Here is a 69,246-nt window from a genome sequence, read left to right on the forward strand (position 1 = left end):
AACTATTTAGACTTCCTAATGGAAAGGGCTTTCTCTGACAACACCAGAGGGAGATAAACTCCCATCCTCACTGAAGGCTAAACTCCCTTTGAAGCCAATGAAAGTCTTGTTTGAGTAAAGAACTAGAGACTGGGCCCACCATCTCAACAGGCCTGGAATACCTGGCCCATTCTCTGAGGTAAGCCGCTCCAGCCACCTTAGAGCTCAGAGTCACCAGCAGCTGCCATTTTCTTGATTCCCTGTGTCCTCTCTAACCATCAGAGGCCACTGACTAAACCACACAGCTCCATAAGAGGAAACCAATGGACATTTATGTTTTAATCTTCACTAGCTTTGGCTTCCTGACATGATCCAGGCTTCCCCACATAGCCTCTAAAATGGGTGCACAGCATGGCCCAACCATAATACATAGTTGAGGTTGTCTGTAAGAAGGATGGCTTCCCTCAATGGAATCAGATTGGTGGCAGAGTACCACCTTTCTGAAGTACTTTACAGCCCCACCATACATTCTTCACTGTGCTTCAGCATTCCCAGGATGGGCACCATTTCACTTCAGTTTGCACAAAGTCTGGTTCCTTGTTTAATTGTCTTTGGAGCTGCTGTGGTTTAAACTTATTCTGCAAAACGGCTTTCTCAGCTGCCCAATCTCTGTTGGGTTCCAAGTTCAGTATTCCACATGCAAACCCTCTTTTTTACCAATTTCTTTAGTGTGTGCCCAGCTACCAAAGAAAACTGCTCATGTTGTTAATTCAGTCCAGCAGCCTGTGAGTCAAACAGCGGCTAAGAGGCAATTCTCCCCAGGAAAAACCCTTGAGGAGCCAAGTGTGTTTTGATCAGAATTGGTTGTAATTCTTCAAGTTGCATTACACTTGCTTGCCTCCTGCAGTCTCCCACAAACACATTTACCTGCCTGGCTGTGCAGTATGTGCTGTACAGAGGTTAGTGTGTTTTCTGTATGCAGCAGATTCCTTCCCCAGATCTGATCCCGTTGGCACAACTGACAGGTCACATAGATGTCCTTGCTCTGGGGTTGGGCAGCCATCTGAAAAGGCGAGTCAAACAGTCTTACATTTTTTAAATTTAGGATTTTAAGGAATGTTAACCAGTGAGATTGTATTAGAGATGTAACCTAAGTAAAAAGGGTAACTGGCTGAATTAGCTCTAATATAAAGTACAGCCACCCTTCAATGCCCTTTTTGTAGCACAGAAAAAGAAAGAGGAGGAGAAATTAGATGATCAAGGAGATGGGGAGGGGTGAAGGAAGGTTGCTGGAAAGCAGGGCAAATCAAAGTCTTCCTGAGATGAGGAGCACTTAATATGTAATTAACAATAGAGACCTATGGGGAAAAAAACAGGAGCGGTGACGTTTCAGAGACGAGGGAATTTTGGCTGGTCGCTGCTCCCATGGAAGTAAAGGGCAAAACTTCCATTGACTTCAGTGGGAGCAAGAATGCGCCCTTTAACACGCCAGTGTAGTTATTGTGGTGATCCTCGTTATTTGTTAAGCACCCAGAGCATGCTCAACTCTGTACAAAATACAGAGGAAAATTCCGCGTCTGCTCTAAGGAGTTTGCAACCAAGAGAGGCTGACAGGACAGTTCAAACTGGATGAGTCAGTGTGGGCCAAATCCTGAGCTCCCAATACAGCTAGGATTGGGCCCTCACAGCATAGCAAATTTGCATACAAAGGAAGCCTCTCTACTGTGCTGACTGAATCAGCCACTAGTCCCACTACCAAATGCATTAACTATATTTACTTCAAGCAACACAGAGCAGCAAGAGCGACCTCTTATGTCTACTCTGCTGATCTCACCATGGCTACAGCAATGCCCCGAGGAATAAAAGCCAGCACACATTCCCTGCGTGTGCATGTCACCTCCACTTGGCATTCCAACGCGGCTGGAGTGCCTTACACTATTTCTAAGTGGAACAACGATGGATGGAAATACTCCTGTCCTTTCCTAGAAACATCAATGTTTAATGTTAGCAGCCTCACCAGAGTAATCATTTCCTCTTCCGATTTTTCAAATATTATGACCTTGGCAGGTGTGTGTGGGCAGGTGGGTGGATATTATGGAGGCAAATGAACAGCAATGCAAACCTTACTGCATTGGGGTCACGTGGAGGGGCTTCTCCAGGGCCCAGGGTCACAGATGGTGCAGTTCCCTCCCTTTGGAGCTTTCCCACCCCTTTTTGCTCCACACCACATGGCAGAGCAGAGCAGAGCGTGTCCCATAAGGGACAAACAGACATGCACAAATGGAGTCGCTGACGCACAGGAGAGATCTCGAATGGCTGTTATACTGCTGGCCACAACAGACTGATGGGGCAGTGCAGCAGGACAGAGCTGCCGCAGTGACATCACTTGGGAGTCACTGGAGCAGCGTGTGGGACCCAGCAAGCTCATCAGGGGATTCGTTTTGAAAACACAAATGCTTCCCAATGGAGCAGGGAGTTCCCTCCAGCTATGCTGATCTCAGTGTCTAATACAAGATGACTTCTTGTATTTCCCTCTGCTACTAGCGGTCTGACATCCCCTGCATGTGCAGCACGTGATCAGCTGCCCGCAGTTCCCTTACCTCTTATGAGAGAGATTTTCCTAATGGCACAGGAAAGAATAAGATACTCATCTGCTCGTAATGCCCCGATATCTAGAGCACATGTTGTCATTTACGTCACGATGCTCCAGAGGACAGAGATTAAAACCCACAGGCCAAAGTCATCAGCCAGACGACAGCACAAACTCTCAGTTAGCACAGGGCTCGCTGCCCAGTAAGAGCCAGAGGAAAACAGAAGGCAAAAGAAGGGCTCATTATCTGTCACTCCTTGTGTGCCAATTTCTGCCATGGTTTACAAGCACGTACCTACCAGTGTCTTCAATGGCTGGGCTGTGTGTGTTCTGGGGCGTGCAGCTTGGCTCTGTGTCAAATAACTAATTCAAATAGCCTGGCTTTTGGGGGAGCTACTTACTGGATCTAAAAGAAGGGACAGCAGCAGCCAGGGCCTGTTTCAGATCCCAATTCTAGGTACCTCTGTTCCTGTCCTTGGGACAGTGGCTTTAAGCTGCCTTTGTACTATCTGTATTGTGGAGCTGCTAGGGGCCCATGGTGTACATTAGAGCAGCCCTAAGACTGCACTGAGTTATCCTCGGCTTCCTATGGCTCCCTTTTAGCTCAGTGCACTCCAGCCATACCCCCTTTCCTGCCCACAGCCTTGCCATGACCCCCTTGTCAGGGACGGACGGTAGGGCTAGCACAGAGTCCTTAGACCTGTTCTGCCTGGTCTGGGGAGCACCTCTCCCAGGGGTCTGCTACAGCAGCATAGAAAAGCCTCAGAAGAGCTGAGAATTAGGCAGAAACAGCAGTAGCTGCCCCAGCCTTAAGGCTGCAGTAGCAGTGGTGAGGTATCTGCCCCATGCTGTGGGGTGGGGACCGGAGGATTCACGTAACGCCCTGCGCCGAGCAGGAAGCAGGCTTTGGTCCAGAGACGCTCTTAGCAATGCAGGCCCGTGTGTGAGTTGTGGCGCGCTCAGCAGTCACTAAAGGATAAAGTCCCTTGGGAGGCCACTCTGTGTTGTTCTGCTCATTTCCCGCTTGCCAGCTGATCTCTTACCAAAGGTGAGGCACCGTCTTTGAAGGAATGAAAAACAAATCAAATAGCAGGTGCCCTGGCTCGCAGCTCTTCTAGGGTTGCCAACTTTCTAATCGCACAAAACCGAACACCCCTGCCCCACCCCCAGTCCCGCCTCTTCTCTGAGGCCCCGCCCCTCGCTCACTCCATCCCCCCTCCCTCTGTCGCTTGCTCTCCCCCACCCACTTTAACCGGGCTGGGGGTTGGGGTGTGTAGGGGGGTATGGGCTCCGGGTGGGGCCAGAAATGAGGGGTTCAGGGTGTGGAGAGGGCTCCAGGCTGGGGCAGGGGATTGGGGTGGGCTCCGGCTGGAAGAACAGGCTCTGGGGTGGGGCTGAGGGGTTTGGGGTACAGGAGAGGGCTCTGGGCTGGGGCAGGAGGTTGGGGTACAGGAGAGGGTGAGGGATCTGGAGTGGGGCTGGGGATGATGGGTTTAGAATGTAGGAGCAGGCTATGGGCTGGGGCAGGGGATTGTCGGGTGCAGGCTCCAGGAGAGAGTTTGAGTGCTGGTGAGGACTCCAGGCTGGGGCAGGGGATGGGGAGGGGGTCCAGGGTCCTGGCAGCACTTATTGCGGCTCCCAGGAAGTGACCACTAGGTCTCTGCGGCCCCTGGGCGCATGGGTGGTCAGGGAGGCTCCGTGCGCTGCCCTCGCGTCTGCAGGTGCTGCCCCTGCACTCCCATTGGTCATTGTTCCCAGTCAATGGGAGCTGCAGAGCCGGCACTAGGGGCGAGGGCAGCGTGCGGACCAGAGACCCTCCCCGGCCGCCCGTGTGTCTAGGGGCTGCAGGGACCTGGTGGCTGCTTCCAGGAGCCACACGGAGCCAGGGCTGGCAGGCAGCCTGCCTTAGCCTGGGGCCCCCACTGCGCTGCCAACCGGCGCCGCTAGGGTCCTTTTTTGACTGGACGTTCCAGTCAAAAAGCGGACGCCTAGCAACCCTAAGCTCTTCCGCTGTGTGCCGCTCCCTCCTTGAGCAAGTTTCTCTGCAAACCCTCCTCCCCACCACCAAAAGAGAAATACAGAGTCTCTGACAGTCAAGCTTGACTAAGAGATTCAAACCCAGGCCAGGTTAGGAGGGAGCCTTTCCCTCTCCGATTGGAAGCCCTTTGGAGGAGTGGTGGATCTGATTATCCCTCCCTATCAGTGTGGGTAACCCTTACCTCAGAGCCTTGCTTACTCCCCAGCACCACAAAGGAACCAGGGACCAATAACAAAGTAGTAGTCCTGTTCCCAGCCAAGACTCTCTGCCTCCAGCAGCTCCATGGGCAGGATTTTCCTTAGCCGAGGGCCTGCTGGTACTCGCGTTGTCACCATCGCGGTCTTCTTCTTCCTTCACCTCTGACAACTCCCAGCCCTCTCCCAGGATCAAGCACCAACCCAGCGTTGGGGCCTTCGTTTATATTCCCTAGCTGGGACTCATCAGACCCAGTCCCTTGCTGCTGTCCAGCTGGGGTGGGTGAATCCAAGCAACTGCCTGCTGGGCTCCTCCTCAGAACACGGCTGGCTACTCCCTAGCCCATCTGACCCTTAAAGGGACAGACTGCCCTGTTACAGACCATCCTTTTGCCTGTGTTTGTACAGCACCTAGCCCAATGGGCTCCTACACGCTACCACAGCACAAGTAAGTTCTAATAACAACAGCTACAATGGCTGTCTGGCAGCCTCCGTGAAGTGAGTTTGGTTCATTTCCCAGCAGACGTGTGTCTCTAACACAAAACCTCCAGTACCGTTATTGGGCCCCCCGCCCCCGTCTGCAGTCTCAGTAGACGTGCAGGGCTGGACTCATCCCAGGCTGTCCCTCCTTATCAGGGTCGAGACACAGTGTTGGGGCAACGTGTGGGGAAGCGCGCACTCCACCAACTGCTTTACAGCTGCGACGTTTTTGAGAACTAGAAGTAAAGGCCAATAGAAAGAGGGACCCAAAAAGGGCTTATTCATTAGGCTTGGCCATGATTTCACTGGGGCACTGGAGAGTAAGTCAGCTGACTCCTGGACTGTCTGAGAGCAGCATGAGTGTGCCACAGCCTGGTCTCATTGTGTATGGCAGGCTCTGAGTCAAGAGCCTGCACCTGACGCTGCTGATGGTGTAGATCCAGTTCTGTGTTAATCTGGAATTAAAAGGGGCAGTGACAGCTCTCTGGAGCTTGCATGGCTGCTGGACTTCTAGCCCCTTGGGGAGGATGAGATGTTATTGTCAATGGGACACTGTTGGCCACATTCACGGTCTGCTTAATAAGGAGGCAAATTAACTGTCCCCCAGCGATTATACATTTTGGATTGCTGGGCGACTTAAAATGGGAGCTGCAGCCCTCTGTGTTTCCTGTGATCTTTTTGCGTGTGCGTGTTTATAGCTGGGGGTGTCGCTTTGCTGCACAGAGTGGCCAGTCAGAACTTCAAGGCAACGGAAGGAATAGGACTCAGGTCCTGCTGCTCCAAAAGCACAAACCACTAGGACTTGAGTTAGGAGAATCTCCATTAGCTGCTAGCAGTATAGAGCCTATGACACACAAACAGTTCTGATTCCATCCCGCAGATGGCAGTCAGTCAACCTTTCTCTGTGTCTCTCTCACACACACAGCACATCACACTTCATCACAGGGAGTTTCCACAAGAGGGGAAGTAGGTGCCTCGCACTGATCTTTAGAGTCTCTTTCAATGGAAAACGAGGACATCCCCATTTACCAGCTGTTCAGCACCTCCTAGAAATATTCAGCCTGTAGATTAGCCTAGCTCCTTCTGACTACAGTTACCTCGAGCTCACGCAAACACAGGTTTCTCTCACTTTCATTCCTGTGCATTGCTAACTCCAGAGATATTGCACCATCCGGCTGTTTATGCTCGAGGTGAATCCCTTAAAGTGCCTGGCCCAACTGGTTTTACTTGCAACCCTTCTTTTGGGGCCCACAGTTGTGCCTTCGCAGTGCGTGTTTTTCTGTTCTCTGGGAAGTGGGTGCATTTGGTTTCACATCCCCAATGGCCAAGGTTAATGCCAGGCCTGCAGCAGAAATGAAAAGTCACATGCAGCAGCTTAATCTGTCTCAGTAGAAAAGGAGGACAAAGGTCCCGCCACAGCTTTTACTATGCAGCAAAACTTACCAGTGGCAACCTTCACACAAAGGAACTCGGCAAGGAGCAGGCTGGTGCGTCTGGAGAGGCGGCGAGAGCCCACGGGCCGAGGAGGAGGGGCCCTGCTGCTGGCAGCAGCCCTCAAGGTGCCCAGCGAGAGGCAGGTTGGGAATTCTGCCCACCCGGAGCTCTATTTCCCCACCCAGCACAGGAGCAATTGGAAAGGTAAGTGGCAGCCGTGCCAGTGAAAAAGTCACTGCCTGCTTTCAGCTTGACTGGACTGAGCTCCTTTTTTTTTTTTTTTTTTTTTTGGCTGCTGTTATCACTGATTTGCGTGTAGGAAGGAGGAAGTCAAACGGGTCCTGGATCTGCAGATCCAGCTGGACAGTGGGTTGTAATGTAGCTATGTTATCAGACAAGCCACCCAAATCTGGAGAGGAGAGAAAACACAGCCTCCGTCTGGGGAGTTATTGAATATTAAGAACCAGGGAGCAGGTAGTTTGGAGAGGAGGGGCTGGGTGTGGGGGAAAATTGCTCTAGCGTCCCTCGGTAAATAAATGGCAGACAGTGAAGTCTTTGAAAATCAGTGATCGGCTGAAGGGTGTGTTGCCTGCAGCCCAGAATCTGCTGCTGCCTGTAACTTATTTCACAACAAGTACCTTCCCCCTGAGCACAGAAACTAAATGCTGGTTCCTCTTTGCAACATTTCTAAGGCAGACTCAGGAAGCTCTGCAGCCGGAGAGCTCAGGAGGGGAGACCGGAGGCAGAGTCTCAACGGGACAGGGAACCACTTCTCCACACCCCAGCAGCACAGAGAGCCTCGACCATGCCTTAAAGGGAGACGGATGCCTCTGGGGGAGCCACAGGAGCAGATCTTGGGGATGGTGAAGGCTGCAGGAGACATCATGGCTAGGATGCAGAAGGAAGAGAGTCTGGAGGTACCAAAGGGCACTAAGCCACATGTGTTGCCAGAGGCCTCCCAGTCTCCAGCAGAGGCACTTATTGACAGCCAGGCGCCCAACCCCAAAGTCCAGGCGTTATCATCATTCTCAGCAGCAGCAGCAGTGGGGAACGTGAATCTCCGCCAGTCACAGAAGAGGGACCTGATCAGGAGCATGGGCAGGGGTAGTAGAGGTTCAGGTAACTGGGATGTGAGCTCTGACACAGCCAGGCTCTCCATAGGCCGGGGCAGCGCGCGGCGGAGAGGTCTGAAGGAGGTTCTGCTGCAGAGCAGTGGAGGCGAGGGAGCTATGTGGCTTGCAACTGCTCAGAAGATAGCCAGCAGCAGCAGCCCTGCTGTGGGGATGCAACAAGAGCTGGAGCAGAGGTTGGAACAGAGCCCTGAGGACTTGTCCTTAGCCCTAGACCCCCTCGAGCATGAGTGGATGCTGACTGTGGCCCAGGGGGACCCTGAGAGCATTGTGAGGTTGCTAGACATGGATCCCAGCCTGCTGAACAGGAGAGATTTTGTGACAGGGTTCACTGCCCTCCACTGGCTGGCCAAGCATGGCCGCCATGAGGCCCTGATCGAGGTGATCACCTGTGCAGAGAAGAAGGGCTACCGTGCAGATGTCAACATTCCCACAGCCAGCGGTGGGCTGACACCCCTGCATCTGGCTGCCCTGCAGGGACACGAGATGGTCATCAAGGTGTTGGTGGGAGCCTATGGTGCCAACACAAGCCTGCGGGACCACAGCGGCCACAAAGCCTGGCAGTACCTGAGAGCAGATGCCTCCAGGGAGCTGAAGGAGCTGTCAGGGGCTTTAGAGGAAGACCTGGCCCAGCTTGGTGTGTGGAACACCAACAACAACTGCATGTCGTCCAGAGAGGCTGGTGGCTCTGGTGCTGAACGGAGGACCCAGGTGTTCACCAGACTGCCATCCTTCAGGAGCATGTTCAGACAGGCACTTTCATTCTTTCAAGACCTTTAAATTGTCCTTTGTGGCTAAGAATCAGTTTGATGTTGCCTGTGAACTAGTTTTAAAGAGCAGCTTGGCTGGGGCTGGGGCTGGGGAGCAAGGAAGGAGAGCAGGGGGCTGCAGCGGGGTGGCAAAGGGTTGGTACAGGAGACTTGCTGGGCCGGGACTAACCAATGGCAGCTGGTGCACTGAGATTACTCAAGAGCCATTGGCTAGGGCTTCTGCAAACCTGCACAGGCTTGGATCCTGCCCGTAGATATTTGTGCACCATTCCCCTGGCAGGCCACTGTTTAGCAATTGTGCACGCGTAGCTGGGGGCAGGATTTGCCCTGCAGTAACTATTCTGCTCGTACAATGGAAGCCTCTTACCGTAACATTTCTCCTGCTGCCGAACCTCTCCAGCATGAATGGACACCCAGAAGTGCAGCCTGCCAATCCCAGCCCTCACGCAAGTGCCCCGCACAGGCCCCTTTACTCAGGTTTTGCACAGTTGGCCAGGGCATGGTGCTATAAGCAGAGCATCAGGATGAGCAGGTGCCTCTGCTTTGTTTACATTGCTTCCCCACCTGCTCCAGCGCTGTCACTGAGAACAGCAGGATGGAAAGAGGTGCTGGTTTACCTTTAGTTCTTCTGCTCTTGCTGCGTACAGTGTCTCTCTGCCCAAAGGCACAAGTCATAGGATGGAGTGGCAGAGGAAGTGCAGTCTTGTGGTTAAAGCACAGGACTGGATGGAGAACTTGGAGTCTATTTCTGGCTATGCAAAAGGCTTTTCACATGACTTTGGTCAGGGCACATCATCTCTCTGTGCCTCAGTTTCCTCTTTTCCAAATGAGGATAATGCCCCGTCCCTACTTCACAGTGAGGGTGTAAGATTAGCGTGATTGTTGTCTGCAGGGTGCTCGGAGGGCCTTGGACAGACAGCTAGCAGCGTGTGATTTCACATTCCACAGAGACTCACTAAGATGTCACAGAGGATTTGGATTTCAGGTGGGGAATAAGCAGCCGCTGAAACTCCAAAACCAAAAATCGTCTTTTCATGACATGTCTCTGCTAAGGAAGAACATGGAGGAAAAATACAGAAAACAGGTAATGCCACTAAACTACTTGTGCCTTCAAAATGCCCTGGGAAGTATCATGCACATTTCTTTTCCTAGAAGCTATTTGCTGGGTCAAATCAAAGCTTAACTCCCCAATTTGACTCCGGTGGTGGAGCACAGAGAAAATGGTGGAGTGCGGAGGTACAGCTTGTTTAAGCAGCTGTGGCACTCCCAAAGGACAGACAGAACGTGGAGAAAGGACGGGAGCTAGAAACACTCTTCTCTACACCGGGGTTTGAAGATTTTAAACTAGTAAACGGAGCCCTGGGTGGGAGGGAAAGGGGGCCAGATTAGGCGGAAGTTCCTTCCATGCAGAGGAAAGGAACTTAGATCAGATTCCTAAAGGAAGGAGGAGCGGGTGACACATTGTTCTGAGAAATGGAAAGAGTACATAGATAAGAACAAACAAACAAAGGTACAGAGGGCATGCGGTGAAGTGACACTCCAGAGAGACAAAGAAGGGCGCGGTTCTAATGTATCACTGCTCAGATTTGTAAGTATTAAAAAGGTAAATCCTATTCTACTCACCAGTCTGAAGTGTATGTTATTCATCAGAAAAATGGAACTTTGCCCAACTTGTTTTAAGTTTTGGGGCTGCCTTAGAATGTCCTAAAACTAACAGCTGCCCCAGCCTCGGTTTCACACAGAATCAGATCTTTTTTAACTGTCCCATTTATTTATAGTGTGGTTCTGCTTTGAGAAGTGACTGTAAAATGGCCTTCTGGAGTTCCATGCTCATCTTCTCTAGACTCCATTTATAAGGGAAAATGATGTTTCCCTTCTAACTGCCAGCCCTAGAAATATAAGAGGGGATCTGAGACTCAAGCTAGTTTCTTTCCTTGCTGTGCATCATCACCAGTAATAAAGATCCTGCAGGCCAAATTAGGCCCTCAGTGACACCTGGGCAATTGTAGAGACTTCAGTGAGATTGCACCAATGTAACTGACCATTACCAATGTAACTATGTAAACAATGATGTGAGATAGAATCCAGCTGACTCCTAGTTGTGTTGGGTCTGCAGGGTTCATAGAAATAATGACTTATTTTATCATCAGCACCTTTGATTCCTAAACCCAACTAGTCTAAGTTACTCTGCATTTCACTCGGCACACATAATGAGAACAGACTGGTCAGTTCCTATTCCACTTAGGCAAAGATTTCCAAAGTTGCCTAGGGGAATTGGACACCTGGTTTCCATTACAATTAGTGGGACTGGGGCATCCAAATTCCTTGAGCATCCTTGAAAACCTCAGCCCTGATTTCCTGGTTCTTGTGCATTAGCACATTTTTGCAAAGTCTGGGTTCCCAGGATGCAGAGGAACACTTATTTAACTGAACTATAATGCAGAAGAGCCTCAGTCCTGGACCAGAACCCCATTGCGTTAGGCTTGGTATAAACTGGCAGGCCCTGTCCCTAAGAGCTTTCAATCTAAGTGACAAGAGAAAAAAGCAAGCGGCCACTGAAATAATAATCATTTAAAATATGGAAATAGCCCTGTTGGCCAAGATTCTGTACAAGCTTGTTTTCACCAAACCCCAGTTTGGACCTAAATATGTCTGGACATTGTCCCTTTAAGGTAGGGTTTGAATCAAAAGGAAGATTCAATGGGGAAATGTTTTAAAAACAATTATAAGGAGTTATTTTCCCAAGGAAAAGGCAGCTCCCTGCTGGAAGTTGCCACTGTCTGAATAAAATAGCACAATAACAGTAGTAGAATCATAGACTTGGAAGGGACCAGTCAGTCCAGTCCCCCGCACTGAGGGCAGGACAAAGTATTATCTAGACAATTATCTAATAATAGCTGTACAACAAAGAATCAGTTTAACCTATTGCCTGGACCAGCATTGCCACAAATACCTTCTGAAAGGATTGTCTAGTTCAGGGGTCTCAAACTCAAATGACTACGAGGGCCACATGAGGACTAGTACATTGGCCCGAGGGCTGCATTTACTGACACCTCCCACCCGCTGCCCTCGGCCCCGCCCCCACTCCACCCCTTACATGAGGCCCCACCCCTGACCCGCCTCTTCCCACCCCTTCCCTGCCCCCATTCCAACCCCTTCCCTGAAATCCCCACCCCAACTCCGCCCCCTCCCTGGCCCCAGGGGGTGCAGGAGGGGTGTGGCGGGGGCTCAGGGCAGGGAGTTGGGGTGTGGGGTGCAGGAGGGGTGAGGGGTGCGGCAGGGGGCTCAGGGCAAGGGGTTGGGGTGCAGGAGGGGTGCGGGGTGCATCAGGGGGTCAGGGTGCAGGAGGGGTGCAGGGTGCAGCAGGGGGTTCAGGGCAGGGGGTCGGGGTACAGCAGGGGGCTCAGGGCAGGGGGTCAGGGTGCAGGGTGCGGCGGGGGCTCGGGGCAGGGGGTTGGGGTGCAGGAGGAGTTCAGGATGCAGCAGGGGGTCGGGGTGCAGGGTGCGGCAGGGGGTTCAGCTGCAGGAGGGGTTTGGGGGGTGGGCTCCAGCCCAACGCGCACTGGGGGCAGGGCAGGCTCCCTGCCTGCCTGCCTGCCCTGCCCCCGCGCCGCTCCGGGAAGCCGACGGAACCTGGCGAAGGAGGGGCGCAGGGGTGTGTGTGGATTCCGTCGGCTTCCGGGAGCGGCGCGGGGGCAGGGCAGGGCAGGGCAGGCAGGGAGCCTGCCCTGCCCCCAGTGCACGTCGGGCCGGAGCCACTCTAGGTAAACACTGGGGGAGGGCGGGGGGGCACGAGGAGCTCGCGGGCCGCAGAAAATAACCCTGCAGGCCGCATGCGGCCCCCGGGCCGCGTGTTTGAGACCCCCTGGTCTAGTTCTACTCTCAGGATTGTAAAGTGACTGGTTTCATCCCAGTCCTGACCCTCATGATGGGGAGAAACTTTGTCAGCAGCCTATCCAGGTAGGTATAATTGCTTTGATCACTCCTGCCCAGGTTAAGGAAAGGAAGCAAACAAGAAAGGAGAGGGGTGGGATTGATGGATCTAACAGGGTTGGTTTTCAGCCTTCCTCAATGCTGTATCTTCTAAACGCCTGCAGCCTCAAACAGTGGGTCTCTTCCTCAGTGGTTGTACTTGTAAAGAGAGAAGAAATTCAAGATTCACAAAAACTTTTGGATTAAAAAAAAAAAAAAAAAAAATCACATGAGGAAAACTTATGAGAGAGTCTGTGGATAAAGCTTTCAGACACAGGGCTTCTGGAGGACCTCTGAACATGAGAAAGCTCCTTTTACAAAAATTGGAGTGAGACTACTTGCAGCATGCGGTCTCGTTAGATTTGAATCATCTTTATTAATGCTTCGTGCTCATCTTCTGTTGCAGATTTATCCTCCCCTCAGTGATGCAGAAACTAGACTATCACACATCCCCAGGAAGGGCTGCTGGAAGATCAGATATTACTGATGTGTCCTAAGCCTGTTACAGAACACTAGCCCAACGGGTCTCACTAGACATTTTATGGTGGCCTCAGAGTGAGGCCACCAACTCTTGCTGGTGGCCACCCTGACAATTTTTCCTAAAATACTTAATTAACTTTAGGAAAAACAAATAAATATGCACATAGACATATCCAAATGATTGTAATTTTTTATGTAGGCGTTTCTTGCACTCAATAAAAATGTCCAGTTTTGTCTCTATTCATTACTAGGCCTAAACAGAATAGAAACAAAATAATGCTCTTTGCATGTTCTTGTCTTTTTTGTTGTTTCTTTTGCTTTTTTAATTTTTTTTTTTTAAAAGATTTGCTAGCTAGTATATCTGTTTCTGTGAAAAGTGATATTTGTTAACACTGCTTTGCCCCCCGTCACTGCCCAGGAGGCTGTGGCCACACAAAAAGCCCCAGCTGGCTGCATGCAACTGTGGTAGCCACAATTGATCATAGAATATCAGGGTTGGAAGGGACCTCAGGAGGTCATCTAATCCAACCCCCTGCTCAAAGCAGGACCAATTCCCAGACAGATTTTTGCCCCAGATTCCTAAATGGCCTCCTCAAGGATTGAACTCAAAACCCTAGGTTTAGCAGGCCAATGTTCAAACCACTGAGCTATCCCTCCCCTGATTAATGCTGCACTAGCCTCACTTGCCTTTGGTAACTAGGATTTCCAAAATGCCTTTGGAGAGGTAGTTGCGTAAGGCCCAACAAGCTGCCGTAAGCAAGTATGTGACCTAGCTCAGCACATGCTGCACCTTCACTGCCTTACTATGAACGCCAGTAAAAAGATCAGCTCCACCCTATTTATCTTCTTAAAAATTGATAGCGTCTCTGCTGGCCCCACAGGGCATGGTGATAAAGGCTTAAAGCTTCCCCAGGATGTGGTGTGCTGCCACCAGGGAACTGAGTTTCAACTAAACTCCCTTAGAAGGGAGAGCAATTGCAGCTCACTCCTCTGCTCCATTCAGCACCAAGCTAGCTTGGTCTCAGCCGCAACAGCGCACAGAAGTAAAACCACAGCTATTTCCAGGTAACCAGAATGTATATACCAGACCTCACATGGTGGAGAGCAGGGGATCAAGACCGGGCTCAGTTCCTACTGACACTGGTACTCAGTGTGATCTTGAGCAAATCATCTTGCTGTGTTTCAGTTCCCCCCACTAGAAAGATCTTTGTAGAACTTCCCTCTTTGCATGCAAGGTGCCATGTAATTGCAACATCATCTAGTTAAGGGTCATTACTGCAGAGTGCAGGTATTACTGATGACTCAACCAATTATATTCCCAACCGCTATTCCTCCCCACCTCCACAGAGCAACCTCCTCCACCCTTCTTAAACTATCAGTTTTTTTTATTATGTTGCAACTAGAAGCATTAATCATTCAGTTGTGCTGATAACTGATCAGAAGTAGGAAGAGCAAATAGTCTTCAGTGTTTAAATGTCACTTATAACCCTAACTGGAAAGATTTTCACCTCCAGTCATCCCCAACATCTCACTGTTGACTTTTTATACCCCTTCAAAATCTTGTGTGGATTAAAGTGACTATCCAAATGCAAATTTCCAAAATTCAATCTGGCTATTTGAGAATAAAAATTGACTGGGCAAGGTTTTCGTAATGCATCACTTTTGGATCTGCAACATAAAAACAATTTGTGCACCACAGCTGAATGTGAAGAAGTGGCCAATGCATGTGGATCGCTCTATGCTTCATTTTCGCAATATACACTGCTTGCGATTTTGGAGAATATACAACATCCCAGTCACTGCAAAAGGACTTGGAGCCAGATTTTTAAAGATACTTAGGAATCTGAAGATGCAGACAGGTGCTTAAATACCTTTGAAAAATCTGGCCCTTGGTGTACAAAAGGGTTGTATCAGAATAAAGCAAACCGACTAGGCAGACTGTTAAATATTAGCAAGATGTCATAGATAAGATGAATACAGCAATTTATGAGCACCAAGACAATACAGGATGGAACCTCCTGGTAACTAGGGATTTTCCAGTTTGCTTTAGAAGGGTTTGATTATTTTACTTATTCATGTAGAGTCCTTTGCACATTCTACATGAGTGTGACCCTGACTAGTTCAGCCACCTCTCTTCCTTGATAGAGATTGAGATTTTCTTTTAAGTAAGGGCAAATTCATATTTCTAAATTGCATCCCAAGTTTGGTTGTTAATGTATAATTATGTCAAAAGGGTACAAAAGGGAGATACTAGTTTTGTCTGCTCGTTTCAAACAGTAGATAAGAGACTGGGATGGCAGGGTCTTTTATCACACACTGATAAATGCTCACATTAATTTCAGTCTTTATTCTCCAGATTACCCACCCATCTCAAGCAATGCATGTAATAAATTCAGCCAGAATCATTTATTCAAAGGATCAATAATGCTCATATTTATTAACAAACCTGTAAACTGGCAATACAAATTAAGTCAATATATTTGAGCACAGAAATAAAGAACGCTAATTGAACAGAGTCTTCATTTATAATATTCCAAAGAGTCTATTAAAGTCATCTTTCAAGACTGCAGTTTGGTTTGGTTTTTGGGCGTGTGGGGGGAGAGAGGGGAGAACAACAAGATTCAACACTTCAAAATGGGTCTGTGGTGGTTTTTGAGGAAATGCGTATTTCAGGTCTTGGAGCAGGAGAGACATGTCATTAGAGTTCCCATTAGAGCAGCTCTTTACAAGCCCAGCTTGGTCCTTCTCCAATGTCTCCTTTTGGAGTTGTACCTAAAACAAAAGCAGCACACTTAATAAGCAAGGCACACTTGACAGTCTGTAATGCAGACCACAATCAGATTCAGAAGTAACCCACTAGTAAGGAGCTGGAATCTCTTGTAAAGGTTTAGTTGGGAATTTGTCAATTAATTATGTTAATAGCAAATTACTTCATATTCATTTTGTAAACTATTTTCCATATATACTTGCTTTCCTTTTTCACTAGGTCTAGGAACCCATATTGGTGTAATAATATCAGCAGCTTTAAAAAAAGGTGAAAGTTCCCAGAAGCAAACTTACCTAGAGACAGCAGCATTGGGCATGGACATACACTGTGCCACTTTTAGAAGACAAGACAGTCACAGATAGCCTAGAATTCATGAGTTCAATGCTGGCAGTAAAGAACTGGCTAGCTCTTAAAACATCACCACTAGTACCATTTTTACCAAAACAAAACAATCCGAGAACACAAGAGCAGTCCATTGCAGCATGGAGAAAGCACTTTTCCAGGGAAATCCACTAAAGCACTCATTCAAAACCTGCATAACCGAAGACTATAAATGTCATACTTGTACATGTTAATGATTAGCGGTTTCACCAATGCATAGGTGAAATCAAAGGCAATATTAACAGAATTACTCTCAGCAGGAAAATGGCAGTACTCCCACAGAATGAAGCACTGTAATTGCAGCCTGCTTTATCAAATACTTTGGGCAGAAAACTGATGCTTTTGGTGCATTAAGTGTTGGAAGACAAAAATAATTAAAATTATGCATTTTAGTAACCCTAATGCTCAACATGCCTAGAACACAGCTAGATAGGTACTATGCCCCTTTTACAAATGAGTAACCCAAGACACAGAGCAAAGTGACTTTCCTAAGAACAGAGAGCAAATTAGCTGTAGTGACAGCAATAGAACCTAGCCATCCTGACTCCCAGCCTCCTGCTTTAACCACTAGCTACACTCACTCAGAGAAAAAAGGGGAACCAGCAGCAGAAAAAATAAAAGTAAAATATAGAAATATACACATACAGTGGAACTGAAGGAATTTTTCCTGCAAAGAGCTCTGTACTTCACCTGCAGCAGTTGAGGATATGAATAAACCTAAGGCACTTTAAATGTTGAAGACCGCATAGAAGAGAAATACACTATCATAGAATCATTTTAGAATATCAGGGTTGGAAGGGACCTCAGGAGGTCATCTAGTCCAACCCCCTGCTCAAAGCAGGACCAATCCCCAGACAGATTTTTGCCCCAAATCCCTACATGGAGCCCTCAAGGATTGAACTCACAACCCTGAGTTTAGAAGGCCAATGCTCAGACTGTTTTGTTTGATTACGTTTTATTTATAATTAAGGTTTAGATTTTGTCATGGTTATTTTTAGTAAGAGTCACGGAGAGGTCATGGGCAATGAATAGGGCCCTACCAAATTCATGCCATGAAAAACATGCCACGGACCGTGAAATCTGTATAGTGTAGGGTAAAAGCACACAAAAGACCAGATTTCACGGGGGAGACCGGCGTTTCTCAAACTGGGGGGGGGAGGCCTGACCCAAAGGGGAGTTGCAGGGGGGTAGCAAGGTTATATTAGGGGGGGCCGCCCTTAATTCTGCACTGCCTTCAGAGCTGGGTGGCCAGAGAGCGGCGGCTGGTGACCAGGCGCCCAGGCCTGAAGGCAGCACCCCGCCAGCAGCAGCGCAGAAGTAAGGGTGGCAATACCATGCCATGCCGCCCTTCTGCACTGCTGCCTTCAGAGATGGGCAGCCAGAGAGTGGCAGCTGCTGATTGATGGCCCAGCTCTGCAAGCAACAGCGTAGAAGTAAGGATGGCAATATCATACCATGCCATCCTTACTTCTGCGCTGCTGCTGGCGCTGTTTTGCCTTCAGCCGCCGCCCTCCAGCTGTCCAGCTCTGAAGGCAGTGCCGTTACCAGCAACAGCGCAGAAGTAAGGGTACCAGTACCGCAAAGCCCCCCCCTTACAATAACCTTGCCACCCTCCCTCCCCCATAACTCCCCCATAACTCCTTTTTGGATCAGGACCCCTACAATTACAACACCGTGAAATTTCAGATTTAAATAGATGAAATCTTGAAATTTATGATTTTTAAAATCCTGTGACCGTGAAATTGACCAAAATGGACTGTGAATTTGAACAAAAATTCACAGGAGCCCATGACCTGTGACTTTACTAAAAAAAAGTAATATGGGGGTGGTGGTGCTCAAACCTGGCTCCAGTGGGTGCAGCCACTGGGGGTTGGGGGGCACACTGCCCCAGCTCCAGCACAGGGGGTGGTGGAGTGCACATGGCCCCAGCCAAAGCCACGGGGTGGGCGAGCGCACACACGTTCGCACAGTCCCGGCTCCAGCTGAAGAAAGTCACAGATGTCTGGTAAAGTCACGGAATCTGTGACTGCCGTGACCTCCATGTCTAAAATGTATACTTATTTTTAATTTAGCACAAGCAAGTACCGACATGCAATATATCTGTGAACAACGGTGGACAAAAGCAAGTACAGTATTTCAGTCTACATACGCATTCTGGTAATGATTTGTGGTTACAAATTGTCCAAACTTTATGTATTAGCCCATCACCATCCACAGACCTTCAACGAAGGAAATTCTTTCGTAGTAAGGTTCCCCAGACACTGTATTTCAGGAACAGGGGATGGATGCCCTCAGGGTGATTACAGATGGGTTTTCCTCACAACACATCTATGAGTACAAGATTCTTCAATCCACCTGCCACTATTCATAATGTAGATGGAGCTAGTATAACTAGGGGCTTTGGTCAGTACAGCTGTGTCAGACATGGACTTTCACAATCCCAACCAACAGAAGTGTGTATATTTTTTGATCGGGTATGGCAGCAAGCTGTGAATTCTCAGAAAGCAACAGCTGTTTTTACCTGATCTTATTGCCAGTTTTCATGCGAATCCACTGTGGGATGGGCCGGTTCTGTTTTTGCTTCTTGGCAAGGAATCGCTTGATCTTGAATGTCTTGTGGGACGACTGCGGATGAAAGGATAAAGGGAAGACATTGGAGACACTCTCTCCTATAACAAGTTGCATTCAGAGACCTCCCTACAGATGCAGCCTGAGCCTGTGAGAACTTGCCTACACACAGAAATATCAGTGGTAACTAAAGGGACATGGGTAAACAGATTGAGGTCAACTGGTGCAACGGTGCGTGTGGACACTCTGCATCAGTTTCAACCTATTCAAAGCTGCAGGGGCTCAGTTAAATAGATTTAGTCTCACACTTAAACTAATGCAACCAGGCCTGCCAAACATGGAGCTGACGGTGACTCAGAGGGAGCAGTAGTACCTAAAGGGCTAAGTGGAACTCAGTAACCTGAATCCATTCCACAGAGCTCAGTGGCCATCACAAACACTAAAGACCACAAATCCTGGCTCCAAAGCCAACGCTACCACAAATTTCCCGGGAGCGGGGCGCTATGTACTGGACAGGGAGCGCTCAACTCCCCTCTCCCCCAAGGAATCAAGGCCACGTGTATTAGCCTAGTGCCCCCCCACCCGCCAGCCTGCTTCCCCTACTGAGCTGGGGGTGGGGGGGCAGGTGGGCTCCGCATTGCCCAGCTACGGGCCCCAATCACCTGGCCCTATCCCCGCGGCAGCGGGGTACAGGAGGGCACCGAGGGACAGGAGAGCGCCCAGGACATGGGCTGGCAGCACCGGCCCCAGGACGCTGCGGGTGACTCCAGCCCGGGCGGGACAGTCCCACCCCCACCGGGGGCCTCGCTCGCCGGCCTGAGCCTCCCGCCGGGAAGCCGCTCGGGCGATTCGTGGCTGCCCCGGCTAGGAGCCGAGCCGGGAAGGGGGCGGCCCCTGGCCCAGACGCCCCCCGCCCTCCAAGCCTGTCCCACCCCCCGATTCCACGCGGGGAGAGCCGGGGGGGGGGCCCGCAGGCCCTGGCCCCGGTGCCGGGCGCGGATCGGCCCGCGCGGCAGCGGATGGGGCTGGATTGTCTCACCATGGTGCGGAGCGACTAGCCGGTCACCACAATGGCGGCGCAGGAAAGGAGCGGGTGGGGCTAGGGCGCAAGGGGTGATGGGGAGGCGGCCTCGGGAACAGCGACACCCAGCGCCTCCCCGGGACCACTGCAGCCGCGTCTCTCGCTCACTCCCGCCCCGCGCCTGCTCCGTGTTAAAGAGACAGCGTCTAAGGTGCAGGATCCCACGCTCTCTGAGCAGCCAGAGCTGCTGACACAGCCGCTGTAACCCGCTCCAAAGACCGAGCCCATCTGGCTTGTTCAAACCACCCCCAAGCTGATTACTCTCCATGTTGTTTTGAGGGGACAAGGCCTTAATGCACTCTTGTTTCTTGAGTAAATCTTTTGTTTTCTTAAAATATAACAGAAGCTCAAAAAACTGCTTTTTTGTGGAAATTAAAAAAAGCGATGCATTAGCCGTTTTTAGAAAGTTTGCCTTACACAGTTGTCATTCCATTGTGAACTTCTCAGGGCAGGGGTTGTGTCTGCTGCTGGCACAGGACTTGTGTGGAATCAGCTCTTTCCAACGCGGCAAAGTCACACCATTATTTGGATGGGCAAACTTAGGCCTTGTCTACACGAGCAAGTTTCTATGCAGTAAAGCAGCTTTCTGCGTGTAACTCCTTAGGTGTACACACAGCCAAGCCACTTAGTGCGCAGAAACTGTGCAGTTGCAGCGCTGTAAAAAACCCACCCCAACAAGAAGCGTACAGCTTTCTGCGCCAGGGCTACAGTGTAGACACCCTGGTCGATTATAGCGCTGCGTTTGGCTTCCGGGAGGTGTCCCACAATCCCTGTCCTCGCCTTTCTGGTCATCAGTTTGAACTTGACTGCCCTGCCCTCAGGTGACCAACCATGAGCCCCATCCATTAACTTCCTTGGGAATTTTGAAAGTCCCCTTCCTGTTTGCTCGGTGAGCAGTGGTCTCAGTGCATCTTTCCAGGTGACCATGCCTGCTCCACACACCAGGCAATCCTCCACTTGGAGCAATGCTGAGCTGCTGGACCTCATCAGCATTTGGGGAGAGGAGGCTGTCCAGTCCCAGCTGCACTGCAGCCATAGAAATTATGATACCTACAACCAGATTTCATGATGCATGACAGAAAGGGGCCATGACCGGGTCACAGTACACAGCAGGGTTAAAGTGAAGGAGTTGCGGAACGCCTACCACAAGGCATGGGAGGCAAACCGCCGCTCCAGGGCTGCGCCCATGAGCTCCCGGTTCTACAAAGAGCTGGATGTGATACTCGGTGGCAACCCCACCTCCACTGTGATACTCGGTGGCTTGCGTGCCAGTCAAGACTGGACTGAGCCAAGAGGAGGAAATCTTGGACGAGGATGTGGAGAGGGAGCGGGACAGAGGCAAAGGATGACTAGGAGGTCTGAGATGCATGCAGCCAGGAGCTTTTCTCTACGCTGGAGAAGGCTAGCCAGTCAGAGCTGCTGTAGCTTAGTAAAGTGCAAACAGGAGGGGAGGCCCTGGGTAAGTGGCTTTGATTTTGGGAATTGCTGAAGCGCGTGGATGGGGGCAGGAGGGTTGCAAAAAGCAGGCTTGTGTGTGTATGATGCGCGTACCACCACATGCCTTGTCTGAGCGGCGGAACAGGGTATTAATTGACTCCCTCACTTCACAGAAATCTGCCTCAGAGATCTCCACAAAACTCTCAAGGTGCTACTGGGCAATCCACTGCCACAGGTTCTTCGGCAGAGCTGCTTTGTTTCTTGCCCCATTAAGGGTAACTTTCCTGCACCACTCTGCTGTCACTGGGGGCGGGGGAGGGGCATTGCTGCATACAGGTGAGCCGCCTAAGGGCCAGGGCAGAAGCCCTTGGAGAAGACCCTCCCTTGATTTCTTGCTCATCCTCAGCAGCGAGATATCTTCCATAATAAACACAGCCTGTGGAAAATATGGGGACAGTAATGATTATAAGACTGACACCCCTCCCCACCCCCCCACTGGCTCTCCCCAAGAGCCACATGCCCAGTGTACAGTATGGTCCTGGAACACTGATTTCCCCTGTGTAGGAGCTGGATTTTACAATGTACTATGAGAATTAATGTATGATTTGATTTCATCCGGTCAGCCAAGTCGCATTTTTCAGGAACATAACTACAATGTTAAGTGAGGAGTTACTGTAACATTATGCACTGTAATTTAGCTACAATGATGTATTAGTTTAGTATTCTCTGCTGTTCTCAGCAGAGTACAGGGATTTTTTGTTATTAAGTTTGAGGCCATTTGACAATCTTAACTCATGTACAATATTAATATGAAAAGCTTTGATAAAGGATAAATACAGTTCATGAGATAAGGCTAGCTCTGTCATGCCCCCAAATAGAAAAGTCTCACTGAAGACAAATAAGTTAAAGTATCTTTAATATTTTGAGATATTTTATTGGTTTTAGTACAAAACAGCTAAGGCTAAAACTTGCTCGCTTAAAGAGGATCATTATTGGTGAAGTTTCTTCTGGGCTGTGAAATAGCACTCCAATGGATCAGGAAAGATGAAGCAGAGATTGAAATGGCAAGTTTCCTACTTTTAAGACACTGAAAACAAGAGGGAATGCTTGAAAAGAATCAGACACTCTACACAGCTATACTAAAATTAAAAAAAAAAATTGTTTCAGTGTAGGTAGACAGACATTACATGACAAATTTATCAAAAAAGGAAATACCCAGTAATAACAAAATTATTCCTACACTGCAATCTTTTAGTTCAACTACTTCATTCAGTAACCCACTTCCTACATGGAAGATTCTTTATAAGGCCTCTCCCCACTTTCCAAACTTCCTACTGCTTCTATCTTGAAAAGGTTTGTTCTGCAGAAAACCAGGAAAGGCTTCCCCAGACCACTGATGGCCCAGCTACCATAATCTGAGAACTCTGTTTTAGTGCTAGGATTACACTGTTTATTTGTAACTATTGTAGTCTCAGACTCAAACACCACGCAGCATAGCAATATAGGATGTTAGCTTTTGAGCAAAACTGCAGCTTTAACTTTGCTCCTCTTTTTAAGTGTATCAAACACTGGTTCAGGTCTGCTTTACAAAAAAGCTCTGCTTTTAGATCCAGGTGTCATCCTCCTGACCACATGACTCGCATTTCTCATACGTAAGGCCACAAAAAGCTTTTCTACTTTGCAAACTGCAAACATTTTCTTCTCCATTGTAGTCTGATGCTATGAAAATAAATTCCAATAACAATGAGAACACATTTCAAATTCTGAGGTTCTTTAACCAGAAACATCCAACAGCACAATGTCCCCTCTTCTTCCTTTGTTCCTTCTCTTTGAAGGCACTTCTGGATTGCGTAGTACATGCTCTTTGGCTGCTTCGATAATCAGAACACATAAGGCCTGTATGCTAATCACTCCTCTTCTTTTGTATTACTGGTCTCACTTTCCTGTTTATCTGCTCCTTGGTCCACAGACTTTGTAGCCATGTCTTCATAAGAACACAGTCTACTTCGACTTCTAACTCCTGGCTGGTATAGCTGCATTGCTGGACGATCCTGAAATAAATCAGAAGGTATCAGACAGTATGATGCTTTGGCTATTAGACAAATTCCTATAATTTCTAAAGGGATGATACTAAAAAAAGGCAAATAGAACACCACACAGACCACTTCAGACTTTCCCAAAATATTATTAATTATTCAGTGACACCCAACATTACAAGTTCAATGACAAAGAGTAACTGCTCAAATAGCACAGATGAGAATGCTGCTTTAGATTATGCACCCAAGTATTTTAAAGCATTCACAAGGATAATATTTTAAGGAACAATTCAGTTTGTCCTCTTCAAGCACATGAGCAAATTTCAAAGCTTCTCCCAAGGAACATTTTTTAACTAAAAACATGAAACAAACACACACACACACACCCGTAGATGCTGCAAATGCAGAATTAATGCACATCTAAACTGGATGTATTCCTATCAATGGAAGGAATACATATTTTGGGGGTATTTTGCATATAGAACAATAAGTACATTAACATGGGATCTGTGCCATGACACTGCATAGCGGTGCCTTATACCTGATGCAGCAGCCTCTGCAGTGTTTGGAGAAGGTATAATAGGGGTGGCTGCTTGCTATATAATTTTCTCTCGCTTACGGAGATGTACTTTCTGGCATTAACCCACACGCAGCATCTGCAAGAATCTGGTCCTACCATATCAGTTCTCTGGTGACAATTTAAAAGCCAACATTTATCTGCTGGCAAAACCAGGACAGACATTTATTAACTTTTGTTCAGAACTTGCCAGTAACAGCTGGACTTGTACATAATTCCTACAAAGGCAACAAGAAATTTGCCAAGACTAAGTTCATCTTAGCAGCAGCAAAGCTTACAAGATCTGTCTATTTTTCCCCTCATACACGATGGCAAAGTTTACAGTTGAATTATTATATGAAGGAGAAAAAATTTCAAAAAGGTAAGAAATAGCATGACCCTCCCCCTTAATTAACATTTACTATAAAACCACAAACATGACCTTATAGAATGGGTGTGAATTTAAAGAGCCAGCACCTTATTTCTGATGCGATCTCTCTTAGCTGCATCCTCTTTTTTGTCATCTTTGGTTATTTTCTCAGCTTTTTCTGTGTTGCCTGTAAAGTCTGGAAGCTCACTTTTCCTTCCTTTCTCTCTGAATGAGTTTATCTCCTTTTTCACCTCTTCCTCTCTTTTTCTAAAAACTTTTTCTTTCTCAAAGCGTTCCTTCTGCCTACGACGCTCTTCATCTTGGCGTCTCTGTTTCTCCCGCTGCAGTCTCTCATATTCTCTCTCTCTTTCAAAGTCTCTCTCCCGGTCCCTGTAATCTTTTCCATATTCATCTTCAGATCTGTATGAAAAACACAGCAAGAAATTAAGCTTAGAAGACTGGATAATCAAAATCACAGATCTGTGTAATCAATACTACAGCTCCAAATTTGCATCAATGTTGTCAGACACGGATTTGTAGATTTTAGACAAGAGTTAAAATATCCTAGAAGCCTACAGTCATATTTTACTACAGATTCAGAAATAACTGCAGTGAGGATGTAAACCTTGATAATGAGCGAGAACACTACAGATAGGAAGTCCCACAGTTCTAGTCACAAAGCGGACTAACTCCCTCTGTGGCCTTGGAAATTACTTAAATCTCTGCCTCATTCCTCTGACACATGGGGGAAACCCACACCTGTATACATCACATGGATGTTGTGAGGATTAGTTATTGCAGTATATGTCATTCTGGGCTGCATTCTGGCATAAGAATGGCCATATTTTTCCTTCCTGCCAAGGCCTCTAAAGGGATATGCATTATGAGTATTGTGGACTTAAAGTGACCCCTATGCTCTCAGAAGCTGCTATAAGTGCAGGCTATGGAGCTGTTCTCATTTATGCTAGAGACTGTGCAAGCCCAAAGCCAGCCCCAGAATGTGGAGGACACAGAGGTGGCTTAAAGCCATCTTTGCCCAATGGCTGTGCCTCCTGAATTGGGCTCCATTTGTAAATATCTTCAAATGAAAGCCCAAGTGTTTATGATAAAACACTAAAATTTGTCTATTAAACGAACAGATATGAAATAGTTCAAGTCCAGATGGACCCACCCCACTCCCCGATCATGAGTACACTCTCCCAGACAATTCAGATCAGAAACATTTCTTCATTTGAATTCAAAAGCTGTTCCTGGACAGCGCAGCCCAAGTTTTAAATTTCTAGTCTAGAAGGGCTGGGGTTTTTTGGTAAGTCGTATATACTAAGTACTGGAATACTAACTTTTTTGCCTTCTCCTCTTTAGTCTCTCCATCGGATCGTTTGGCTGACACGCTGATTAGTGCGCCAGCAGCCTTTTCTTCCCTCACAATTTCTTTTTCCAGTTTCTTGAACTTTTCCTTTTTCTCCAAGTCTCTTTCATCTCTCTCTGGTTTCTTAAGTAGCTGTGAAGAAAAACACACATTCTACTTGATCAAAGGCTCATTCTAATTCTACTCTGCAGCACAGTATAATTTAGCTACTCAGTTGAAGTGACTTCTGCTTAACATGAGAAATATACATATATGTAACTAGTTATTGCCATACTCCCTATGCTCAGAGGTAATAATGTCTACAACTAAAATAATGATCCCAAACCCAGAATAGGATTCATTTCCCTGTACAGTATGAGAACAAGATCAAATACTGAAGATGGTAATCAAATATAGCCAGTTACCCAGATTACATTAAATTCATATGTTCTGGGGAATGAAAGCATATACACAAGTATTCAAATGAAAATTGTTTATTCAAGATAAAACTAAAGCAACTAACAATCAACATACAGATCCTTACTGTACTTTAACAAAAGCATGAATATTATGAAATAACTAGTCTACTCCTTCAAGATCATGAATTACTCTTGGATAAGTATTCAGTGAACACATTTTGTATGCAGCTTTTACAGGGAAGGGGGAGGAAAACAGCCTATAACAATGACATGTTCTGTACCTTAATCTTTGGTTCGTCCTTTGATTTATCCCTTTCTTTCTCTGGGCATTTATCAACTTTCTTCAGTTTTTCTGCTTCTTTTCTCTTCCTTCTTTCTTCTTCTTTCCATTTCCTCCTTTCTTCTTCTCTTTGTCTTTTTCTTTCCAGTTCCCTTCTTCTCCTCTCCTCTCTTTTTTCTTCTCTCAGTCTCTGGAAGGGGGGGGGGGGGGGAGAAAAAAAAAAAAAAAAATCACATATTTCCCACATTAGAAAAAAAGTTACTTTTAAAAGTTCCATAAGATACCATGTCCTGAAATGACACAAAATTCTCTAAAATATACAGCTTTATAAAACATTTGTGTCTCCCGTTGCATCCTACTTTTAAGCAACTTATTGAAAGCTTTAAAATTCACTGGAGCAGCATTATTATGTATATTTCAGATATCATTAACTCCATATTTTAATGGAAGTTAAAATGAAACACCCACACATCAGAACCCACCCTAAAAAGTTACACACCTGAAAGAAAAATAGGTTCATAGGAGAGAAATCACCAAGAGGGCATTAAATTAAATCCTGGTAGCTGCAAACAGTATGTTAAACAGAAGATGGCTTGCCAGTCACACAGCTGCAGCTCACATCGCTCAGTATTCCACTGTGACAAGGACTGTTATTAAACCACCATGTTAAGCAAAATATAGCTTGATATCAATACTCTGGAAGCCACTATCAATCCCTGCTAAACACACAGTTTGTTAAGCATGAACCCAGGCTATACCAAGTATTTGGGATACAGAGTACAAGAAAACCCCACCCCATTTTAAACAGGATTATAATCATTAGACTAAGGCCCTGTACACACTATATTTTTCCTCTGCAAGCATGTCCAGCTGCACTGCTAGATCTGCTCCACTACACTTACCATCTGCTGAGCAGCATGGATTCAGTTAGGCAGCAGGATGCAGTCCCGTAGCAGAACAATCAGTTGTAGGATGTTTCCCTTCCCTCTCTTCCCCCCCCCCCCCTTTTTTTTAAGTTTCACAACTTTCTTCTGAGGAGAGAAGGAAGCAGGAAGTGCTCCCACCTACCTGAACAATTCTGTAGCTCTGGGAGAATTATTTAAAACAAGGTCTTTAGATCCATTTACCACAAAAGAAAATCTTACTATACAGACATCACTGTACGTACACAAGTTCTAAGAGCAAGTTATCAAAAACTGTAACCAAAAAGATTCTACATAGATTATACAGAGAAATCATACCTGTTTGTTTTTCAAGAAGTTCAGAAGGGGAGTTGTCTTTTTAGCTAAATAAACATTAAGAACATAAATATTTTTGCCTTTACAAATATCAAGATATGTTTGCATAAGTTAGATGGGAAAGACTTGTTCTCAGTCTATATTAAGTTTTGCTCAGTTTCAGTCTTACTTGTACCACAACTTCTCACACTCTTCTTGAAATGTATACTCTTCATTTACTTATAAATGGCTATGTCTCCTCATTTAATGTTTTAGCTAAACTAAATGAGTCGTAACTTACATTTATATATCACTTCCCATCCCACAGTACTAATATTAAAGGAGCCAATGCACCCATCACTGGAATTTAACAGCACATAACACAGGTGTTTAGTATAGGTAGCGGAGAAGATTACTATATGAAATTTAAACTAAGAAGAGGGACTGGAGCAGGGATGAATAAAGTAGATCTTCACTAGTAGTGTTACTCTAAGGACTTAATGATACTAAATAATCTAAAAAGGAATGTAGAGTCCCCAAAGTTCAAAAGTCACAAACCTACAAAATATTGTACTTCGTATGTCTTCCTATACTGTGAGAAGAGGTTCACATACAATATATCAGTTTTCATACCTATTAACTCTTTGTTTCTTGCCTCTATTTCCTCTAGTAGTGTTTCAGGAGTCGATGTTAACTTTTCATCATCTGCACTGTAACTTTCCAAAAACTTCTTATACTCTGGGTCTGGAGAGAAAGATTGGTTTGTGCTACAAAATACACATACTGACCCCTCTTCTGGGAATTTCAATCGTCACTCTGCATTTTCAAAACTTATGAACAAACAAGAATGGGTTATATAGTCTTATGAGCTGCTGCCCGATATTTATCTTTAGCCAAGTTAAATCTAACTCTGAGGCAGGAACCATGTCTGGTTATGTTTTGTAAAGTACACAACTAATAGTAATAATGCAAGATTTTAACAACTTTATTCCATAGTGTGCTTATTAAGAGATTTTATTGGTTTTGCAGTTGTCTGTTTTTCTTCTAGTGTACCAAGCCTACAAAAGCTAACTGGGACAAGGACCATCTTTTCATTACATGTGTGGGTGTTACCTAGTACAACAGAACCCTATCCCTTGCTGGGGACCACTAGGTACTATCATAATATCAATAATACCTTAAGTACTTTTGTTATAGTAAAACAGACAAGTTATTTTGAAAAACAGAAATGTAATTGTTGCACGTTAAGTGTTTAGTATCAAACATATTGTTACTCTAGGACACCACACAGTCAAAATAAATTCAAATTTCTGTTATCAGATACCATGCACCACATAAATCTCCACATATGCATGCATACAAACAAACAACCCTAGTAGTTATACCATCATCAATAGTCCCAGTTTTGGCATCCTTTTTCTTATTCTTCTTTTTTGCAGATTTTTGGAAAGGTGCAAATTCTACTATGGCAGCATACTCCTGACCTGTTAAATGTAAAATGTTAAAACTGTTTAATCACCAAGGTAAAAAAAAAAAAAAACACACTAAATTCCTGACAGTGTATTATATTGGGGGGACGGGACAGGACGACACTGGGGCGTGTTTATAAGAAACAGTACTAGAACAGATAAATAGATAGTAGCTATGAAATTTATGTTTATATATCTGACCACATGACAACATTATTTATAACCCTTTCATCGCAAGAGGATCTCAAAGCACTTTCCAGCCTATACACAAAATACATACAAAACTACATTAAAGGAAAGTTAAAGTTGCCAAATGTAATACTCAAAAGTTAGGAAATGCCAGAGCTAAGGTTGCTCAGGCAACCTTAATTCAGCATCCCAATAGTTATGCATTATGATCACATGCTGTTCCCCCCAATTCCTGCTTCATTCGGGGGGGGGGGGAGAGGAGAGAGAAAGAGAACACTGCGTGTTCAACTGGGAATATGGAGAAAGGGGAAATTTCTGTTCTTGACAAAATCCAATATGATTGACAAAAAGTCCATGCAGAACAGAGAAGTAGTTTCAGAGAATCTAGGTAATTTAAATTGATGCTTGGAACATGAAGCTGGCCACTCAATGCCGTCTGAATAACTGAGACTTCAATTGTCATAGCTCCATTTCACAAAAAGCAACTGGTTGGTGGAAGATGAAAAATAAAAAAAGTAAAAGTAAAATCTCTCTAAAAAAAATAAAAATATATCTATAAAAATATCCAAATAAAACAAGAGTTTCAGGTGAAATTCTGGCCCCACGGAAGTCAATTGGAAACAGTGTGCAAGACTCCCATGGAGCCAGAATTTCACCCAGAATGTGTGTGTTAGAGGATATCAGCCTTAGTATTATAAGGCATTAGTATTAGGTGCTGAATGCTCCCAACAAACCACATAACATACTGAAATGACAGTTAACTAAACTTAGATTATATACATGTAAATTACTAATGGGCTAGAATTCCTCTTAAGCAGTTTGTTTAGAAAATTTAGCACTACTACTGCTTTAAAAAGGGGATTTTATTGTTATTATTTTAAGCTGTATTTAAAATTTACTACAAAAAGTGTCATGAAGTTTACGAAAAGACTACATGCAAGCACCATGTATTTAATCTCGATATATGGTGCCCAAGTATAGTTATGGCACTAAAAGAAAAAAAAATTGGGACTAAACTACCTGACAATCTCCTAAATCTCATTTAATATCTCTGACATACAAACATTTTAATATATAATGAAGTTTTATGTTTACTTGCCTTTGTGATCAACAAAAACATAACCATCAAAGCGATCCCTGAACAGTACTATGTCTTCTTGGTTTTTAAAGTTGATGTATGCTCTGGAAAACATGTGAGGATACAAACTGCAAAAGGACAAAAAAATAGCAATGTGTAAGGAAATGAAGCTGGCTAGTTGCTGATGATTTTAACTATACACACTATAGACAAGTGTAAATTAATTGACATACTAGAGTTACATGAAAAAATTGAAACCTGAAGTGTTGTACCTGGAATCGTTAGCAAAGAATTCAAAATAGTCATGTTCAGGCAAAGGCTGAAGATGTTCTTCAAGTTGTTCCTTAGTCAAGCTGGGAGGCAAGCGTCGAATTACCACCTTAAACACAAGAATTTTAAGAGCGTAAAATTACTGTCTGCCCCTGACTTTATTTCAGAGGTTACTTGAAAGATGCCATAGGATAACAAAGCTAAGTCAACAACTATGGCTCATGTCAAGATTGTGGAAATCTATTTCACCCAGCCTGGCTTCAATACCATTTTTATATCCTAAGTACTGAGTGACCTAGAAACATCACAATTCTTCGAGAAAGCACAGAAAGACTGGGGGCCTGATCCAGCACCCACTTAAGTCAAAGAAAAGACTCCTCCTCACTTCCCAAGGGGAGCAGTCTCAGGCCCTAAGTGATTAGAGCAAGGAATTCAAAGGCAAGATTCCGGAGGTCCGTTCCCTAGTCTACCACTAACTGCTACTTTGATCAAGTGACTTGGGCCAGACATTTCCCCCGTGGTGGCCAGTGGGTCCGGATGCCACCCAGGCCTTGGTTCTGCAGAGTGCTGCCAACACTCAAAGCGCCACGCGAGCTCAGCACCTCCCTGAGCAAACCATCAGATCTCGGCATCTCAGGCTGGGCACCGAAAAACGAGACACCGCCAGATACTCGCCCGGGCGCCCTGGCCCCATCCCCAGAACAGCGTCCACAGGCCCCGTCCGGGGGTTGAGGCGCTGGGGGTCTGCGGCGCTCCGCCCGGGCCCGGGGCTCTACTGAGCAGTCCGCCAGGGGCCAGGGCAGGCGGCAGGAGCGCAGGCCGGGGCACGGGAGAGGGGGAAGCGCCGCCAGCCCCAGCCCCGAGCTAGGGAGCCTCAGTCCCAGCGGTCCCGGGGGCCGCTCCGCCAGCGCCAGGCGAGGGGCTGCAGCCGCCCCCCCGGCAACGCGGGACGGCCCCGCCCCCAGCCTCACCTTGCTGAGCGTCTCCTTCTTGTCCTTAGGCCGCTCGGGCTCCCCGCCCCCCCGGAGATCCAGGGGGCCCCCGGGCGCCCGCTTCTCTTTAGGCCTAGTGTTCTCCTTATCCTCCTTCATCCCGTTCTCCGGCCCACCGAGCCACGCCCCCTCTCGCCCATTGGCCACTGCGCCTCTCGCGGGATCACAGCCTTAAAGGGCCACGAACCGCCGCCTGGCGCCGGAGGCGCCTCCTCACGGATACAGCACCGTGGGGATGGGAGTTCCCGGCATGCACTGGGGCTAACGGGGGCGGCCGCTCCCCGCATGCGCTCAGTAGGCAGGTCATCGGGGCCACGGGAAGTTCCCGGCAGCCGTGGCAGGCCTAGCGGGACGCCAAGCGCCGCCACCGCCACAGTCACGGGGGGGGCCTAGCCCCGCCCTATCGCTGTCGCACTCGTGACACTTCAGCGGCCTTTGCCTCGGCACAATGGCGGCGGCGCGCCGTCGCGATGCATGATGGGTAGGCGGTGCCCTGAGGCGGGGCTAATGCGCAGGCGACTTGGTGCTGCTTGCGCGTGCGCGTTTGCAGGCCTGGGGTCGGCTGTCTAGCGTAGCGGTCGGTAGCGGCTCGAGCGGACGCAGGGATGTGGTACGAGATCCTGCCCGGCGCGGTCGTTATGGGCCTGTGCCTGACCATCCCCGGCGTGTCCCTCATCCACATCCACAGATACCTCAACGGGGGCAAGGTCAGGGCTGGGCCGGCTCCGGACGGAAAGGGAGCGGGGGTGGGGGAGTGACTCGGGGGGGCAGCTGGCGCGGGGGGCGGACCCCTTGCCCGGTGCTTGTGCACAGTGAGCCGCTGGAGTCCAGCAGAGAGCGCCGCTCCCCTTCCCCCACCCCGGGAACTACTTGGGGCCTTGTCCGAGCCCAAGCTCGCTGTCCAGGCCAGGCGGCACGATCCTGTCTCCTGTGCGGCACCCTCCTGCTCCCCTCTCCGCGCCGTGTCCAAGCCCCGTTCTCCCAGCGCGGTGACACGTTGCTCTGTGTGTGCAGGAAAAGAGAATCGCTCGCCAACCCTACCAGTGGCACCTGATGGAAAGAGACAGGCGACTGTCGGGGGTTAATGAATACTATCGGTCCAAGGTAAATTCCTTCCAACCTAGGACGGAGCAGATCTATAAATACAAGGCAGCTGAACTCTGCAAAATCCAAACGCCTCAAAATTCAACTAACCAGGAGCTGAAATTGACAGTTGTGGGTCTCTGCATTGAGCACTAGCTATTGTTTGAGTTGAGTTAGACCCTTGGCTGGGTTCTGCTCTCTGTTACTTCAGTCTTGATGGTAACTGAGGGTAGAACTTAGCCTGCTAACTGGTGCAGACAACAAGTGCTTATTTTTAATGCATTGTCATACAGCTAATCAGTGGACTGGCTTGCTTTGATTGGTTCAAATCTGGATGCAATCTTCTGGTGCACACCCCAAGCCTGACTCTTTTAGCATTAGTGTCTTTTCATTCTCACTTCATATCTTCAGTGAAGACTTGCTACTGCTACTACTTAAAGGTGACATGCAAAGGGCTTTTTTGAGTGCCTGTATTTGTTGCTTTATAACATACAAAGAAAGCTTGTAATATTTTATTAGAAATGGTCTGGTCTGTTTTTTCTAGGGGTCTCTGGGATGTTTCTAAGCATGTGTATTATGAGCTGTCACATTAGTAGAAGGGGTTGGAATGTTTAATTTGTTACATCCTTTCCCCAAGCCTTATTTAGTCATTAAAGTGAAATTAGGGGTTAACACAAACAAATTTTAAACAGTGACAAAATTCCTTTCCCTCTGAATTGCTCAACTTTTCACTCTCCACTAAAGTGATGTAATTTCACTGGTTCTGCAGTTAGCATAGAGTGTTCCTGAGCAGACAAGACCTAAATGTCTAATGTAAAGGACATTCCTTTGAAAAACCTTTTCAGATCACCTTCAGTCATAGTACGTAGGGATGGTATAATTTGCACAGGGTCGCCTTGATGAATTGGGTCTCTTCCCTTTGTAACTTCTGTGATGCTATCACTACAGTTTGCTCAGTGCTATCACCCCACCCTTAATTGTGCTTTTGTGATTCTTTCCCCCCATTTTTTTTAAGAATAGCATCGTCCGAAAAACATGCAAACTTCTTATTCTGCTGAGGAATTTATGGTTAGAAAAAGATGTGTACTTTCTGAGAAATGTAAATGGGGCCGTGAGATTGGTGTAAATTCTGTATGGATAGTTAAGAGTGTTTCACTTTTTATTTTTCAGGGATTGGAGAACATTGACTAAGAAGCAACTCACTGAGTGAAGAGTCCTAGTTCTTGTACAAAGCAGTTTAGCTCCAGTAAACATGCATGTATATTTGATGCAATGTGTTATATGTTGCACATAAACCTGGAAAATGAAAGTGGGTTTCTGCACTTGTTTTATTGGTATAACTTTAAAAGGTGTATATTGAAAATAATACAGCCAACCATAAACATTCTGTAGTCAAACATACAAAAAGGAATACACAACAGAGGTAGGCAATTACCCTAAAGTTATAGAAGTGCTTCCAGCTAAGAAACTTGCAACAAAAGTTAGTGGCGTGCCAGAGAGAGTTAAATCTATTTTATTTATATACCTGTTATTTTCAGTAACTTGTATAACTCTCTGCAGATACACTAATAGACTACTAAGCTGCTGTAAATAGCAAAACTAACCATTTATTGAGGTTGTGTCCCCCCTCATGAAATTGGCATGCAATGAGTAATGCTAAGCCTTAATTTCTTATTCATTACAAAGCTGTTAAAAGCATCAACTTCTGCTGTCACATAATCAATTATAGGATACCCTTCTCAAAAAGGAGAGGTTGCAAAGAATAGTAGCAATACAGTCATTACTTAAAGGGCTGGTCCACACTAACCCCCCAGTTCGAACTAAGATACGCAACTTCAGCTACGTGAATAACGTAGCTGAAGTCGAAGTATCTTAGTTCAAACGACAAGGTACTTACCGCGGGTCCACACGCGGCAGGCAGGCTCCCCCGTCTACTCCGCGTACTCCTCTCGCGGAGCAGGAGTACCGGTGTCGACGGCGAGCACTTCCGGGATCGATTTATCGCATCAAGAGAAGACGCGATAAATTGATCCCAGAAGATCGATTGCTTACCGCCGAACCCGGAGGTAAGTATAGACGTACCCAAAGAAATGACCAGCCTTTTAAGAAATTATTTCTGGAGTGTACCACTACTATTAATGTACCATTAGCGAATACAATGCCATTGTCTTAATTCTGAAAGATGTTTTGTACTATTGATGTATAATGAAAAGGTATACAGATATAGTAGTGATATCCTGATGTGTACCATTCCTTATACAAATCAAATGAGTTTGATCTTATATAGGTTCTAATTTAGAATGCAGTTGAAGTCATGGCGTTAATTTTGTTTTTCAGATCAGTTCTAGCTGCTCTGAGATTTCACTATGGCTTTGTACTACTCAACTTTAACCTTAGTCCTAGTCTACATACAGATCATGTAATATTAAAACGGCATTGGTTAGGGTTGTGAGAGTAATACCCAGAGAGAGGACATTGTTATACTTATATAACGTGCCTGTAGGGAATAAGCTGTACCAGTATAACTGTGCACTAGAGGGTTGCATTACTTTAACTATATTGGTATAGTTTAAAAACAGTATAACGTGTGTAGACAAAGGCCTTAGGCTTCCAGAATCCACTTCCTGGCAGAAGCAAATGCAGTGACTGTATACAGGGTCTGTATTTGTTCCTTAGCCATTTAATAGATCCTCTGAAACGCCAACACTTAATATAAGTAGCCAGGGAAAAGCAGTAAGTGGAAAGACATCATTGTCACAATAATAACTGTCCATGTAAGCTTCTCAGCACCACATGTAGCTTTAGAATCTGTAGTTTGGAAAACAAAATAAATGTTGTCTTCAATTTACCATTAGGGGTGAGGCAACATTGATACTAGTGTGGTCCTCAGTTTTCCCCCCCTTTAACCCTGTTTTAACTACAGGGAAAAAGCAACGAGTAGTTGCCACTTGTTCACTTCTTATTCACAATCAGTCGCAGTACCAAGTAATCACTGTTGTTTTTCAGACAACCAACATCTATGGACTAACAAAGTCTAAGCACAGCTGATTGTGGAAGCAATGAACAGGGCATTAATTAACTTCTAAGAAACTTTTCAAACTACTTTGTGTTTACCACATGTTTTATACAACGATTGAGATGTATGCATTGTATCTAGATTAGATGGAAAAACCAAAGCACAGAGAGGTTGTATGACGTGCCCCAGCTCCCACAGTACGTCAGTTGCAAAATGGAGCACAGCGAGACAAGTGCCTAGTCTCCTGCTCTAGTCATTTTATACTACTACCCTGATGTGTTAAGCATTAATAACCTGATTATTAGTCTGACAACCATATCAAATGACTTGCTCACTCTCCTTCCTCACTCCTTGTCTGTTCTGTGTAGTTGCAGGTTTTCAAAGGGTGTACAGTTGCCTTGTGTCCTTACTGCTAACTTGAGACATTTTGTGTCTTGCTTTTGAATCTCTTTCTGACTGATAGAGCCAATCCTATCATTTATTATGTTGGTTTTAAAATATAATGCTCCTGTCTCAGGGAAGCCATTCCATGAGTCAGACTAGAATGGGTTAACTACATTTCAAAAGTGTTCTTGCTGTTAAACCAAGCAGCTACAGAATAAATGAATACCAATAAAGATAGCTGATTTTTGGATGAGACACACTTAATGTAAAATTTGGATACTACCTGTGCTGTTTGTGTCAAAGCACTTCAACTAGATAGTGCTTTTCTGGTGAATTATCTAGGCTTGATGCTTAGCTAACTCAGTGGAGATAGTTCCAAATCCCTTCACTCTAGGTATTTGAATTAAGTATGATTGGTGGTTTCAGATCTTGTCTTTTCCACTTAAAATGAGACCTCATACCATCCCTCAAACTCTTATACAATTCCCCTATACAGTCAGCGTTTAAGACCTGCAGGGACCATTAGATCATCTAGTCTGACCTCCTGTATATCACAGGCTACCACCATCACACAAGCCACCTGCATGTAGGGGCAGATTATAAATCATTAGTACTGTTTCTCTTATGTAAGACAAGAACAACATTTAACTGCACACTAAAGCCCTGGATTAATGATCCCTAAGCAAGTTGCAGTGACAATCTCTAAAATAATGGCCTTTAAATTGTTCTTCCTAATGAGCAATCAGCTTAAAACTGAGCTTTTGTTTTTGTATTGAAGAGGAGGTGACAGTATCTTACTTCCTTTTATTTACTCAATAACTCCAAGCACATTACAAACATTAATTAATTAAGCCCCAGTAGCTGTGTGAGGGGGGCATTGCCTATCCTTGTTTTACTGGTGGTGAAACTGAGGCACGGTTTACATGAATTATCCATGATCACGTGCTGAGTCAACAACAGAATTTAGGAGGCCTGATTCCCACTCCCTGCCTCAAATGTGTCATAAGTAGCCACCTAATTAACAATGTTGGAGCCACTTTAGCAGACATCTCTTCCTGCAGAGTTTGGATCACTACTGCTAGGCTGTGTTACTGAACAGGCTAGCATGCTATATGCCGGGGTGGCCAAATTTACTGAGCCTCTGAGCCACATACAACAATCTTCAGAAGTTCAAGAGCCAAGGCACACCTGCCAGGGTTTGGGGCCTCAGCCCCATGGGAGGTACCTCTTGGGACTTCAGCCCCACTATCTGAACCCTGAGCTCCCACAAGTGCACCCCGAGACCCAGATTTGAGCAACTACAGATATTAAGTCTTCATATAGTTAACACTGAAAGAGATATAGGGGCTCATTTTTTGTCATAGGCTGTGCAATAGCATACATGGCAACCTTTTCAGTAGGGTTACATTAGTATGCATCATTTGGCCCTCAATGTAGTTAAAGTTTCCTGATTAGCTGAGTTGAGAGGAAGATACTCATTCCCTAGAAGAACCAGAAACAAAACCAGCTCTCTACCCTTCTGATGACTTCGATATTTGCATACACAAATTCCTGTTGGTGCAAGTTACTCTTCTACCCCTTTCCAGATGGAGGAGAGAGTCAGCTCTTACAGTAACTAGTCTATTTTTTCTTCTCTGTGCAAGACTCCCATTAGCTTAGTAGCAGTGGCTGACAGTTTACTCCATAACACGAGTCATATCTCCATAGGAGACCTGGGATATTTCATTTAGTTCTGTGCACCATGTTAGCAGAAATATATTGTCAGACTGGAAGGAGTTCAGAGAAGAGCAACAAAGATTATTAGGGGGCTGGAGTGAATGATTTAGGAGGAGAGACAAAGAGCTACATATGTAAATTCCAGCTTAGTGAACTGAACTGATCCCTTGTATGGTGAAGAAAAATAATTTCAAAGCAAACTGCACGCAGACTAGCACTCTCTGCATTTCTGATACATCAGTGGCTTTTCTCTTGATGCATCTTTAACTCCTATTTGCATTAATGGCAGTTAGCTACACAATCCGCTGCCTTAAATTGGAATGATAAATTCACTAATTACTCACCTCTCCAGATCACTTTGGATTTGACACCGAGCCAATAAATTTCACGAGACTGTGCTACAGTTGCCCTGTTCAAAAGGAAAAAGAACAGTGGAACATGGTTATAAAATAGGAAGACTTCCCCCTCCCACCCTACAAAGATATTCCAGTAACTCATTGTAGCCCTTCTGTGATGGCGTTGCTGCTTTGCTCATAAATTCATTAGCAAATGGTAATGTAAGCCTAACCTCATGGAAAAGGGAATACACCCTGTCTTGCACACAGAAAAGTGAGCTGCGGCTGACAGTTTCAGATGGCTTCCCAACTGAAGATCCTTCCACTCCCAGAAAGGATCAAAATACTATTCCTGCAGTATAGCAACATTCTTCTGCTTTAATATCATTTGTAATCCGAATAGTGTGAATCAGCGCTCATTAGTTATGTGCAGCTTTCACTTGTCTGGGGAGACCCTGCTGCTGATTGAGCCCCTAATGTATTATGGGTGACATTTTCAGAAGCACCTAAGTGGCTTAGGAGCACAAGATCCTGAAAGTCAATGGGGCTTATGCTCTGGAATCACTCAGGTGCTTTTGAAAATCCTGCCCTGTATTAAACAGCTGAACCTTTTATGACTGTATTAATGTATAGGTAGAGAAAAGAGAAGAAAACATGTTTGAGATGTCCATTGGAGGGGGAGGGGATTTCATTTAAAAGGGAACTCTCTCATGAAGCTGCTTACATGAATGTAATAACGTCAGGGCAACCAGAGATTGGGGGCAGCCAGGTATAAGTGGTCAGGCTTGTTTTTAACTCGGTGTTAGAATGAGTAATCGCACCTTTTGGGTTTCCAGAGCACTGCAAAAAAAAAAAAAAAAAAAAAAAAATCAATCCATGTATTACTTGTTTAGTTACAGTGAATAGTGTACCTGTCACACACGTCCCCAAACTGTGGAGAGTGCTCCCTTGCGGTGATACAGAAGGAACATGGGGGGGGGGTGTGCGGTGGGCCTTGGGACCAGCCCCCATTGGGGGTGGGGAGGGAATACCATCCAACCCCATTCTGCCCCCAACTCCGGCCCCAGCACTGCCCCCTGCCAAGGCCATGACTTCGACTCCTGGCTGTGCCTCCTGCTTCCAGCCCCACGGGACAGATTGCATTACAGGTAAGGGGGTTTACCACAGAAAAAGGTTGGGGACCACTGCACTAGGTGCATGTACAATCAATTTGTAAACAAACAAACAAAAAAACCCTGTTTCCTTAGCAACGATAACATCCCCCTCCCCTCACCAAAAGCGTGGGTAATAGACATCCCATGCAACATGCCCTGATCAATCCAAATGCTCCCACCCTGCTCCAGCTCCTCTGAAGTCACAGGACTCAAGCACTGGCCCCTCCATCCCCCATTCTGAGGTATCCAGAGAGCTGTGATATGAACAGGGAGCAATGGAGAAAGAAATCCACGCCCTGCAAACCTGTGGATTCTGCCCAGCTGCATGGAGGGAACCCCTTCTGTGCCCTTCCAAGCCATGGCAGCACAGCTGGGCTGTATTGGCTGAAGGTCCTTGGTTGCACTCAGTTGCAGCGAGCACTGGGAGAGTTAACGGTTACTCAGGTCGCATCACATCTGTGTGTAGTCTCCTACAACTCACAGTGTGTATGGGGGAGAGGGAGGCAGAACATGCTGCTTTCCTGGGGATCCAGCTTGGCTGCTCCACCGCTGAGATCCCAGGACAGCTCATTGTGTCTCTTGTTTCCCAGCTGCCTTTGCTGTTGTATGTTGTTTCTCTCGCTACATTAAATTTCACAGTATTTATTAAGCCACGATGCCCCATCAGGCTAGAAATGAGAAGCTCCCAGCTTACCTGTAAGAACTTAGTGTTATTGGCAGGATTCTGCCAAGTGCCAAGTGCAGCAGTGGAGCCAAAGGTGCGAGCTTCCAGCAACAGGCCTCTGTATCCCGGCCCTACAATCTGAACTGGAAGATAGTATATGCATCTATCGCATGTTAGTCACCCATAGCTGGGGCTGGCTTCTCAAACCGTCACTACCATTAATAACTCCAAAGATACACCAGATATATCTTTGCACATCAGCTGTGTCTGCAAAACTAGCCCAGTGATTAGCGTGCCAGCCTGGGACTTAGGAGACGCCGGCTCAATTCCCTCTTTGCCACTGACTTCCCATGGCACCCTGGGCTGGTCACTTAGTCTATCTGTGCCTTGATTTCCCCAGCTGCAAAACAAGGATGATAGTAGCTCTCTGTCTCACAGGGGTCTGCAAGTTGGGTGAGGTGCTCCTTTACTATGGGCCTGGGGCAATATGAGTACCACAGAGACTGACTGTGAAAAAGGCTTTAGATAAAATTCGGCCCTCAGGAAACTGGGTGCCGCTCCCATTGAGATTATAAGCAGGGCTAGGGACAAGGAGCAAGTTTTCCTCTTTAGCTTGTTCTCGCAGCTCCTGGGGCTTCTGAGCAGGCACCTAAGGCTTCCTCCTCCTTTCCTGGCCTTGAACAGCAGCACATTCCACCTCCAGGAGGCAGCCAGGGTGTACAAGGAGACAGGACCTGAATACGCCAGGCAGTGATGGTCACCCCTTCTCAAGAAAAGATACATTAGAATTGGAAACAGTGCAGAGAAGGGCAATGAAAATCATGAAAGGCATGGAACAGCTTCCAGATGAGGAGCAATTAAAAGGACTGGGATTGTTCAGCTTAGAAAAGAGAACTGGGGGGATCTGATAGAGGTCTATAAAATCATGACTGGTGCGGAGAAAGTGAATTGGGAAGTGTTATTTACCCCTTCACTTGACACAAGACCCAGGGGTCACTCCGTGAAATTAACAAGCAGCAGGTTTAAAACAAACCAAGGCAAGTATTTCTTCACACAACACACAGTCAACCTGTGGAACTCGTTGCCTGGGAATGTTGCGAAGGCTGAAAGTATAACTGGGTTCAGAAAAGAATTAGATAAGTTCCTGCAGGATAGGTCCATCAATGGCTATTACCCAAGATGGTCAGGGACACTATTGCAAGCTTTGGGTGTCCCTAAACCTCTGACTATTAGAAGCTGGGACTGAATGAAACTGGATGGATCATTCAAAATTGCCCTGTTCTGTTCATGTCCTCTGACACATCTGGCACTAGCCACATACTGGCTTAGATGGACCATTGGTCTGACCCAGTATGGCCATTCTTACGTTCTAGGATCAAGAGTAACAAAGAACCAGAAGAGGAATGGACTGGGGGAGAAGTGAAGAGAGGGAGTCTGAGCCCTTGGAAAAGGAGGGCAGAGAGGGTCAGATGGTAGCCATAGAGAGAGGTGAAGAAGAAAGACATCAGAGACATATTGGGACTGAAAGGAAATGAAGAAGACACTGAACTGTATGCTAAGCAAGTAACCGGGCATGAGTCAGCAGGGGGAAGGATGGTCTTGTTACTAGTATACAGGACAGGGAGTCAGGCCTCCCGGCTTCCATTCCCAACTCTGCCACTGACTATGGGACGTGGGAAAGTCACATCTCTTCTCTAGCCTCAGTTATGCATCTGACCACCAACTCATTTTAAATGGGCCACCAAAGAGCTAGCAGATGTTAATTTCTGCTTACTGACTTCCTTGGTACAGAAACAAATCACCGAACTATCGGTGATAGCCCTGCACCAGTTAAGAATTCCCTTAGCTATCTGGTGCCAGTTAAAATCATCCACTGATTTCATGGCATTGGCCCAATCCTGCCAGATGCTGGATTCATCCTATGAGGGCCTAACCCTTGTCTGATTCATCACTAGATTATCAGCGTCACTATAACAGAATGCAGTCATATCATGATTACTTGATTGGCATACAGACCTGGCAGACTTTAAAATAACTTGCATAGTGTTTGTAACATCAGCTTCTCATCTCCATGTAGTTCTCAGTTTGTTTCTCCTGATCCTCTCCTGCTGATCTGCTCACAGTTGTTTTAATTCATTTCACTAAACAGAAGCTTACTAAACACATTTTAGGGAGAAAACATGGTGAAAAAGAGAAGCTCACTAATCATACTGATCCGTTTACACGGAAAGCATGCCAAATGCAAACAAAACTATGAAGAAATCATGGATTTTAAGTGAATTTTACCAATCCAGTTAAGAAGTTGGAACTTAATTACCATTAATCGGCTGCCTGTTCATGAAGGAAGATACATCAATCTGGATCTCATAGGGGGCTGGACTTGGCTGGGGCTGGACCCCCATATGCACAGGCATCATATTCTCACAGGCTGATGCAGGGGCTCCTGTTGGAAAAGCAACACATGAACGAATAACGTTCCAAAAGACGATGTAGCCAAGAAGTGAAGGACTCCAGTGAGCCATGGCTGGGGGAATCAACAATAAATCCTCTCTGACTGCAGCCACGTTTAAGACAGAGGAAAGAGGAGCAGGGCTCTGCTGAGTCACTTACCCTCAACAAATTCATTTTCTAGCCTTGGGTTTTGAGTGCTTTTTGCGCACACGCCCTCTGAATGAGGGCTGTGTTCAGTGGTTTCTAGCTATTAGCTATCTGCATAAGGGATCTTTCAGAATAACTAAGGGTATTTTGCTTTCACTTCCCTCCTTACAACCCACTTCTTTCTCCTGCTTTCCTATGTTAATCGCCTTGCCAAGAGGTCTCCAACCCTCCCTGTGCTGGGGTCGTTCCTGGTTTTCTATTGGTCTGAGTTAGACTGTAAGCAGCTCAGGGCAGGAACCTGGTCCTTCAAGTGTTGTGTAGAGACCAAGACGACTCATGATGCTGTAGAGATGAATAACAAGGCGAGCTTTCTGCTTTCTGCTGGAGATGGGTCTGAACCAAACCTCTAGAGCTGAGCCTCCCGAATCCAAGCTTCACACAGTTGGCCCCTCTCTATATACTGAGCATTAGTTGGGAAAGGAGGGCAGTACTGGTGCTCTATAGGAAAGCAAATCAAAAACGTAACCCATCCTTCTCTGCTGCCTTTGTCCTCCCTACCCACTCCCCGTTCATGCATTCAGGACTGCTGGCTCTCCGACTAACCCCTATTTGTGCTGTAAAAGGTCACTCAGCAGCTATCAGATTGTAGTCATTTTTGGCCACTACCAGCCTGGACTTTAAACAAATCTGTTCTACGGGTTAAAGACTCTATATCCTCATTATCAATCCCCGACCATCCATTCCCTACATTCTGTGTCCTAACAGTTCGCTCTTTGGCATTAATCCTTCATGAGTAAGTGATGCCAGAACGAACCCCGTGGCCTGGAGATGTGAAGGGTCCATGACTTTCTCTTTACATAATCACAGTGAAATTACCTACAAATTCACTGATCGCAATCTACACGTTTAGAAGTGACATTTCCCATTGAATTGCTATTACTCTGGTTAGACTCACTCACCGAAACAAAATTGCTTTCCAGCCAAATAGGAGTTAGTACTAGAAAAATGCAAGGGAGCTGCTGAAGATGTATGAGTCAGAATTCCTGAACATTATCATAAAAAAGTTTAAAGGGCTTATCAACTTTCCTTTCAAAGCCTCTGCTTGTATGGCAAATGCCAAGGCTGGCCAGGTGCTCTCTGTCCCCTGACAAGAACAAAGGGACATTTGTTCACATTGCTGGTGAGAAATGTACAGTAGCCTTCACAAGGCTAAGAAAGGAGCGATTAAAGGAAGATTAAAGAGCCACGGAAAGGGAAGGGAGTTTGTTGTAGGCAGAGGCAAGCAGGGAAGGAAAGAGAAAAACAGCCCTGACCCCTTTGTGGGGCATCAAGAGTGCAAAACAGGGAACAAACGCCATTAAATAACAGAAGATTTGATCTACTCTGCTCACACTGGGGGAAATCAGGAGGAGCTCGACTGGGGTGGAGCCAGTGTGAGTGGAGAATCAGGCCCTCCCTAGCCACATTCTTCACGAAGGGAAGGGCCGGATTTTCTGAAATGCTAACGCCTCAAGACCTCACTGAAGTCAAGGGTAGTTAAGGGTGCTCAGGCAGCTCAGAACTTCTGAAAATCAGGTTCTTTATGGTTAACATATGCATGCTGGGGAAGCTGCCTTGCCCTCTGATGTTATGATGATTCTATTCCATCTTATTGATGGCTTGGTAATATAACTGCCTCAAAATTCAGTTTCATGCAGATATTTTTAAAAAATGAAATAAAAGTACATGAACTAAAGTAAATGGAACTCCCCTGGCTCTACTGCAGTATTAAAGAGAACTTTGGCCCAAATTAGACCCAACATTTAGATCTGAATTTCCCCACATTTGGAGGGGGCTCTGAGTGGACCCATCTCTTGTCTGCGTCTTCAAATATTGTTTGTGTTGCTAAGCACGGAGACCCCAATACTTTTCTAAGGACACCCTGAGCGGTAGCTATATGGACACGGTGTTCTAGATTAGCTGGCATGGAGGCTAACTCAGCTCACGTGGCTTTGTTTTCAGTCCATGACCAACTCATCACGCTTCCTGCCTCAGCCTATCTTTTGAAAGATGGAGACAGCTTGGGAATCAATTAAACACAAAGCCCAAAGATCCTGTCACAAGCCGGTCAGTTACAACCCTGGAGGGAGAGTGGGAAGGGAGGAGATAAGACAGATGATGAAAAAAGGGACTGTGTGTGTGAAGACCAGGGAGAGAAAACGGAGTAGGCGGGCACAAGGGAGAGAAGGAAAGGATGCCAAGTCCCCTGCTGCTGATGATGTGGAGCTCCTTGCCATCCCAGCTAAACTGCAGCTGGTGAAAGGCCAGACAGGGCCACTTTGGGTCCGATTACCCTTAGTCTTCCAGAAAATCAACATGCCAGCTGTTTGGCACCCATAGACTTCCCTCCGACCCCCACCACAGGCACTGGGACTTTAGATGCTAGGAAATGGAATGAAAAGAAATAGATGTTTGCAAAGATCCTTTTAGTTCCCTGTCACAGATCTAATCCAGCGCCCTCTGTTGGCCACTCACGAGATTGCTGAGAGAGGAATTCAAGCCTCTTGAAACTCCCACTGTTGTAAGCTTCCGGGGGAGGGGGGTGTTAATTGGCTGTAGCACATTTCCTGGGCACCAACTCTCACAGTTACCCCTTCACAGAAATGGAGCCCCTCAGCCCACCCGCCTCATGCCCCCACCTCCATCACTGACCCCCAAGATACCTCAGTAATTAAACACACCGTCTCCCAGAAGCCCATTGAAGGTGGCAGGCTTCTGGGTTACACACACAGTCACTTTGCACAGGGCTCTACGCTGCAGTTGCTCTTTACTTAATCACAAGAGATATATATAGACCCACACAAAAATAATAAAAACCTACATGCTCTTCCCCGCACTGTAGCTCAGCCTTCCCTTGGGAAGTTGGGACTCCTTGGAGAACCATCTGTGTTCAGGTCGGCAGGGTTCCCTCTATCTCACCTAGCACCTGCAGCAGCTTCCCCTACCTTAAACAGGTGAAAGATGGCTGGAGAGAGAATGACTGCGCACAAACAGCAGCTTTGGCCCTTTATATTCTTCCAGCCCCTTCAGAGGTGACTCCCTGGTCAGTCTTAACAGGTGACCACAGAGTCCTACCAGAGGATTTCATTGTTAGGCAACTTCTCTCTGACAACCTAGGTCTCCTGGCTGGGAGCCAGTCTTTGGTCTAGAGCTATTACATTTCAATGGTCAAGCACTTAAGTTAACACCCCTCTTCTGTTATTCTTTTGCCAGCCACCATTGGAATTCCAGTCCAACTGGGAGACAAAGAGATGGCAAACTGTTGCATGTTAAAAATGGAGTTTGCAGCTTGGTAAAGACACATACAGAGAGTTCATAATCTCACATCATTCATAAATTGGACAGGCAGATTCCCCAGATCAGCAGAGCATACCTGAAAGGGCAGATTTGGAACCAGTGCCCAGACTCTGCCCAGCCCCATGAAGCTTGGAAGCATGTGAGATCCAAAGGTTGGGTCCAAAATACAGCAGCTGGGTGACTGTTCACATGGGGGAACCCGCCACAATCCATGGATAAGGTTGCCACCTCTGAAATTAAAAAAAAAAAAAGAGGGGGGGGACTTCTGGGATTATCCTGAGCCCATAAAACTGGGAGCTGGCAGTGTGTACTGAGCACTTGTACAGATTTTCCAGGACAGCTACCTCTAAAAAAATAAAATAAAATAAAAAAGGATGATCATGGGAATAGCTGGTCAGGTGGCAACAGTATCCATGGACAATATTCTCCCTTGGGCCTGGTGGAGCTCTTTATAATGGAAATCCAATGACAGGACTCTTCTCACCTTATGGAGCATGACTTGATGGAGAACTGGGAGATATTTCCTCTCTGATGATTACCATGGATATACTACACAGCCTATGTCTGGACAGCAGGGTGAACAAGGTCTGCCTCTTGCCAGACAGATAGTAAGTTTTTCTGGGTTGTCCGTCACAAGCCCTATCCCCCTCTTTGGTTCTGGTGTGATCTATCCTGCACTTTCCACTTGGTTCCATTTGTTCCTGCTTCCACATTTCTTGCTCCCAACACTTGTCTTTTCAGAATCTCTCCCCCTCTTTCTGTGAAGGACTCCCTGCTCTGGAAGTCCCCCTGCCCAGTGTTTTGAAGGGGCTGGAATTCTCTTCATTGGCGACTCAACAAAAATCACTATGCACTCAAGCTTCACCGGCTGGGGTCTGGCCTGAATCTTGGTTCAGGGTCTCTGGTCTCCTCCAGAAGGCTGCCTAGCATGAAGCTTTGGGAAGTCAGGGTCATTCATCTGGCCTTTTAATCCAAGGAGCTCTAAAGAGAGTTAGATGATGTCAGGGTAAAGCTGCTTAAGTTCAATGGGCCCCTTGTTTATGCTACAGATTCTGCTGTTGCCACTGCTAGTGAGGGAATTACAGGTCCCATTTTTGCAGCCTTAGCAGAACTACTAGTCTGTTGGAATGGATCAATTTCTGCAGTTCAGCCGGGACCCTTAAATCCAATTTCCCACTAAAGAACACAGATGGGGCTGTTACATTCCTGAACAATCTACACAAAGAAACAATGATTAGTGCAAAGTATTGGGCACAGCCCTGTGTGATTGAATGAGGGGGGGAAGCAAAACACCATTTAAGAACACAGAGGGCTAATGTTCAAAGCAGGGTTTCATTGACTGCTCTCTGGTGTTTAGTTTTCATTTAATGTTCTTGTCTCCGAGCAGTAAACTAAGCTCTGGTGGGTCCCTCTTACTTCTTACTCACAACTCCAAGGAACAGTCTCTAGTGTACCTGCTGGACTGGCTCGTGGACTGTACAATCTACACGGCATGGTCTCTAGGTTTCCACATGCTTCCATGACTGAGCCATACTTCCTGTCTTCCCTCATCCCTGCCTACCCCCACACTGCTTTAGGGGCACCCTGCTTTCTCTGTGCCTCTGGCATGTTCCATTGTAATAACAATAGCATTTCCATAACACCTTGTGTCACAAACATCCATCTATATACCCTGCAACATCCCTGTGCAACAGGTATTGTTGTTATCCTCAGAGGAGCTGGGGCTGAGATACAAAAAGGGGTTAGGTTCACATTTTCAGAAGTGGCCTCTAATTTGGGTGTCCACCTCATTGCTGCCAACCCCAAGAGTTACAAAATCTGAGTCAGTTCCCCCCCCCCGGAATCACGAGGATTTTTTTTATAAATCTATTGTGGATTTTAGCTTCTCTTTTGATTTTGAACCCTCTTCCTTTCCCAGGCACATGTACCAATTAGCATGGCCAACTCTCCCACACGTAGTGAGTGAGGTGAGTCTCACCCTCGCTGCAGGAGCTCTGCTTGCTGCCTGATTGATTGGACGGAGCTTCCAGCTTCTCCCCAAGCCCACAATTCTAATTAGTGAACTCTGGCTCTCCCCAACCCCACACTCCCCAGCAATCAGTTCTGCCCCCTCAACTCCAAGTCAACGCTGACCCCCAGCCTCACTGCTGTTCCCCCAGGGGTTCTTCATCCCCGTTACCCCCTTCCCAGGCCTGGCATTTCTGGGATGGAGGGGGAAGCAGACTGACCCATTTTTCACAGGAGAGGAGGGATTGGAGCCACATAGTGCTGCTGGGCTCTGCCTGCTCCCTCTTCCAGGAGGGCAAGTGGAGAAGGCAGCCAATCAAAGTGGTTTTCCCCAGGTGGAGGGGTCAGGAGAGCTGAAATTTGTGAGAGGGCTGCAGCTTCTCATGTCATCATTTGCTCCAGCCCCAGCCAAACTGCATCACTGACAAGAAAATAGCACGTTGGCAACACTGGTTTAGACACCAAGAGCCAGATCCACCAAGATATTCAGGCACCAAATCCTATTGATTTTAATGCGAGTTAGGTGCCTAAATGCCTTTGAGGATCTGGGCCCAAGAGGCTGATCTTCAGAGTGCTGAGCACCTGTAGTTCCCATAGATTCCAAGCAGAAGGATGGGGCCGCCACACCTCTGAAGAGCAGGTCCTACGTATCTAAAGTTGGACACCCCACAAACTGCTCCACCCAAACTCAGAGGGCACTTTTCAAAAGTTGGCCTTTGGTCCTTGTCCAAGGACACACATTGAATCAACATCAGAGCCAGAACTGCAGCGCGCTCTCCTGACGCCCAGTCCTGTGGTCTGATCACTAAACCATGCTGTAGCCCACTTCATTATTACTTCCCTTTCTTTTCCCCTTCATACTTTCCTTCGCGAGCAACATTTCTCATTCAGATATACTTGCTGACTGCTTTGGTTTGTCACACAGCCACGGTCCCTTCCCCCAGCGCTAGGTCTCGGAGGCAGGGCTTGACTTAGTTTTTCAAACTTATTTTTGCTCGCACCATGGTGAATTCACAGGGAAACATGGACAAACACAAGGACTGTCAGGTGTTTCCATGCAAAGCCAGTGAAAATGGAATGAAGAGCAAAGTTTCTGGGCTGAGAAATTATGTGGGATGGTTATGAATTTTCTTTGTGGTGAAAGTTTGCCAAAAAGGAGCTCAGTCTTCCCCACTCCACTGAGTTAGCACCACTAGGCACAGCTCAGGCCTAGCCTGAATGACGCAGAGGACACGGAGCAGCCAGTGCATAGGGCATTTTGTGGCTGGAGGCAGACACAAGGTAATGGAAACATGACTGCGGCGTTGTCCCACTGTGCCATCACCTTGGGGTGCTCATGACAGGGCAGAGCATCAGAGCTAATAAATGGTGAAGAAGTCAAGCAAGTCCCTTTCCTGTCACCAGTGGACACCCGTGCAAGATTTGACCCCCTTCAATCTTCCTCTGCTGACTTCAGACTAAGGCTATGAACAAGGAGTCTAGGAAATCCTGCACAGGCTAACCAGGGATTGAACAATCTCTCCTTACCCATTGCAGGGGCTGTAAATCACACAGCCATAGAAGGCAGTAATGACAAAAGCTCGCTGGATCCTGAAATCCATCTTCCTGCTAATGCTGGCCACCTGTTCCCTAGCAGGACTCTTCCATGAAGACTGGCCAATGAAGTGCTGCCAGTTAGGATTATTATTGCATACGTGGTGTGGCACAAACATAGAGGAAGACAGGGTTTGCTCCATGGACCTCCAGTCTAAGGGCCTGATCCCGCTCAGTGGGAGCAGAATGGGGACCCCTCTTGCCACTGTCAATATCTGCACAGCCATGATGCTGGTGCTGAACGGCTAAACTTTAAGCAATTATTTTTCTTGTTTTAAAACACAATGGAATGCCTGTACATAGACTCTGTTTTTCTATTGGCTGGCACTAGTGTTGCCTGGGTGACGGCTGTGTGCAAACACTCTTTTAAGGAACCCAGAGAGCCAGCTGCTTAATGAGCCCTGGGAATCTGCAGGCTACAGGGGATAGAGCAGATCCCAACACTAAGGAAAAAACCTGTAAGGTGCATTCAGACAGGTAGGCATGAGAGCAGTTCTACTGTCTTCCCCTGGGACCTGAAGAATTCAGTGCCACATTTGAGGCTCAGACCTGATGCCCCAGGAATATCACCACTCTTGTCAGTGGGACCTGCCAGCTAAATCCCTGAACTTCCCTCTGCATATTACTGCAGTAAAGAGCTCAATCCAATGCACTAAACCTATCTGATTTATGAGAGTAGGAGAGAGCGGCTGCTTTCTAATATTGGCAGGAAGATATTTTATGACTAGACTTTGGTGTGGGTATATACAGGAAATGAGGGGTCAGGGACTATAAGGGAATTGACCAATGAAAGCAGCTGCTGTTTTGCTATCTCTTTCCAGATCAGCTGAAGGTCTGTTGGGGGTAGATTAGGTGAGAAAGCCAAGCTCTACCCAAGTTTCATTTATTGACCTTCTCCTAGTGAACTTGTCAATTTCTCTCTCTAAAGCTGAGGGTAATGGATGTGGGAGATGAAGATGCTGCCATCAAGGAAAAAGCACACCTTTTAATTGAGGATGTAATCAGGGATGCAAAAGAGCATCTGCGAGATTTGCAAGAAAAAGAGAGAGGTATTGAAATATAGAGCCGGCTGCATTCAAAAATCCTTTAGCGTGTCAGAGCCCCATCAGGCGGCTTAAGCAGCATATTGTCTGTTTGCAGAAGCTGAGTACATCATCCAAAACATTCAATGGACCTCGTGCGAGGACTTTACAGTGGAAAGGGGACAGCAGCAAATTGAGGAATACATGTCAGTAAGTGACAGAGCCATTCTTTCATTCAGTATAGCTGAAAATGAACTGAGCCAACATGGCCTGCTCCCTTGGACATTGATGAGCGAAGTTATGATCTATTATTTATTGCTGGTAGTACTTACTACAGTCTACTTTCCAAACGGAGGCCCAGCACCCTTTGTCCAGATGTGTGTGTAAAGGGGCACTGTAAAGGTAGACTGCTCAAGTGTGTGTGTGTGTAGGGGGCGGGGAGGGTTAAACTTCTCCACCTAACTCTCAGTGATGGCAGCCTAACACCATGAGAGCTTTGAACACCCACTGAGATGTCACTTGAGTCATGCAGAAAGGTGCTTGGACATTTTCTGGAGCTTGGTTCTGTTCCCTGATAGCTCCAAATACTCCTTTTTAAACCCTTCTTGCTGTCTTCCAAGCTTCACTTGCATGTCCTGTCCCCAATTTGCTTCCTCAGCAGGCCCTTTAACTACTCAATGGCACCCTGGGGTGGTTTTCCAATTGGTCGGAAGGCCCTCTCTCCTCACATGCTCGAGTGCTCTCCATTTCCTTATTGTTCCCATCTGCAAAACTCTGTGTCCTAATGGCCTTTGGATGAGACTGACGTATGTCCATGCAGTGAGATTGTCTTTGGCAGCTTAGGCCCAGCACCTCAGATATTTATTTGAAATCAATGGGAGTTAGGCAACTAAGCCCTTCTGAGGGCCTCGGGTTTAGACTATCTAATGGGTTCTTTTTAACTGTCACCTTCACTAGACAGCTTTACACAAATACTACATGAAAAATCCAAGAACCCGAATAGAGCTTAAAGTACAGCTGAGGGTCTAAGGCCATATGAATACAGGAAATGCCAAGGCAGAAGACAGCACTGTTTCCTCTGGTCTAGTGGACTGCTTGCCTCCAGCAGTGACCTGTTTAAATCCCATCTCTAATGCTGATTTCATGTCACCTGGGACAAGTTTTAGAGCCAATATTTGTAAGTACCTGTAAATTTTAGGCACCCAAATTTTGAGACCGCTTGGGTCCGATTTTCAGAAACACTGAGCACCTGCAGTTCTCACTGCATCCATCTGGCGCCGAGGGAGCTCAGCAACTCTGAAAAACCAGGCTTTTGGTGTCCAACCCTGGCCCCCCCAAAACCTGAGGCATCCAAAATTAGAGACACATTTTGAAAACTTGGACCTAAAGCTGTGTGTCTTCATGTCCCCATCTGCAAAACAGGGGAAATATTCACTTGCATCCCATGATGTTTATGGTTTTTAAGGTGCTTTGTATATGAAAAGTGGCACAAATTAGAAATGCATCTAGTCAACTACTAGGCCCGGGGGTATCCATGTTAGTCTGTATCTACAAAAACAACAAGGAGTCCGGTGGCACCTTAAAGACGAACAGATTTATTTGGGCATAAGCTTTCGCGTGTAAAAAACCAAAAGCTTATGCCCAAATAAATATTAGTCTTTAAGGTGCCACCGGACTCCTTGTTGTTCTAGTCAACTACTATATGCAATATTGAATGAAGAAAAATCCTTCTGAACTCTACAATCAAGCTTAGAAGCATTAGAATGACAACCCAGCTAACTTTAACTTGCCTTCTGTTATTGCAAATGCTGCTCTGTGTACATTGAATCTTCTAGGAATCTTGTTAAAACTATTTGCCCCAGTAATATGCTGCAGAAGTAAGTTCTTGAGGTGACTGTGATTAGACAGTGTTTAAAAGTAGCATTTCCTTTTTACCATGTCCCCATAATCTTGATTTGCGTGGCAGAGTTAAACAAGAGCAACTCAATCTCTTTTTTTCCCACTTCCCTTAAGTCATCTGTACTAGAGAGTGGAAGTCTTATAGTGTGGTGTATGTTCAGCAGACGTGGGAGTTTCATGAGAGCTGGCTTCACTGGTCAGACTACCTCCAGGAAGAAGAACTGAAGTACAGCAGGAGGTACCATTACCGGGTTCGCTGGAGCATCCCAACATGTAGGAAGCCCATTCCACGAGCAACAGCATGCATCTATTTCATCATCGAGATCTCCAAAATTAAACCACCTGTACGTATTCAAAATATTACTCAACCATCTCATTTTTCCCTTTGAAATGTGAGAGTAAAAGTCTCGCTTTACTTACTCTGTGGAATGAGAAAGTGGTAGATTAAATTATTATAGTATGTAAGATGTGGGGTCAAAATTTGTCCAAATGAAGTTCGGAACTGCACAAGTGATTAGATCAGTACTTGATCCCTGTCAAAATTCTGGTTTGAATCCGTCTCTCTGAAAAATGAGAAAACATCCTATAGTGTGCTGAGACTAATATTCCAGGAAGAGACCTGGGATATGAATACTACAACCTGAGACCCTCACTAAAATGTATAGTTCTTTGGCCTTCCTCCCCTTTGCTGCTAAAATGTAACCTTAGAGTGCATGCTACTTTCATTCATTTTATAGTGTTTGCACAATGTGCTGTAATACTATGAAGAACTATCACAAAACTAAATGTCAAAATAAATGATGTTTGCACTGAATCATCTGACTTTCTTTGATGGTTTTTGCTTATTCACTCAGTTGCAATTCTGTGGTTTGTCCAGTAGATCTCCCACGCTGTTGTGCAACTGGGTAAAGTCTAGCTGTCTGGCTCGAAGGAGACTTAGAATTGTGTGTAAACAAATACCTTCTGCTCTGACTTAGAATAAGATAACAGATTACATCGTTCTAGCCATGCAACCTATTTAAAGAGAGAATTGTAACGGATAAAAATGCCTACTTTACCTGTACTCTAGTAAATGTCTGATCTCTACCCTCACTTTCATCTATTGCAGACCTTGCCGGTTGAGGTATTCTTCATTTTGGAGTCAAATAGGCTCATTCACAGGTATATTTTGTTCTGTAGCTTTTTTTTAAGCAACAAACCAGTGTAGAGGGGCCCTAGCAACTCTGCATAAAACATAGTTAATTTCAGGTATGTCCAGCTAGATTAGAAATGGGTACAGATACACTCAGCTATGGTGGGGTGGGGCCCGTCAGGGAGTCAGTTCCAGCAGGCTGATGCTGTCTGGCCCTGCCCTGCTATTGGCTGCTCTAACTTACACCCGCTGAGGATATTGTGCTTTGGCCATACCCCCCACCAGGGCTGAGTGGTCATGACATAAGTCAGCTATGGTGGCTCTGTAAATGCTGGGGCTTCCCAACACGGGGAGTTCCAGGCTGTTTCTGGCCTTTGTGGCACAATACGGGTGAAGCAGGGTTAAGCGTCTAATCCGTGATGTGTATGTGGAAAGCGAGTAACAACTCACAGCCTTATACAAACTGGGAGCCCAACCTAGCTCCAGCAGCATTTGAACACGATCTATGTAAATTTATGTTTTTATATCACAAGCGAGTTCTAGGACAGTGCTCCAGCAGAGGCAGGAAAGTGAGCTGGCTATAGCCGAGTTCTTAAACTCCTGTCCATGTGACTCAGGGAAACCACACTAAAATCCCACCAAGCCAAAAAAAAAAACAACAACCACCACCACTCGAACCACACCGAGCTAGCATAGTTCCTTATCCCAGCATGGACATGTTCCATGGGTGTCTATTTCCTGCCTACTGAATTAGTGATGGATTTACACAGGCCTAAAAAGCCTCATTCTTCCAGGGGATAGGCTTGCCCACTTCAAAGGACCTCTTTCCAGCTGTCTGAACTCTGATTTCCAGCTGACTGCTACCTTTGTTCTTAAACTGTTTGTTTTGTTTTTTTCTAGACCAGGACAGTGTCGGTTTAGAGAAAAGTGGCTCAAAGACATCATTGAAAGCAAGAGGATTCTCATGGACAGTATAACTTTCTAAATAAACATTTGCTTCAGATTAAATCCAATTCAAAAGGGCACCTACAATCTGTTGGTGTTATATAGAAATAAACTAAGGGCACTGCAATAGGCTTTTTTGTTTTGTCTTTCCTTCTCGTTTACTAGCTCTTCTGAATTAGATCCTACAATAATGGTACCTGGCTACTACATTCTGCACACAAGTTTTAAATTAGCATGACATTAACATTGACAGCTTAAGGACCTGATCTTTCAACTTGCTCTGCACAGACGCATGGGTAAGGCTAGCAGAAGAGTTACAAGATCAAGATACATAGTTTAAAGATGATGAGAGGTAGATTAAGCCTAAGGTTATGTTAAAATAAGGTTTATAAATCCAACAGAAGTAGATAACAGGGTTTCTAAAGTTTTTATGGAAACCTACTCAGGGTATAAGTATTTCCACCCCTCAGAACTACAAACCAGGGATTTTAAAAGTACGTCCAGACACTATTTTTTTTTTTTTTTTTTTTTTTTTTAAGTATTTAAGAATGAATAAGTTAAAGCATACTCATTTTGGAAATAAGCCAGATGACAATGTGGGAACACTGGATGAGAATTGATCAGGAGTAGGCCTCTAACCTCAAATCTTAAGAGATTAATACTACTGAAAAAAAAAAAAGGAAATTAAAATACAAGGAGTTAAAATAATAAGGGTTTAATCTAGAAGATTTCCAAGAGCAAAGAAATTCAGAACTGGAATTAAAATCCATCCTCAGTTATTACCTATGTATTTCCAGGACTTCCACACACTGGTCCCTACTGCACCCCACCTGAGAGAGATCTATGTACAGCTAAGTAGAGAAGCAGACAAGCTTTTAGTTCTTTCATTCATGTCCTGGGCTTTTGGAGGTTCTAGGCCAGACCCTTAATGTTACTACTTCTATAATACACACTGCTTGTGATCTTTTTTTAAAATAGTTGAAGCCAATATCTATTAAATTACAAATATATTCCTATTTACAAATGGAGTCTGAACCACAAGACATGAAGTGAGTTTTCTTCCTCAAAACAACTAAAAGGAAACCCTAAATGTAAAGTGTGTACAGAACTTTTCACAAGAACATCATAAATGAACAGTCATATTCAAATCTAAACAGACATTTAGGAGTTCCTTAATTTTTGCTACTAGTAGTAGCCTGTTCATGGTGGTGAAGTCTAGTCTGATTTTGTCCATGCTGATTAACCAAAATAAATGAAAGATGGTTATGTTTCATTTCACCAGCAGCAGCTGATGGTATCCTGTTGCGTCCATATCGAGGTCTAATACAGTGCTTGTATGATCATGAACCTCCGAGTGCTCCTCAGTCTCATTCAGGATTCTGTACTTCCCCTAATGGCAGTTGCCTACAGCTGGTGAATGAGTTGTCCAAGAAAGCCTGCTAAGGGTAATGGTTTCTTTGATACAAATGATCCATTCCTGAGAAATGCATCCCATCGGGTGGAAGGCACTGCAGCACTTTACAGCTGTTTCCAAGTCACAACAAGAAGAGGTTAGCCACTGTTTACTACAATCCGTGCTGTACAATGGGGGGGGGGGGGGAAGAAGGAGTTATTTGTCTTCTTTGCCCTTAGTCTTTCTGTAGACCATCTCCCGGAAGCTAGCCAGGATCTTGTTCTCTCGCTTCCGTCTCTCCTCCTGGTTGAAAGATGCCAGAGCTCTCTTCTCATCTGCACTGTAGATCTGGTTCTCTTTACGCAGACGCACAGCTTCCATTCGGCGATGCCTGAGGAGAACATTGCATTTGTCAGGAGGCAAAAAACCATTTACCCTTACCCTCTTTGGGAGACTATTTCCCCACCCCCCACTGTACAGCCTACATTGCCTTCCCTATTATCCACTATGCTATCTGGAACGCACCAACACTGCCATCTCTATTATCTGAACATCAGGCTTCCAGTGATCTGAACTCAAACTATATTTACATTTTCGTGCAATTATAATACCTAGCTCTTATATAGTGCTTTTCATCCATAGACCTCAAAGAACTTTACAAAAGAGGTCTGAATCAGTATCCCCATTTTACAGAGGGGAAACTGAGGTGAAGATGATAGGAGAGCTGCAGAGTATTTTTGCCCTTGGGAAAAACATACATGTAACAAACTTGCTGTAAATCAGCAGAGATTAATAAATATGTGTGTAGTCATAGGCTGTTTAACCTTTTTGATTGTTGCATAATATACACACTTAGCAACTTGTCTTTGGTGCTTTCAACTTGGTCTCCCACGCAGTTGTAAATCTCACCCTAAGTGCCATCATCAAAAAAACAACAACCCCTACCTGCTACCACTCATTACATAACCAGAGCTCTCGAATGATGCAATCTCTTCACTGGTCAGGCCAATTTCACCTCTTCGAGGGATGCGTTTCCCAGCCTTTACGTACTCTGCCATGGCTGCCCCTTCACCAGGCAGCAAAGCATGGCCATAGCTAAATAAAAAGAAAAAGTCATCCGTTTCAAACTGAAGAGGTCACAAGAGTAATTAAACCACGAGCTAACGCAGAGGAGACCGGATAAATCTAGTACTAGGAACTCAACTAAATGCTATGTATTTCCTGCAACTAGAGCAGCAGCATCTTTAATCGTTTGTTCAACCTCTTGGACACGACACACTGGAATACTCGCTTCCATGCTGGATTTCCAGACTAACTGAAGCAAGGAAGTTTGTAACAAAAGCTTCCATTTACTGCAGGACTGGCTTCCTCTAGGCTGACACATTACTAAAGCATGACTGTTGCTCTGGGACAGCTGGAGCGGAATGGTCACTAAGAGTAACTCACTTGACCTCTCGCTATTCATCACCATTTCTCCAGTTAACGTACGCGCTTCCTTTATTGTGGCAGTTTCCATCAGTGAGAGAGATTGTAAATCATTATAATTAATTCATTTTGATTAAGCTAATGGAGAATTTGATTTAATGGTAAGTTGGGATAAAGTCACCACACTGCAGAAAGTATTTGAAAAAATAATACTGTAACATGGCCATTCTATTGAAAACTATGTAACAAATTGTCTGTAACAAAAGTTACCAGGTACACACTGAAAGTTCTAGCTGATTTCAGTAGGTTTTCAATTTAAGAATAAAACACAGATTTAGTGCCGCTAACAAATGAAAGTCTGAGAAAACGTCGCCTTCACTCATGGCTATCTGGCATGGCAGCCTTCATGTTTAATTTCCTTGATTTGAACTGTTTGTGTAAATCATATATGATTACTTACTTCAAAGGCCTATCATCTTGAGATGCATGCATTTTTGGAGCTTCTGGTCCAATTAAATTATCAGCGTCTGTATTTTCTGCAATACAAATAATCACAAATATTATTGCTGTACCTTCTGCTTCCAGAAATCTGTCACACACCTGTCTAAGTCAGGTCAGTTACACAGGACATCAACATATCAGCAACTGATATTACTGAACAGAATACCTAGGAGTTATAACAGAAGTGTTAAATAGAAAGAACCTACTTGATCTCTCAATCCAGAGTTCGTCCCCTTGAAGTTCTTCATCATCAGAATCTTCACTACTCGAATCACTGGATTTCTTCCTACTCCTCTTACTCTTCTTTTTCTTAGACTTCTTTCTGTTATGACGTTAAAGACGAGACAGACAGATGTTTATACGCCTCATGGGGAAAAGGGAATAGTGCTAGAGGCCAGGCTCAATTGATCCATTTTTCAAGCAGCTTCCCAGTGGAGGATTCAATTGGTATCTATCTGTTCAATAAGACACAAAACACATTTCGTTCTACAGATCCAGCAAGTACCATTATGGGTCTTGCACGCACCATTCTTTGGCAGATTCCTCTCTCAAGTTTGGACTGGGCCCTTCATTAGCCAGAATTCAGTTTGTCTGAGGTAGAGTCATGAAGATTCTGAAGTGAGGCTATTACATGATACTGTGGGCCCTTAACTACAGGAGACACGGAAGTGTTGGCTCTTCCTTACTCATCAGCTAGGGAAATAATACCATAATAGTGGAAGACACATACACATTTAAAAACAGTAGTGTTTTAAATGCAATATTTTAGAGACTGCTCTTACTTTCTATGTTTCTTTTTCTTCTTCTTGGTTTTCTTTTTATCTTCCTCATCTGAAAAATCAAACATACAATCACCAAAAAACCCACCATAATAAAATGAAGAAAGTACCGAACTTTATTGGAAATATAACCCGACCCCCACAACAGCAGCTAAAGTAAGGTGGAGAGAACTAAAGCCATGCAACACTGAGCAACTCACCTGGGATAAAAGTAGAAATGCCCCTGAATTCCTCAGTTCACCCTACACCAGAATGGCTTAGTGATTAGCTACTATTCCTGGGGGAATTCTGCACCACTGCGCACGTGCAGAATTCATGTCCAGCACAGAATTTATTCCCCCATAGAAAATACATTCGGCTGAGAAGTGCTGCAGTTATGTCTTTCACCCACCACAGGCTGCTGTGGCACCAGAACAGCCAGCTGCGTTCATCACAGCACCCTACCAGTGGCGCCAGGTTAGGATAGACAGAGTGGGGCATATCAAGCTGCTGGGGGGTGGAGAATGACTGGGCATGGGCTCAGGAGCTAGTGGGGTGACAGTACTGAGCATGGGGCTCAATGGGAGGGCCACACAGGGACAGGGGGTGCGTGCAGGGACACATGGGGATGGGGGCAAATGTGCTTGACTGAATGGGAGAGACTTGGGATTGGCTAGGGTCTGCATGGGGGAGGCTCCATGACACCCTAACAATCCCCCCCCCCTCCAATGTTTTGTACTTCTCCCATCCACACCCAACCCTCCAGGTTCACTCCCAGGCTCCTTCCCTCTCCCTTAGCTCCTCCATTACCCCAACTCCCCCAAGCCTTTGCATTGCTTCTGAGGGGTGTGGGAAATACATTTCTGTATTGTAGTTTAAATGAATTACTTGAAGTTCTGTATTAATATGCCTAGTAAGGAATCTATTTGTCAAAAAAACATTATCTGAATATTTTTTTTGTCTGTATTGTTACAGACATACTTGCTGACAAGTATTTTTAAATAAATTACCATAATAATTGAAACTGGCGTGATTATATTGTGTTATTTTGACAAATAAAATATGTAGAATTTTGCAGAATTCTAAAATATTGAGTGCAGAATACCCCCAGGAGTAACCGTGCATTAGAGGGGAGGGTCTCAATTCCAGGTAATTTACAATAATCAAACAATGTCAAAACAATATTATTCAATGTACTCATATCCTATCACCACCTGAACTGAGATGCCTGATGGATTAAATTCAGGATACCATTCACTGATGGCCAAACCTCATGTACAGAAACAAGAGACACTGCAAACTCAACAGAACAGTGAAATAATTTAAACTATAGGATTATTGATTAATTTCTATGGGAATGGCTATTGAAGTTCAGCAACAGAGGCTGTATGTTGCCTCTGGGCTAGAATGTTGTGATTTCACATCCTGCACAAAGTGGATTAGGGCTGAGAGACTTCATAGAGGATGTGTTTTAAGGAGACATTTGAGTGGAGGGAGTGGTGATTTGGTGCACAAGAACAGAGGCTATTCTAAATACAAGAGGTGGCATTGAGATGAGAATGGGAAAAGGGCACAAAGGGAAACCATTCAACATTAGTCTTGAATAGAGTCCGAAAAAATTAGAGCTGAATACAGGTACAAGTGGAATTAAAAAAGCTTCACTACAATTTATATGGCTATTGGGAAAAGAGAAAAATTTGTCTTCAGAGTGTATTCTGCAGTCAACAGATTCACAGATTTTTTCCCCCATAACGAGCAACTAATGTACGAAATCCCAGAATGTCGTGAGAATGCCAACACAACAGATGCAATATTCCACAGGATTATAAATAACACATACAATAGAAGGATTCAGACCATATAGTTTAATAGAAGCCTTGTTTTCTTACCACTTGTGTTTAGCTCAGACTCAGACTCGCTGTCACTGTCACTGTCCCCAGAATGCTTTCTGTGTTTTCTTTTGGACCTCTTTCTTTTCTTTTCCTTTTTCTTCTTCTTCTTCTTTTTCTCTTCTGTAAAGATTTGAAAAGAGAATGTTACCTGCAAGATGAGTATAGTTTGGCACTCCATTAATATTTTTGGATCTTATTCTGCTAGCATCTCCCTCTCCTGGAACTCTATCATGCTGGCTTTACTGAGTCCTACTGAAGTCAGTAGAGTTCTTTGTAAGTAAGGTGAACAGATTCTAACCCTCAATCTTCTATTAGTGTGCAAACAACTTCTATGGTCAAAACGAAATACCTTCTGAACTGGAATCTGAAGAGCCACTCTTCTTAGATTTTGCCTCCTCATCTTCTGCTGGGGTATGCTCATCGGAACTGAACAAAAACAAAAAGATCTTAAATATTATGAAATATGATTTGAAGTGCAGATTGTTTATCCAAAATCAAACACATGTATAATTGTTTGCAGATTCAGAGCCTGTGTTAGTAATGAAAGAAACCATTAAACAGCTAATATTTGAGTCACTCTCTGAAAACACAAGACGTTATTTGATCTACAACATGCTGAAACCTCTGTTGGGATTATATGAAAAATCGTATCCAGTTATGACTGTTTAGTGATTTAACTTTGGAGACATGTAACCTGAATTACAAAGAATAAAGAAAGCAGAACAAGAACATTTCTGTAAAGTAATAGCAACATTTATTATCAATACTATTTTAGCATAAGACTCCAGACCAGAGTTCCAGAAGGAGAAAAAAAAACCCACAAGAAATTACTTACTCTGGGTCAGGAAACTTTGGTGACAGTCCCCAGACTTCAGGTGCTCCCAGTTCACCAATCCTCTCTCTCTCATTTAGTCTCCTGTAAAGGTACATGCCTGCATTAAAACCTATTGTGCTACTCCCACCAAACAGATATTCAAAACCTGAGTAGTTTGTGTTTTAGCAGCATTTCTAGTCTCTGAAATTAGATTTGGTGAAAGGATATTTTCTTCACTTTAGTATTTAAAATTTGTTTATTCCCTCCAAAACCAAGACTTAATTCAATGTTAGTTTTGTCAATCACCGGGGGGACAGTAACCAAGGCAGGTCTTAGAAATTTTAAAGTGGACTGCTGAAAGCTTCAGTTAACCTTCAGACTTTCTAGCTTAGTAAAACAGGATTTTTGGCCACATATGTAATGTTCCAAATTGTCTTAGGAAGTAGATGTAATCATCACAGTAGACATATTATTTGTAATGATGAAAACTAAAACGCAAAGGTAACTAGTCTGTGGCAGATTATTGCATGAGACATCTCTCTGGCTGCCCTTATCTATAAAATGGAAGACGTAATCTGCAGAGACAACAAATTCCAATATGTGATGCTTTGCTTTTGATCAGAACAATCCATTGCATGTTCACACTTCTCATTGCTGTAGGCTGTACTATTTGCAAGCTTGTCAACTCTGCAGGCTACCCAAGATAGCTTAATGCACTGGGCCCTGTCATACCTGTGGGGCTGCATCACTACATTAATACAGATAACTCAAATCTACTTCATTTCATATCCTTTGGGGCTCCTAATTACCTCCCCACATAGTTTCTTTAATGGGCAAAATTAGGGCAAAACTAACAGAGTACCCCAAAAACTAAGGTGGAACAAGCAATGAACCTAGTAGCTAAGTAGTGAGCAGCCATGGGTCATTTAAAACAAGACTGGAGAAGGCACTAAAAAATACACTGTAAGGAACACTCCTCCACTGGGAAAAAGGGATGGTCTCGTGTCTGTGGGACCAAGGATAGTGGACAGAAAGAGGCGGCGGTAGGGACCACACAGCCAGAGCTTGGGTGGGATGGACCCAGGGTGCGCTGCCAGGGTTGGGGGTCTGGCTGTCGGCGTGGGGTAGTGGGGACCACGGCTGGGTGTCCGATGATCAGGGATGAGGGGACGGCGCTATTTCGAGGTGTCTGAGGCTGGTTCTCGCCTCTGCCTCTCCTCACAACTCCCTGGCTCGGGTCGGGGGCCCGGGGCGATAGGGGTTTGGGGCTCGCCTCTGCCGCAGGATCTCCTCCTTCTCCTTCTCGTAGTAGTCCGGCCACTGCTTCCCGCCGCCGCCGTGGTGATGGTGCCCGTGGTGAGCGGAGGAGGAGCGCGGCCCGCCCGGCGTGCGCTCCCGGGAGCGGGACCAGCTGCGGCTCCGCCGGTGGCCCGAGTGCTTCAAGCCGTTGCGCTCCCGGGACCGCGACCTCCTGCCCCGCTTCTCGGGAGACGCGGGCCGGTGGGGGCGGCTGGGTCTCGGGGGCGAGGGGCTCGCGGAGGAGCTGCTGCTGCTGCCGCCCTTCCGCCGGGAGCCTGGAGACCCTTGGGGGCTTCGAGACCGGGACACCGGGGCCATCACGGCCTCCCGGGTTGCTACCCTAGCGCCAGCAGCGACCGCGGGGTACTTCCGGGTGGCGCACTAGTGAACCTCCCCGTGCAACACCACTTCCGGTCGCTGCACTCTTCCCTCGTCACTAAGAAAGTACTTCCGGGTACCGCCATTGACATCCGCCCCCAGGGAAACAACTTCCGAGTGTTACCACCAAGCCCTTCCGGTACTCGTGCAGAGAGGAAAGGAACGTCGGAGTGCAACACACTAGCTCGCCGCCCTGCAACGAGGCTGTGTGGTTTGGTTCCTACGGCAGGTTGCGTGGCGGGCGAGCGGCCAGACGTGTTTGCGGGATGCACGAGGAGGGGCAGGGGGCCGCAGTGCCAGGTAAGGAGACGGACACGGTGCGGGGAACGAGGGGAGCAGCGCAGCCGGTGCAGCGCCCCCCCGACCCCATCTGACAGCGGGGCAGCCTGGCCCCCCACGCACGGGAGCCGAGGCGGGAGGGCACAGGAGCTGCTCCCCACGCGGGTGCAGGGGACACAGCCCGCCCTGTGGCGAGGGGAAGGGATGGGAGGTCAACACCCCCACACCCCGCTGGAGACGGGGTCCCCCCACGTTCAGCCCCTCTGGAGGAGCAAGGCTGAGAAGGGAGAGCCAGTGACCCTGCCCGCAGTGGTGAGGATGGTCTGATTCGCCCCCAGGGAACCGGCCTGTGGCAGTGTCTCCCCCGGCACAGCTCACAGACCAGCCATCAGATGGTAACAGCTTTTAGTCACTACTTGAGGCAGCCAAGCAGCCGCGAGAGGCTCTGTGTCCCCTCCTAACCCCTAGTTCCCTCCGCTTCCATTGCTGTAGTGAGGTACCACTAGGTCAGGTAATCAGTGGCTCTACAAAGGTGCCATTAAATAAGGAGGAGCTAGAATCCTGCTGGAGATGGAAGTGCCCAAAGAGAACAGGAGTAACTGCAGCCAAAACCTGTGTCCTGCAGCTGTTTCGGCATTGTCATCGGCACCCTGTCCTGTGCAAGCTCTGAGCTGCACAGTGATAACCGGGCAAGCTGCTCACCATGCTTCAGTCAAAGGGATGAATAATGGGTTTGAGTGAAATAAAAGTACTGTAATAAAAAGACTTTGCCTCACTGATCCATGCTCTGTTGTGCCTACTCTTGATAATTACAGTGCCCTCTACATGGGAATGAATATGCAAGTTCTGGAAAAGCCTCACAATACAGCAGCCCATATTATTGGCCAACATCAATAGGCAGAAGTGCATCGCTGCAATCTAGTGCCTTCGGCAACTACACAGACTAAGCTTTGAATGCCAGATAGACACTTCAAAGTCACAGTACTAATCTCCAAAGTTTCTCTTCAAACGGGATGTGTCTCATCTGCCTGAATTAACGTCTATGACTTCTATGCCAGTTGCACTTCTCAGGAATGATGGAGCTGTCCACAACAAGGACAATATTTAGAATGAGTAGAAACAGCACTTTTTCAGTGGACAGCTCATGGTTATGGAACTCCCTTCCCCAAGAAATTAGAATGACCGACTCTCCCTGCTTTCATGTGTAAGTGCAAGATCCAACATTTTCCCCTTAGTTTCCCCGCAACCATTAATCTCCCCACCCCACCCCACCCACACACACCAAACAACCCTCTCCCCCAACCAAAGAGCTGGTGCCACAAACCCCTCTCTGTATGTGGACATAGGGGAGAGAGAGAATCTGCAATTTGCTATCTGCTTCCATTTGCTTGCAATGAACTAAGATGCACTGTGGTAAAAATATATGGATAGAAAGGTTATTAAAAGTAGGTGGCTTTAAATAACAAATGTAATTTTTTAAAAGCACTCATGTTTGAAAACTTGACTTCAGGGGCTGGCTGGTTGAGGGCATTTATAAGTGGTATGGAGTCTTTCACATATAGGTCAACACTATGAGTCAAACCCTAGTTGGTAGAAACTAAAAACTATTTCCATCTGCTGGTTCTTATAGTGACTTTGATCCAGTTCTCAAGGGACAGATGTCTACATTAGGAGACAAAAACAGCATCTCCGTTTACATTAATAATATTGTTGGCATTCACAGCAGAAAGGCTTTACTCTTACTGATGAACAGTTACTTATAGTAGTAGTGCCATTAGCTTCAGTGTGATTATCACGTGGGTGACTGTTCACCAATGTGAATAAGGTCTCCACAATCTGGGACCAAGTTTTTAGTGGGTTGTGGAAACTGATTTTCACTGGCACGCTAAAACTGGTCTCTCCAGCACAGGGTTGAGAGCAGGGACACTAACGTTGCTGTTGTCAGCGTTGTAAATATTCTTTGGATAAATAGAGGGCTTCAGTCTGTCAATGTAGATCATTTCATCAGCACTGAAGGAATAAACAAACATGAAAAACAAACAAAAAACCCATTATGTTTTCATTAGTCCTTAGAACATGAGACTTAGTGTTTGGATGGAAAACATGTTACTTTTAATATTTTATTTATTTATTTTAATCCTTAAATAACAGTTGCACCTTAGAATCATAATAAGCAACACAGTAATAATCCAGAGTTATGAAAATTATGTAATAAAAGTAAACAGCCCTTTGCTTTCTAGAATGGTGCCAGGGGAGGAAATCTTTATCAAGGATGTTTTCTTTTTAAAAAAAAGCCCATTTGGAGGTAACAGTTTTTCTTTTGCTTGGGGAAGTACAGTACAATATTGTCCTGACATCAAGTAAGCTTGCCATAAATACCCAAAGAAGCATTTCATAATATTATCCCATACTGTAAGGCCTACGCCATCTTATGTAGGCCAAAATCAAATCAAACAGAAGGATATGTCTGAATTTTGTTTATAGTTGGACAACCATTCCAGTTACCAGATCTATAATGTGTTGTATGAGCAGCATCTGGAAGCAGCAAGAAATCTGTCCAAATTGTATATTGAAATTGGTAATCATATAGCCTTACATGAGACTTGCTTGTACAAAGAGAGTTACTAGAGAGCTGCACTATGCATGGTATTCTTATATTATGTCTCTATGCAGTTAGGTTGGGATACCTTTTCCATTGCCAGAAGTCCTGTGGGGATCAGGACAGTGAAAACATCAGGGGATATCACTTGCCTTATGCTTTTGAGTAATCTCTAGTGAAATTAGATAAGGATACTTTTTTTTAAAGGACATTACATATATTGGTGGTAGGGCTCGCTGAATGAGCCCAGGGAAAATCTAACTCAGCTGCACTGTTGTCTGCTGAACCTGGACTTCCTGAGGTAAGGCTCAGTGGTACCAGGAAGCTGAAGGCAGTCAGAGTGGAAGGAAGACCCTGAAATAATGCAATGGAAGCACTGCCCAAGTTAGCACAGCAAGTATAGAAGCAAACAACTTTCATTCTAATACTGGGAGAGAGGTGAATTGAGTACAGGTCAGTGAGCCTGAGTTCTAATCCCAGCTCTGACACAATCGGTCTGTGGAACTGGACTAACTTGTGGCCAGAATTTCAAATCAACTGAGCACCTTCAGCTCCCAGTGAAGTCAGTTACTCAGCTTTCAGTTGCACTGAAGGCAGCTGGGGTTGCCCATCACCTCTAAAACTAAAACCATGAATCTCTCCTTTAGTTTTTCTGTTGGTAAAATGGTGATTAAAATACTCACCTACCTCTCAAGAGTCTTCTGTGGATTAATTAGTTAATAGTTGTAAAACAGCATGTGGGCCTGATCCAACTCCTATTAATGTTAATAGGAAGCCTTCCACAGACTTTAATGGGAGTTGAATCAGGCTTTATAACAATATTAAAAGCCGACCAACACATAAAATACTGCAATACAAAACAAAAAATAGACATGGAAATTAGTGTTTTACTGTCCTTCTGGCATCAGTAGTGTTTCCAGCATCAAAATATTGCCCTTTGTATAGAATATCATTTCTGTCCCTAGAGGTAGTCCAGGCTAAAATGACTGTCATATTTTCATTGTTACTGAAAATTCAACCTAGGTATTCAATGTAGGTATTTCTGGCTCCTGACATGTTATTTAGTGCCTGTTTATCAACATTTCTTTATTATTTTAAAATAAATTAAGTATAAATCTTTATCATGACTGAAGATTTTCCCCCCGTCTCCCAGAATTAAGACTTTAAAAAAGCTCTCTGTCCCTAAATATTTCTGCCTTGAACTGTTTGGGTTTTTTTTGAAAAAGAAAACTACTCTTAAGATGGTTTAATTTCAAACTTCCCATGTATTGCTGAATTGTAACTATTATTTCTTTTTCCTGCAACAATTTATAAATTGATTCCTTGAATTTGTACTTTATAGTCACACTTTCAGCCTCTCTTCCCAAGATAAAAAATACTTTCAGTTGGATCATTTATTTACATATAAACTAGCTGTTGCATTTAACATTTTCCTTTTCAATTCCAACAATACCATCTGACTCCCACCCAGTTCCATACTTTAGACCCAAGACTGTTCTTCCCCATCAAATACCCTAACAAAATTGTGCACAGGATCCAATGTCTATGGTTCATCTAATGCACTATAGTACTACTTTCTTTTATGCAGTTCTTCATATACGAACTATATCCCAAAATGCTTTCTAGATTTAAATAAAAAATCATGGTGGAAAAGCCAGATTAAGAGGCAAGAAAAAAAGAGAGAGACCGTTCTAATTTGGAACTCGGCAAACAGATGGTGAATGGGTGAGGTGGATAGATATATTAAAGCTTTTCCAGATGGCAAGAGCTTCAGAGGCTCTGTCCCAACCGTGGCAAGATTATAAAATTCACAGCCGTGAAAAACGTGTCACAGACTGTGAAATCTGGTGTCTCCCGTGAAATCTGGTCTTTTGTGTACTTTTACCCTATACTAGACAGATTTCAGAGGAGACCAGCGTTTCTCAAGCTGGAGGTCCTGACCCAAAAGGGAGAGTTGCACGGTTATTGTAGTATTGCCACCCTTAATTCTGCACTGCCTTCAGAACTGGGTGGCCAGAGAACAGCAGCTGCTGGCCAGGTGCCCAGCTCTGAAGGCAGCGCCTTGCCAGCAGAAGCACAGAGGTGGTTCTGTGCATAGGTGCCCATCCGAGCTGGATGGTGAGAGAGTGTCAGTTGCTGGCCGAGGGTCCAGCTCTGAAGGCAGCAGTGCAGAAGTAAGGGTAGCAATACCATCCTTACTTCTGCGCTGCTGCTGGCGGTGGCGCTGTTTTCAGAGCTGGGCTCCCAGTCAGCAGCCACCACTGTCCGGCTGCCCAGCTCTGAAGGCAGCGCCGCTGCCAGCAGCAGTGCAGAAGTAAGGGGGGCAATACTGCGACCTCCCTACAATAACCTTGCGACCCCCCCCACTCCCTTTTAGGTCAGGACCCCTAGAGTTACAACACCATAAAATTTCAGATTTAAATATCTGAAATAATGACATTTACAATTTTTAAAATCCCGAAATTGACCAAAATGGACCGCGAATTTGTGAGGGCCCTAATTATAAAGAGGGTCAGAGAGGTGGCTAGTGCTTCTGTGATGCAGTCTTCACTATGTGAAATCAGAAGGTATCACAATAAACCTTCTACGCAACTTGAAAAAGGAGAAATTGAGGCTGGGTTGGAAGAGAAACTGATTTCAGAGCTAGACAATAGATTCAGACCCCCATTTTTTTCTTTAGACTGGCCAGTGATGAATGTGCCTAACACAAAACATCTGGAACCTGATTTTCAGGAGCTGTGGATGCTCAGCGCTTTTTGAAAATGAGGCCCGGGGGGGCCAGCACCTCAAAGGTATTTAGTTGCCTAACTCCCACTGATTTCAATGGGAGTTAGGTGTCTAATATCTTTGAGGAACTGGTCCAGGCAGTTCAAGTGGGGCTCCCAAAAACAGGCCCCGCAAATCAATGACCATTTTATTTTTGACACGTTGGCTGTTAATGCTTATGACTGAAAACAGGTGCGAAGGAAAAGAGATCATCTCCTTAAGGGAGAAAGTTGAAAGGCAGGAAAATGATTTGGTTTAGACCATCAGTTGTTCTTTTGACAAGAAAGCAATGGTGAGTATACTTAAAGTAATCCCCAGTTGTGTAATAAGTAAATCAGAAGATCCTTTCACAGAGAGAAAAGTGAATGAAAAGCACCATTTTAAGGGAGATGCTAAGAAGGAGGCTGTTTTTTCCCCACTTTATCATTTATATATTATTATTATTATCTCATAGAGCTGGAAGGAATCTTGAAAGGTTATCGAGTCCAGTCCCCTGCCTTCACTAGCAAGACCAACTTTTGCCCCAGATCCCTAAATGGCCCCCTCAAGGATTGAACTCACAACCCTGGGTTTAGTGGGCCAATGCTCAAACCACTGAGTTATCCCTCCCCCCATTTACTCTGTTAAGACATCAGGGTTACAGATAGGACAGGGCAATTGGTTCCAGTATAGGTTTTTGTTGATGTATATAGTTCCCATGTTGCTGTCATTGACAATAAGGATTTAGTAAGGG

General features: G+C 45.6%; 7 protein-coding genes and 1 non-coding gene across 9 annotated transcripts in view; 3 read left to right on the plus strand and 5 right to left on the minus strand.

The window, feature by feature from the left end:
• The first annotated feature begins 7,539 nt into the window (after positions 1–7,539).
• Positions 7,540–8,679, plus strand: SOWAHD (sosondowah ankyrin repeat domain family member D). Its single transcript, XM_024195128.2, has one exon. The coding sequence runs from the start codon at positions 7,540–7,542 to the stop codon at positions 8,623–8,625; it is 1,086 nt and encodes a 361-aa protein (XP_024050896.2). The 3' UTR covers positions 8,626–8,679.
• A 6,775-nt stretch (positions 8,680–15,454) lies between these two features.
• On the minus strand, positions 15,455–19,894 carry RPL39 (ribosomal protein L39). The gene is made up of 3 exons (XM_024195284.2): positions 19,823–19,894; positions 18,737–18,840; positions 15,455–15,839 (listed from the first exon to the last, which is right to left on the minus strand). The coding sequence occupies exons 1-3, from the start codon at positions 19,823–19,825 to the stop codon at positions 15,791–15,793; spliced, it is 156 nt and encodes a 51-aa protein (XP_024051052.1). The 5' UTR covers positions 19,826–19,894; the 3' UTR covers positions 15,455–15,790.
• Positions 16,395–16,526, minus strand: LOC112103658. The gene has a single exon (XR_002907855.1). It is a non-coding gene; the product is annotated as a small nucleolar RNA SNORA69 (small nucleolar RNA).
• A 2,914-nt stretch (positions 19,895–22,808) lies between the features above and the next one.
• On the minus strand, positions 22,809–31,981 carry UPF3B (UPF3B regulator of nonsense mediated mRNA decay). The gene is made up of 10 exons (XM_026652947.2): positions 31,505–31,981; positions 30,536–30,642; positions 30,285–30,391; positions 28,913–29,011; positions 28,161–28,271; positions 27,552–27,595; positions 26,312–26,500; positions 25,604–25,764; positions 24,371–24,683; positions 22,809–23,352 (listed from the first exon to the last, which is right to left on the minus strand). The coding sequence occupies exons 1-10, from the start codon at positions 31,622–31,624 to the stop codon at positions 23,209–23,211; spliced, it is 1,395 nt and encodes a 464-aa protein (XP_026508732.1). The 5' UTR covers positions 31,625–31,981; the 3' UTR covers positions 22,809–23,208.
• Positions 31,982–32,052: 71 nt separating this feature from the next.
• NDUFA1 (NADH:ubiquinone oxidoreductase subunit A1) lies at positions 32,053–33,917 on the plus strand. Its single transcript, XM_026652949.1, has 3 exons — positions 32,053–32,232; positions 32,540–32,629; positions 33,779–33,917. Exons 1-3 carry the CDS (start codon positions 32,131–32,133, stop codon positions 33,797–33,799), a joined length of 213 nt encoding a protein of 70 aa, XP_026508734.1. The 5' UTR covers positions 32,053–32,130; the 3' UTR covers positions 33,800–33,917.
• Positions 33,918–34,635: 718 nt separating this feature from the next.
• LOC112103409 (putative defense protein 3) lies at positions 34,636–42,526 on the minus strand. The gene is made up of 6 exons (XM_024195139.2): positions 42,488–42,526; positions 42,195–42,320; positions 39,908–40,020; positions 38,784–38,899; positions 38,069–38,133; positions 34,636–35,416 (listed from the first exon to the last, which is right to left on the minus strand). The coding sequence occupies exons 2-6, from the start codon at positions 42,292–42,294 to the stop codon at positions 35,316–35,318; spliced, it is 495 nt and encodes a 164-aa protein (XP_024050907.2). The 5' UTR covers positions 42,295–42,320; positions 42,488–42,526; the 3' UTR covers positions 34,636–35,315.
• Positions 42,527–55,108: 12,582 nt separating this feature from the next.
• NKAP (NFKB activating protein) lies at positions 55,109–62,880 on the minus strand. Its single transcript, XM_029911851.1, has 9 exons — positions 62,466–62,880; positions 61,214–61,294; positions 60,728–60,804; positions 60,376–60,495; positions 58,511–58,559; positions 57,935–58,050; positions 57,688–57,763; positions 56,748–56,897; positions 55,109–56,193 (listed from the first exon to the last, which is right to left on the minus strand). Exons 1-9 carry the CDS (start codon positions 62,807–62,809, stop codon positions 56,019–56,021), a joined length of 1,188 nt encoding a protein of 395 aa, XP_029767711.1. The 5' UTR covers positions 62,810–62,880; the 3' UTR covers positions 55,109–56,018.
• A 237-nt stretch (positions 62,881–63,117) lies between these two features.
• ZBTB33 (zinc finger and BTB domain containing 33) overlaps positions 63,118–69,246 on the plus strand; it is an 18,623-nt gene continuing 12,494 nt past the window's right edge. For both annotated transcript variants that reach the window (XM_024195321.3, XM_024195337.3), the window contains exon 1: positions 63,118–63,169. In XM_024195321.3, the coding sequence (XP_024051089.2) occupies positions 63,136–63,169 (34 nt within the window). In that variant the 5' untranslated portion in view covers positions 63,118–63,135. The remainder of the gene's footprint in view (positions 63,170–69,246) is intronic.

The sequence above is a fragment of the Terrapene carolina genome, unplaced genomic scaffold (assembly GCF_002925995.2).
Source record: "Terrapene carolina triunguis isolate 2854851 unplaced genomic scaffold, T_m_triunguis-2.0 Scaffold131, whole genome shotgun sequence".
In the NCBI taxonomy this organism is placed as follows: domain Eukaryota; kingdom Metazoa; phylum Chordata; order Testudines; family Emydidae; genus Terrapene; species Terrapene triunguis.

Bases quoted from the DNA above. Each gene is read 5' to 3' on its own strand.
- SOWAHD (XM_024195128.2), top strand. From the start codon at position 7,540: ATGCCTCTGGGGGAGCCACAGGAGCAGATCTTGGGGATGGTGAAGGCT.
- UPF3B (XM_026652947.2), bottom strand. From the start codon at position 31,624: ATGAAGGAGGATAAGGAGAACACTAGGCCTAAAGAGAAGCGGGCGCCC. The intron at 30,643-31,504 runs GTGAGGCTGGGG...CTTGTGTTTAAG, and splicing joins AGAAGGAGACGCTCAGCAAG to GTGGTAATTCGACGCTTGCC. The intron at 29,012-30,284 runs GCAAGTAAACAT...TACATTTAACAG, and splicing joins TGTTTTTGTTGATCACAAAG to GTCAGGAGTATGCTGCCATA.
- NDUFA1 (XM_026652949.1), top strand. From the start codon at position 32,131: ATGTGGTACGAGATCCTGCCCGGCGCGGTCGTTATGGGCCTGTGCCTG. The intron at 32,233-32,539 runs GTCAGGGCTGGG...CTGTGTGTGCAG, and splicing joins GATACCTCAACGGGGGCAAG to GAAAAGAGAATCGCTCGCCA. The intron at 32,630-33,778 runs GTAAATTCCTTC...TTTATTTTTCAG, and splicing joins ATGAATACTATCGGTCCAAG to GGATTGGAGAACATTGACTA.
- NKAP (XM_029911851.1), bottom strand. From the start codon at position 62,809: ATGGCCCCGGTGTCCCGGTCTCGAAGCCCCCAAGGGTCTCCAGGCTCC. The intron at 58,560-60,375 runs GTAAGAAAACAA...TTGATTTTTCAG, and splicing joins GTCTGAGCTAAACACAAGTG to ATGAGGAAGATAAAAAGAAA. The intron at 57,764-57,934 runs GTAGGTTCTTTC...TTTGTATTGCAG, and splicing joins ACTCTGGATTGAGAGATCAA to AAAATACAGACGCTGATAAT.
- RPL39 (XM_024195284.2), bottom strand. The intron at 15,840-18,736 runs GTAAAAACAGCT...CTTTTGTTTTAG, and splicing joins AAAACTGGCAATAAGATCAG to GTACAACTCCAAAAGGAGAC.
- LOC112103409 (XM_024195139.2), bottom strand. From the start codon at position 42,294: ATGATGCCTGTGCATATGGGGGTCCAGCCCCAGCCAAGTCCAGCCCCC. The intron at 38,900-39,907 runs GTAAGCTGGGAG...TTTTTTTTGCAG, and splicing joins ATAACACTAAGTTCTTACAG to TGCTCTGGAAACCCAAAAGG. The intron at 35,417-38,068 runs GTGAGTAATTAG...TCCAAACTACAG, and splicing joins ATCCAAAGTGATCTGGAGAG to ATTCTAAAGCTACATGTGGT.